Here is a 72089-nt window from a genome sequence, read left to right as displayed (position 1 = left end):
GACATGTCACCACGCGGCATAATAAAAGCAGCTAGGCTTTATGATCTATCAGCTGTAACATAGAGGCCCGCTTAGCACATCCAAAAGAGGCCCGTCTGCGTCTTTAAGCCTGTGTGGGAGTGGAGCACTAATAGGGGGAAATGTCTTGGACAACTGATTTGAAGATATTCGCTCAGAGCTCGGCAGGTGACGCGGTGTCTCCCCTTTTTGATGTGGCACAACACAGAGTCGCGTCGACTGATAGCTTCAAAACGCACAAGAGTGAGACCTTATTCAGCCTCCTGCTAGTGCGACATCAGAGGAGCTGACATCTGTTATGGTACGGAAAGACAAGTGTTTGAAATGAAATTCAAGTGTGCGTGGAAGTGTCAGGATTTACTACAGGCCCAGGCTTTTTTTTTTTTCTTTCTCTCCCCCACAAGCACACTCTCCTCCTACAATCCTTTTTTTATTTTATTTTTTATTTTCTTTAATAAGGTGGTTTAAACCAAGCATGTCCATATGAATTCCATGGGAGAAAGCATGAAAGGGTGCTGCCAGCCCATGATGAAAATATTTTAGTCGAAAAGCCCGGTCAGTTCCTATTGACTGGAGACGGGAGGGGAAATGACTCTTTCATGATGCTATTGGTGGAAACAAGTTTAATTTCATATAGTGAGAAATCTTGAATATATAAATAAATTTGAATAGGAAAAAATAATTTTTAAATGTTTGTCTTTGACTAGTAGTTATTAATAAAATATAACGATTTTATAGAATTGTTACTAAGGATAGTTCTAGTACTGAGTATCTCAATATGTTGAGATATTGTTAATCTTGGTAACACAAATAAGCTGTCAAAGTTTCATACTTGAAGTGCTCGTTCACACAAAAATAAAAATTCTGTCATCGTTTATTCACCCTCCACTTGCTCCAAACCTGTATGAGTTTCTTTCTTCTGCTAAACGCAAATATTTTATTTTGAAGAGTGTTGGTTACCAAACCGCTGACGGTAGCCATTGACTTCCATAGTATTTTTTTTTTCTGTACTATGGAAATCAATGGCTACCGTCAACTGTTTGGCTACCAGCATTCTTCAAAATATCTTCTTTTGTCTTCAACAGCTGAAAGAAATTCATATAGGTTTGAAACAACTTGAGGGTGAGTAAATGCTGAAAGATTTTTTTTCTGGGTGAACTGTGCCTTTAACGTTAACACAAGCACTGCTAGAAAGATTTAGAACCTTTTTACTAACCATTTGAACCCTTTTTAAGCTGTTACCCAACTGTGATCACCTGAATGTCTTTTTTAAGTGTAGATATTCACCCAGCAAACCCCAAACACACATGTGTGTATAGACACTTCAGTTGAGGAATGGACTTCGAGGTGAAATATTGCACGAGGGAATCGTAGCGAGTGAGCCGGATGTCTGGAGGCAGATAAATAGCATCGGCTGGCGGTTAGGACACATCAGCCGTAAACAGTACCGGCAGCCATAAAAAGACGAACAGCTTTATTTCCCCAGCCCTAGCAGACACATCAGTGAGACGGACACAGTGCTCAGAGTAAATAAAGCAAGCTGACTGGCGGGGCAGTTAGACTGGAAGCTGAAACATCGCTCCGGGTCCCATAATAATGCCCCGTAGGGCTCACGTCAAGACTCTCCAGTGGGACTGAGAAAGTGCTTTCACCTCCCTGTTTGTCGCTCACCAGCTTAACCTGGTATTCACACTGACACCAATAAAAACACAACATCTGCTTTCTTTTCACTAGTGCTTGCATGGATGATTAAAATTACACTTTTATATAATGCATAATTTTAGATTAAATAATTCACTTCAATGCAGTTAGCTATAAACCAATAAAAATGAACACAGTAAATGATCTACAGTTATGCTAATTCAAAACATTTTCTAAATATGGACAACAATAATAATAATAATGAAATGTAATTATTAAACTTGGGGTCATAGTATTATTGGTAACAATAATAATAAGACCCCAAAAAACTTCCCATTTAACAAATAATTACAGTTTATTATTAGTAATATTGGGTATTTAGTATTAATGGGCATTGGGTTTTTTGTCATACTTCCATGTATTACAGTGATTTTACCAGGTTTTAGTCTCTGTTTAATAGTGCATAACTACACTGTTTAACTGTGGTAAAAATCACTGTAATGTTTTTGCTTATTTCTTTACTAGATGATTGTTTGTGAGCATAGTCATTGTTGTATTTAAAATATACTGTATAATAAAATAAATGAGAGTACTATAATATTCATTTTATGGTAAACCCATTAAGCGCTAGGACACATGATTAAATGAACATATGAGTGTTGATTTAATATTTCTTGATGTTTATATTAATTAGGATTTAATTGTCAAAAATATTTAGCTCAGACATGCAAGTTGGACAGACGGGAAATATTAGCAGCCCTCGCATTATTCCAGTTTCATCAACCTCGTTTTAATTAACCTCTTTGAATAATTAACCACACGTTATTATCAAATGAAGCAAATAATTGAGGCGCTGACTCAATTTGTAATTTGACGATTTTCTACCTTTTTAATTCACGTGTTTCCCACTTTGAAACCAAGGAAAAACATTTTTCAGTAATGAACATGGACTGCTGAGACGAGAGGGAGCCGGAATAACACTGTCTGTAGTCAGTGAACACAGACAGACTGGTCAGTCCCTTGAGGAGTCTCCATCTGTGTGTGTGTGTCTTTCTCTCTCAGGATGAGGTGATAGGGCTCAGGGGAACTCTGTGCAGAAACTCTACATGGCCCAGTATGGGGAGAAGACAGGAAACTGCCTTTCATTACAGTATAGAGGCTTGCACATGTGGGAGTGATGTTGGAATGACTCTTTCTTCCAGTCTGCAGGCATCGCACCCGTCTACTGGTCTGCTAGGCAAATCCTCTCCCATCAAACTGCCTTGGGACCAGGATTACTGAGATTTTGAAAATGTACCGTTCCCCTTTGTGCCCTCGAAGTGTTGACTTCCTCTTTGTGTCCAGCTAGCTGTGCAAAGCCACATCTCATAGCAAAGTGACTCTCTGCACTATCAGCTGGCATTTAGAGTTCTTTGGTATAGAACAGACACCATATGGCTCGACTGACCCCGGTGTCAGATCTTAGCTGGTTGTAACACAGGTGCTCTTTCTCCTCCTGCTCATGTTCTGTAGGAGGGTGACGGTGGCCTTCCCCCAAGATGCTTCATCATGGGTCTCGCCGGGCTCTCGCTCTTTCAGGCCGACGTTTAACTGCCACGCAAAACTGAACGCTTCACTGCTTCTTCAGTCATTCATGTCACAGTTAGCAGCCAATGGTGGCTAATGATTTTCTGTCATGTTCGGTGCGCTGCATAACTGCGTATTAGATATCGGCGATGGATGGACACATCAACTACTAAAATGGCTCCATTCCCAGGGCCATCAAAAGACACAGCTGTCCCAAAGTGGATGAAATATTCTTCCACTAGTACCTGCACGCGTTCCGTTTGATTTTTATTAGTCACCTGCCCGGTGATCTTTTTTTTTTTTTTTTTTTAAAGCATGAGTGAAGAGTCTTTTTAAACTTTTAAACCTTTTTTTTATATATATGTTAAGTGGACTCCCTGGTGGAAAACTAAGTTATACTAAGTTTAGGTGGTCAAAATGTGTCTTGGAACATGGATAAAGTCAGAAATGGCATTTGCAATCCATTTTACTTCCATAATGTGTCATATTTCAGAGTAAAACAGAATATTCGATGTGAAAAGCATTCCACACCATAATGGAGCCAGACCTGAATGTGACTTCACAATGTCCCATCCTGAAACGCCACCGGCTGCACCTTTTTAGACTTTTTGTCTGGGATGTGGAAGCTGAAGGTAAAGTCAAGAGCATCACAACAATGATCCTTTTAATCAAAAACTGTATTTGCTCTACTGCATTAACTAGCGGCAAGAAATTCTGCATTTCATATTTAATTTGTTAACTTTATTTTTTCCCATCCTTGCAGCCTTAGTGGCATCTGCAAGAAAGGAAGACAGACAGACATCAGACAGACATAGTTTTCTTTGTACACTAATGAATTGGACAGACCAGGAGCATGTGTTCATAATTTTTTTCTGTTGTCATCTTAACTAACCAGACTGACAATTTCCAATGTGAATGGAATTCCATACCTGAACAGAGCCAGAACTGAATGCAAGTTTGTGGTCTTCTAGCTTTAAGATTAAGGATGCACAGTTTATCTAAATCATGACATTTTTCAGATTATGTTGGAGATTTTGAATTTGAATTTATTTATTAGGATAAACCCATCATGATGTATCATCTCATTTCATGTATCACAATCATCAAAAAATAAATAAATAAATATATATATATATATAATATATATATATATATATATATATATATATATCATATATATAATTTTATTTATTTATTTGGAGAAAATAGTATAGAATTTTAATTTAATCTATTGTTCTGTTGTTGGCTATAACATGATAACAATCAGTTCAGAAATGTAATATCCAAGATGGTCTACCAGGTCACCTCGGCCATATCAGCTAGTAGTCCAGCTAATGACCAGCTAGAGACTTTTTTTTTTCTCCAGTGGGGTTTTATTCAGTTAATAAGATACCATCTCCCAAGAAAACCAGTAGAGAAACTTCCACAGACTTGGTCAGCAACTCGGGAAATGAATTGTGGCATTTTTTTTTCGAAGGACGCTGCTTTTCCTCCAAAAGTTTATTCCCTCTCAGGATGTGTCAATTTACGCCAGAGAGAAACTCCTGCTCCTGGAAATACGGAAGCTGCATTGATGTCTCCCGTATACCTTATTCATGGCAACATATGTCGGGCCGGCTTTCCCCACACATCAACATCGTTTTCTGGGCGCGCGTCTCTGCAGGCACCTTGCCACTCGAGTGCCACAAGTATTTATTATTCAAACAACTGTGTTCCTGTATTCTGTTTTTTGGAGCAGAGGAGGAGCAGAGGTCTGTGTTTGGTGTTTTGGACATGCTCAGCTACCTTCTCCATCAGTGACAGCTCCACATCAAACCTGTCCCTGCCAGACTCTCCCCCCTCCACCCTATTAGCCCCACAGCTATGAGTTACAGCGGCCGCCTCTGCTGTGCACACCAAAACTTCTGTTGTGCTCAGCTTCTTTGATTATACAGACAATTAAATGCAGTTGATCATATTTTGGGAATGTTTTAGTCTTGTTTTCTTGCTAGGAAAATAAATTAGTGCATTATTGCTTCAAATATTAAAGGTAAAAAAACAACATCCAGAGAAAATAACAGTTCTTGCTTGGGTTAAAAAAAAAAAGTGTCACTCACTCGAGCATTTTCTTGGTTTCACTTTTTCCTGCACACAAACGCACACACATCTCCACAGAGTAAAGCCGTCTTTGAGGAAAAGCCTTCCTCTATATATCCGCGGATCCATCCTAGGCTCCCTGTGCTGCCAAAAACTAGCTTCACTTTGCATACAATATTCATACTGTGTCTGAAAAATGAGGCTTGAAGGTCTGGTCATCTGAAAGACCGGGCAATCAGTGATTGTCTCTTGTCCTTATAAAAAAGAATGGTTCCTCTCCATGCGAGGAGACAGCTGTGAATGGAGTTTTTTTTGATGAGTGACACCCTCAGTCATACTGTTGCGTTTTATGTGTGCTGCTCATTAATAAAGAAACACCCCAGAGAGGGCAACGGGGGAGAAACTCTGTCAGCGGAGCGTGTGTACGCGTAACTTTTTTGTCTTTTGAAATGTCAGGTGCAATTTCAGCTCTGTGATCTTCTGAAAGCAATACTCGGTCCCGCAGTCGTGTAGCTGTTTACCGTCTCTGCTTTTTTTTCTTGACTCCTGTCAGTTTGCGTAACTAGGTGACATGTTTGTGGGATAGATGAGGTGGTGGAAAGGGTGAGAAAATACTTTAAGCATAACTCCAGGGGTGTATGACAAATAAATCAATAATGTATACACAGCTAACCAGTGATCATTGGCGTTTACTAGTAACAAACGGGTGTGATTGATATCTTTTGGGCCCTATAGTAAGACATGTAGATTGGTATTTTATATTGTAAAACACATTATTTATATAAATAGCAATGCAATAAAAAAAAAAAAACATTTTAAGTTGAAGTACTTTAAACTTTACAGCAGCGTCTTAAAATACATGACATTCACGTCAGTCTGTTATATATATAGGCTACAGTATATTTTATATATGTTATAAATAATAAATAGAATAAATTATATGTGTGTATGTATATACACATGTATTTATTTATATTAAAAACATACTGTATATTTGATGGAATTAACTGTAATTCATTTGGTTAATAAATCAGCATATGTAATTCATTGGAATTTATTACTTGTCAGCCCTAATAATTTCTTGCTATAAAATTATACTATAATGATTTTTGTTAATGGTGGCAGTTTTGTCACTGTATATGCATGAGTTTGCATGCTTCTGCTAGTGTGTGACCATCTGCTGATCAAGGTAATATTCTACATGTTTTTATGTAAATTTTATGCACAGATGCTATGTTATACAAGAACAAGAATGTTTTCAGAATCACTCCTGCATGCAAAATACAGTTCTGCACTCAGCAAGAGGAAAAGTCATTTAAACCTGTTAGCTTTTAGTGAGCATATTAAATGTGTCAACTTGTAAGTAAAACGGTGTAAATGCCTACAATATTCAAGTTTTTCTATTTGTCAACCAACAGTTCATCACAAATTCATGACAAAAGCCTCTCAAATGCCTGCAGTGGGAATGCTCCATAAAGCACATTTCTTTTTGAAAAGACATCATCCATTATGGTTCATCATTGGAGATTTGCATCCTACGGTTTCAAAACGAGATAAATATTTTTCTATCATAAATTCTTTAAGCTTGTAAGCCATGAAAAAATGAAAGCTAGCTGCTCTTATGCACAGTAATTTTGCATTTAAAAAACCACTAATGGACTTGTATGTCAGTCCGTTTACTGAATAATTAACAGCCACATCATGTGCACAATGCGCAGCCATACATTATTGATCCCTTGGTTGTTTTTGACTCCTCTAGAGGGTTTTTATTTCAATTAATAAACACTCTGTGCATGGTTGGAATATGCACTCACTTTTTTAAGCAGCATGGTTTGCTAGGTTTTAAATTATACTGTGCATATATATTCATTTTTTAAATTAATTTTATGGTTTCTCTCATTTTTGTAGAACATCGATGGCTCAGAACATTAGGAGGAGCTAAGTGCGTTTTCCAGGCATGTTGAGCTATGATGTTTTTCATATGGGTGACAAAGGTTTGAGTTCTTCTAATCACATTCATGATCTCTAATTTCCCATCATTTTCCACTATATATCATAAAAGCCATTCTGAAGGACAGTTCACAAAAATAGAATGACATTCAGCAATATTATCTGAAGAGTAGCAAACAAGGCCAGTGGGACTACTTGAGTTTAGCTCTCAGTGGAACCATAGATATTTAAGATTAGTTTCACCTCTATAGGGCCCCCAACACAACTAAACTTTTCACATTAGTAACTTTACTAGTAACTTATAGTAAATTTGCTGGGATATAGACATAAAATGCAGCTTTTTGTGTAAATGTAGAAACAGGAGTGTCGTTAGGTCTCCGTTGGAAGGTTTTAGAAGAGCTTTTGTCATTGAGATTGTCGTGTTGCAATGGAAAGGAGGCCCCAGTAGAGATTTACCAGCTTAAAGTCTGCATCTCAAGGGCATTTACATTATCAATTAATGGAATATTTAAAGGCTTAGCTTATGGAAATGTGGCTGACTGAAATGGCTATCCATACCTCTCAGCAATCTAATCATATCTATTTTCTGGTCAAATGACTGTAGGTGTGTTACTTAAATTATAATAATATACAGTTTAAAATAAGTTTTCTATTTAAATATTTAAAATGAATTCCTGTGATGCAAAGCTGAATTTTCAGCAGCCATCACTTCAGTCAGAAATCATTCTAATATGCTGATTTGATAAGCAAGAAACTTTTTTTTTTTTAATTATTATTATCAATGTTAAAAACATTGCTGTGGCCCTGCTGAGCAGAATCAAGAATAGATAATATCAGAACCATCGAAGGATATGGTTACACCTCATTTAAAGTTTGTGCTGTCTGGGATACCTATGTCTGGGGTCTGCGAAAAACACTCAGCAGAAGCCGTGCAACACATTTCATTTGCCTTGTTTAGTGAGGAAAATCCAGAAAATGTGTTTTTCTGATACCCAACTGGTCTGGCACTGAGACAAAGACATCGTATTTCTCATGCACAGTTAACCTTTTCATTAAACTACATTGCATAATTATCGCAAGAAGCCCCGGCATCCTCTATTGTTGTTTAATTAGCCAGTTAATGTTGTTAGTCTGTGCTGCAAAGCATTCATTTGTCTTGCTTAAGGAGCCTCTCTCGTCGTAACGGAGGAAATTGAGTTTGTTATTTATTGTGAACAGAGACAAAGTGATGGTTATTAAATTTTAATAAGCTCCAGTTTACACTGCTGAGTTGTTGATGACAGCGAAGGCTTTATTACAGGACGCCGCTAACCACCGGTGAGCAATGAACTGGGGTTTTTGCCATGCAATGCGAGCTTCCTAAGTTTTTCACCGAAATGGGACTTTCTGTTCTGCATACATCAAGTTGTCCAGTGAGAAAGTGAGAAGACATGGTGTGCTATATGTGAAGTTGCAGTCGTGTATTGATCCTGGTAATATTCCTTAGCACTTAACCTTTACACTAGCTGGACGGGATATGAAGTCCCTTATTGAATGTGTACTTTTATGCCTTCCTCTTGTGACGGGCCTAATCGATAGCCTTTGCTTCATTAGTTAGAAGAGCTCTCAGTTTTCCCTCCTTCAAGGCTGAAATTTATCTACGTATGACAAAAAAGGAAACCAGGTGCTTGTTAGACCAGGTGTTTTATGTCACTCCCGTTACTGGTGTACAATACTAAATCTATACTGGTCTTATATATAGTATGAATAATAATAGGGTGTCTCTTTAACTTGGGTCTTTTTTGGTAATATTTTTTTAAAATGCTAAGTGAACTTTTTAACTCCACCCCTCCACTTATTTTATTTCTACTACATATATTCTATTTAAATTCAAATTCATCCATTAATTTCTACCACAAATTACAGTGATGGAAATGACATTTAATTTTTTTTAAATGGTCAACTGTTTATTTACTCTAAGGCTTATTTAATAGCATTTTTATGTCATAAACGCATATCAAATCATGATTTTTAGTATAATTTTACAAAATTACAGCTTGACTGGAAAAGACACACAATAAAAATAGAAATAAAATCATATTTACTTTGTCTCATTTCATCTCATACATGTTTTTGCTGACATTTTTGCCTCAATTTATCTTTTGATTAAAGTATTAATTGTAAAATTGTTTGCTGTGGTGGAAATGACACTTACTAGTCAGTCGTAATTTACTTAAAATTTATATTTTTCACACAATAAATATTGAAATTCCATTGTTTGTTTTGATAATGATTTTAGGGCATCTGTAATTTAGTTAATGATATTTAAATGATAATTAAAACAATATTTGTATAATGGATTGTCAGAGTTGAAAAAGTACTTTCAGAGTTTTAACAAAAATCAAGTGTTCGTAGTTGAAGAAACGCCCAGTAATGCTTGTGATTTGCCAATTCATGTGTCTTTGAACTATGAAGGTGATCCAAGACATCATTCTAGCTTTAGGATAAAGAGTTTTATCCGGGAGGTTCTGTACATACTGTTTTTATTTTCATTCCCCTCAGCTGGATTCTTTTTTTTTTTTTTTTTTTGGATACACGTGATTAATCACCCTCGAACTTGCATCTGTTCCTCTGCACACCTTCACCTGAAATTCTGCAGTCAGAGTCCCTGAATTGCATCCATCTTCCCTGTGCAATTGGTTGACACATTATCTCATTAAAATGTACAAAGAAAACTCCTTCTCTTTATCTGTGATAATCTAATTAGCATGAGGCAGATGGTTTAATAAGCGATATCTGCGCCGTTTAGCCTCCCAAACGCCCAGGTGGAGAACCTCCTCTGGATGCCTTCTCTCTCCCTGCCTGTGAATGGCTCTCTTGGGCTCATATTATTGCTTCCTCTGCCTGAGGGTAGCAGCGCTCGTTTCTCTCCAGATATGAATACAGAAGAAGAAGCTGAGGGAATCAAGCAAGATGAAACCCTAATTATTTTGCTTATTAACCAAGCCTAACTAGTTAACAGATGTTCAAAGGTTTGCACAGCGAATTAATGCATTCTTTCCTTTTTTTTCTTAATTTCAGATTGTTTGTCTTGTCTACATGGTTATCAGCGATAATGGCACTTTCCCGCGGGTGAAGATCAATATCATATTATGCAATTGGCCCGTTCTCCTTACCATGTGAGTCTATCAGACGTGACTAGGAAGAGCAGAAGGGCAGAGAGAGCGAGAAAGACCATCATTAAGAAGAGGAAAAAGTCCAGTGACCAGATTACATTACAACCTCGTTTTTCCCTCTTCTGACAGTTCCTACCGGCTGATAATGAGACGACGAACCCGCTGCCCAGACGTGAACACTCAGATGAAGTGCGGCCGACAGCCCAGCCATGGCCACTACATCCTGAATCTAGGGAAAGATCCGCTCAATTACTTCCCCAACTTTCAGCTGAGGTCTTCTTACTGACCGGCTGAAAGGATCTGTAATGAGAGCGGATTTAGAATAAAAAGATGTGCCCGTCTACAAAAGCAGAAGGCAGCTTGCGCTCAGATTGATGGCTGGAAATGGTGGGGAGGTCAAGGCGAACCTGTGAAGCGTCGCCCCGGTGAAGGATATGGCAGAACGGCCCAGCAGATCCAGAGAGAAAGGTGGTCCGCTTCCCAGCTCACCCAAAGCCTCATAAGCAACATAAATGGAGCATTGCTCCACTTTGTCTGCACTCTGGAAAGACCTTAACGGCTCCCATTAACACAAACCAAAGGGAGGTCTTATGGAAGGCAGCCATAGAGTTACTCAAAAGCTGAAAATCAGAGGCTGAAGACTTGGGAGAACCAGATTTTCTTTTAACCAAAGAAGAGGACCTTTCTTTATTCTTTACTGTTTAGATTATTTTAAATGCACCTAAATCTTTGCCTATTTGGCTATATTAAATGTTCCAAAATTTCTTCTGGTACTTTGGCTATAAATTATGCAGTGAATTGAAAAAATATGATATGAAAATCATCTCATGACTGATGAAACAAGTACACCCCATCACCACCTGGATTTGGCATCCAAAGTTACTGTATTACTAGCTTCTCATTTCAAGATCATTTGCAGTTGTGACCTCTGTCCTCATATGATCTGAACAACATGCCAATTTCTGAAGATATCATGAAAATATTCCTGCACTTCTTGGCTTAGGTTAGAGATTAGAAATCGTGCTTATGCTATCTAGTTCAAACCAGTGCCAGCTCGCTCAGAGAGGAAGGACATCAGAAGTTAATTACACTCAGCTGTGAATAGAAACAATATCTAATTGCATGCTGGATTAATTACAAGCATCTGTGGTGTGCATGCCTAAACAAAAGCCCTCATAAATAACAGCAGGTACATTAACACAGATGGGAAATCTCCAGCACAGCCCTCAGTTTACATGGAAAACACGCTACTACTGTACTACTTGTTTGGTAAGACGAAGTCTTTGGAATCTTAGAATCTTAATACTTTCCGAGCCTATTTATCCTGGTATTAATATTTGTCTCTGGTCAGCTGAGACAGATTGCTGTTTACACCTGGTAATGCAGACAACTTAGAGTCTTAAAGTGTCTCCTGTGGCCACTTCTTATTGTATTTCAAGGCCAAGGCCAATGCGTGTACTTTTGTCAGGTTTTCCTTTCTTTATGATGGCCAAATGAGTCTCCAGATGTTTCTGAGGAATGAGGCTACCTTGTCTCCATGAGTAAAACTGCATCATAATGGAACTCAATGCTTTTCCAAATCTAAAAACACCAAAACTTTGTAAGTGGAGTTGAGCTTTGGGTTAGTTACTCTATAGTAATTATAATTAGCTTTAATTTAGGAACAGTTGACGCCAGTGGGAAGTCCCCTGTACGTTTTCTTCATTGTTTCTTCGACATCTGTGTAGGGTCTCTGTTTCAGACAGATCATCCCTTCGCTCCCCTCCCAGGCACCGATCAACTGGCGTGTTTACGTACAACACTCTTCGGTTTAAAGGAATTTGCATAGTCAAATCCCTTCTCATATTATAAATGTAATTAAATCTCTTAACACAGAGGCAACCTCTGTATGTTTTCGCTGCTGAAGCACTTTTCCCCCGCTGTTTTACAATCAATTAAAATGAAGGAGATTCACAGTCATCGCCGAAGCGCTCTGATCAGCATCAGCTGCAAGTTTATGATGTGCACAAGACAGTCGCAATTAATGCGTGCCCCGTGCTCGCAGGCGTTCTGCGCCTCAGGCCGCCTCGGGAGAATCATATCTAACTTTGTGCGGACCTCAGTCAAAACTAAGACTTTGCACGCGTCAGGTTTGCATTAAGAATATTAATGCCCATATTAATTTTGTATTGACCTTTCTTGGCCGGCTTTATCCAGCAGTCCAAACAGAGAAAGAGGCAGTTTTAATTCCCTGGCTTGAAGACAAAGAGTCCTTCGGCTAATGAAAAAAGGCAGTCAAACAGAGCTGCTCACACAACATATTAAAATAGCAAGATCAATAGTCCACTCTAAGATTATAGCCAAACATTCCCATATTCCCAAACAGCAGGCAGGAAAGAGTACAGCCCTTTCTGTTGGATGCCAGCAAATGAAATCAATAGCACGACTTTAAGCTCAGACACGGAAAGTAATAGGTTTTAAATATTTGTGATATCTCTGGTGAGCGTTTTGTGGAGGATGATATGATGTTTTAGGATACTCTTACTGCAGATATGTGCACAGTTCGCTGTATTTATGCCATCCTCAGCAATATTCTGAAAGATTGTGGTTGAAGTGTGTTTCTTGGGTCCAATGGGTCATTTTACTGTAGGATCATACATATATTTCTACAGCAGGGAATCTCGAAACTTTTTTAGTTCATGACTAATTTTTAAGGATCTAAAATTTTGGCTGCCCATGTAAAAGTATTACTTAAACTCTTTAGCATCTCTGTTATATTCTTAAGAATAGCACATTTTGCCATTTAATTAAATTTTTATTAAATTTACCTTGTCTTGCACCATGAGTTGTGTTTTTAAATATTTAGATAATTTTTTAATACTTTCTGTCACTACTATTCATTCTAATGCAACTCATCCAATCTTGAAATGCACATTATTTTGGACACTTCTCAAAGTTCATTATTTTAGTTTTCAGGATTCACGTACTCTGACCAACGTGTATAATAAACTTCAGCAGCGACCGAGGGGACGAAAGGAGATTCGTTAAGACTTATGTTGTGTATTTCTAAAGTCGACTTTCTGTGTAAAGATCACTCAGGAGAAATTACATTTCTGCTTTGATTTAATTAAAGCTAAATATTGGCCGATCGTCAACGGCCGACCTGGCGGATGCTTGACACTATAATTATCTCCTGAGGTACTTTGTCTTAAAGGCTGTGCTCGAGCGTGAAACCAATTCCAGCGTTCACTCATCAGGGGCCACGTCGCTCGGCTCTGTTTGCTTACTGCTTCTTTAAGTCCTTTCTGAATTGCACCACTGCATCAAACGGGACCGCTTTATGACTCGCATTGGCCGGGGAATTACAACCACGCTGCTGTTAATGAAGAAAATAATTCAGTCTGTTTGGTGGTCTCGTAGGTGGTAATTTTGAGCACAAACGTACTGTTTTATTGTGAATGTTGAAAGGGCCTAATATCTGGACCACAATTCAACAAAACCGCATTCACGAACCGTTTTACATTGACAGTGTGATGTATTAGGGATTTCAGTGAAGAAAAAATGTAGGGCAAAACATCAGAGATCTAATGGGTCACAAGGGGGGCGTGAAATATCTGAATGGAGCCAGTTAGTTGGAAGGAAATAAGGGGAAAAATAAGCTTGCTGTAACATCAGTCAAAAAGTAGTTTTAAAAAGTGCGATATATATTTTAATGAAAGCCACTGTTTTTCTAAAATAATGGAAGAAGGTTTTCTTTGTTTGTTTTTGTGTGTTTATAATGGTAATTAAAACCATTAAAAACATTTTCTACATGAATTAAAATAAATGTTAACTGAAAATAAAAATGTTATTTTTATATATATATATATATATATATATATATATATATATATATATATATATATATATATATATATAGATAGATAGAAAAAAAACAAAAACTACTAAAAATGACAAAAATGCAACAAGCTGACTGAAACTTTAACTCAAATGAAAGTGGAAAATGTAAAAATAAAAATTATTCTAAATATTAATAAAATCTACAGTAGTATCTCAATGTTACTAAAATAACACTGATGTGTAACATTTAACCTAGTATGTTTTAATTATTTTATTAAATACTTTTGAATATATTAAATACTTTTGAAAATAGGTAGGTGATCATGTGATCTTAAAATGGCAGCCTCCATCAGATGACCTGCTCTATGTAAAATAAAACTGCTTTTATTGGGCTACTGATACTCAATTATTTCCACAATCAACACATTTTTTAAAGTACAAATTTTTTGTCAACATTTTGTCATAAAGAAAAAATTAGTGTATACCTTTGAAAAAAACATAATTTCAAGGTCAACTTTAATTTCAGAGGGATTGAGAGGCTGTGATTTGCACTCAGACGAGCAGACGAATGCAAATGTTAGCAGGGTTGCGTTGCGGTGATGTAACTTGTAGACACTGCAATATGTTGCTTTTGATGGCACAGCAGAGTGTTACGACAAGCCGAGAGTATCCACCCATACATGTTCTATACTTTTTGTCATTGACTTATCTACTCCCTCTCTCTTTTCCCCCTCATTCCTCCTTTCTTTTCTTGAATTATTCAACAATGTCACAGCAGTGACCTGTCCCTTGTCAGCACTACCTGCAGTACCTGCAACTCTGAGGCTGTGGTGATGTGAGGTCTGTCTCTCTTCTTTGCTTTCTCTCTCTCTCTCTCTCTCTCTCTCTCTCTCTCTCTCTCTCTCTCCTGGCTGTAATTTGTGTCGGTGACAGCAGGTTGACAACTGAGCGGCAGCATATGTTTGTGTGTGTGGGTGTGTGTGTGTGTGTGTGCATGAAGCCTCCTAACACACATTTTCTCTCTCTCGCTGCCGTGTCATTGTGAGAAGCCTGGAGGAGACAGGCCGCGGGTTTTTTAACCCGGCGCTCCGCCGTTCACAGCTGCGACTTGTCACATTAGTCAACTCAAATTTTAAGAAAATCAATTCCAAAGTTTAATTCGCTCAACTCCCATGCCTGTTCTCCCTCCGCACCTTGGCCACGGTGCCCCCCGCCACCCCCCAGCACCTCATGAAACAGACTCCCAAGGGGCACAAGTCATCAATCTTAAATCACGTCCTCAAAACTAATGGCGGAGCTCTGTGCCGAGCCTGTTAAATTGAATTATTAGTGGATTGACAAAAAACTGCTGGGATTATTTTAGGGACAGGCAGTGAGAGGCTTAATGACAGGAAATGGCGGGGGGGTGGAGGGAAGGATGTGGCCAGAGTGAAATAAGAAGGGAAACGATTCAGAAGGGTCTTCGCTTCCATCTGAAATCATCGAGGCATGTTCACCTGTGCAAGCTGCCAGTCTTGGGCCGAAACGCACTCTCTGTGTTAGTATGCGAACGCAGACGCTTAAAGCTACGCAAGCAAGAATGTGTTGCGTTCTCAAAGCACCACTAGGGGCGCCGGAGCATGCATTAGCTTAAACTGTCAGGTCAACTGCGAGTTTGAAAGTTGACACATTTGTTGCTAACTACCTGAATAATACCACATTTGATTTGCCACTTTAAAACAGAATGATTATGAAATACATGTGTTTTTGAGTTTGTCTCTTTCTCGTCTCTTTAGATTTGTCTTACTTTTGATTTGTGCAAACTTCACCACCTGAGCTTTATAATCTCAGGAGGAACAGGTGACTTTTCAGGGAAGTGCGAATGTTCCTGAATCATCAAAAAATTGCATACTTTTTAAAGTGAGAGAGGCTTGTTGAGAGGCTATGGTTTTGCCATTGATTACCACAAAATGCTGTGATAAAAAGACAATAAATTAATTAACACATGTAAGACATATTTCTACTGAATTGACTCTGCCAACTAACTCTATTTGTAAATTTTGACATCTTTACATGTTTTTTAAATATATCCAGACAGTCAGTTAGTCAGATGTTAATTCAGTAACTGCTCTAACAAATTACAGTTTGTTAGCAAATTGATAGGTCTGGACATTTGAGCCTGAGCTGTTAAAATAAAAGTTAGTTTAGTATACAATATTTTGTGCAATGTTTAAAACATACTGTTTGCTCAACAGCAAAAGACTCTTACAAGCCAGTTAATTTAATTAATCACACCATGAATTTGTAAGCACAGGTACTGAACATCACTACTTTCTTACTGGCTGGATATTTATCTCAGTGTGTAAAGATACTCATTTGTGTTTTGTATTAATAAATGAAATTTTAATCAATTGTAAATATATTATAGTTTAGTGTGTAGTTTAAAAACTGAATTCTATAGGAATAGCTGGTGATTCCCATCACAACCTGCCAATATTGAGTGGATTGGGCATGTAAACTGATGTTGAGATGTATTTACAGAGGTTTTCCCTCCACCGGGTCTTGTTTTGTGTGTGAGTGAGTGTGTGTTTGTGTGTGTGTGTGTGTGTTTAGAGTTACAGCTGTGCTCCTGGCACATGATGGTGATGGATGAATGTTGTTCTCTCCCAGAGCACAGCACTGAATTAAATTGAAAGGTACTGTTGATTCCCCCGTTACAGCCTCAGAATCAAGTTTGTTCAAAATTGATTCAAGCCAGGGGGGTCTTTGTGGAAAGAAAGATGCAGTGATTTCCTCTTGATAGGAAGGGATGATTAGATTTATTTTGTCTCTCTTTTTTTCCTTTGCTGGTGTCAGCAAATCAGAACAGCTCTCTCCCTTGTCAACACAAGCTCCTTGTTGAGCAGTCAAAGCTAATTTGTAGACGTGCCACTTGTTTTTTTTTTTTTCGTCTTCCACTGATACCACATTCTCTTTCTTCTTCTCTGTCTGATGAGAAGTTTTGACACTAAACGTTGACTTATCCTGATTGACTTCCACTGTTTAGCCTACACTCTGAAAAATAAAGGTTCTTTATTGGCGTCTAAGGTTCCATGAAGAACCTTAAAGAACATCCATGGAATCTTTATAGTGGAAAAAGTTTTTTTTTAAATGTTCTTCACACTAAGAAAATCAATGGTTCATTTAAGAACTCTTTTCACTGAAAGGTTCTTCTATGGCATCACTGCAAAAACCCCTTTTGGAAGATTTTTTTAGATTGTAGATGAGGAGTTAGGAAGGTGTGGAGGTTGGCTGTCATCTTTTCTACAGGATGGTTTCCTTTGGGAAAACAGAGCTTCTGACTCGTCATTCATCACCGGTGGTTCTGGTCTGTTTTGCGGTCTCCAATGGCAGGAGTCTATCTCCGTCTCATCCATCTTCAGGCCAAAGTCTCACCTTAGCACTGCAATTAAACCTCAACCTGATGTGTGTAATAAACAAGTGGGCCATGTTAAACTGGATCAAATGCGGGTTATCATATCTTCAGCTGTTTAATTCAATTCAAAGATGTGCTGTTACCTCCACGCCATTTTTACCTTTGGCCCCATAAGGTGTCAGTCAACATGTCATCAGGTTTCCCCCAAGCCACCTGGGATGGTGTCCTGTTTTTAAGACTCCAGACCTTCCCTTCACAGCGATGAGGACTGAAAGAGACTAGTGCTGTAAACCTTCATGTCTGTGCCGTCCACAAGAGATTTGTCAATACACTGAACCATATAGGATCTGGCAGGCTTTCTACAGGGACGATATTTGCCTTGAAATACTGTCTTTTCTCATCTTCAGTGTCAGCCCGCGGGGTGGAAGACAACATATGTTCTCTTCATGTCCACCAGACACGGCCCCACCAGTCACATGACACATCATTGAGCTTAAACGCATCAAATATTTCAGCTTTCTTCACTACTACGAGAACAGATGGTGCAAATTACCATTGCAGAGATACTTTGACAAACACACAGTGTCCCCGCACGAAATGACAAAATCATTAATTGGTATCGGGTACGTTGGTGATTTTTTGCACAGCGTGAAGGCCTGTCTAAAACTCACAGATGTAAAAGATTAATCTGTTGCCTTCAGGTAGGTGAGATGAAAATGATGACTCCTGACTGTTTGGAATTGTTCTCCTCTTTAAACAGAAGAGGAAAGCACTTCCTCTTCCTCCTGGGGAAGTCTCTTTTTTTGTCCTTGAAAGGTCTCTGTGATGGTGACCCCTCTGGCTGTGGTAATTATGACAATTTGAGGAATGGCCTGCAACTATGAGTGCTTTCCTCTCATTTACTCAGTGTGGGATTTAATTGATTTTACCACCTAAGAAGCTTACTAAATATAATCATATTATAAACCCTTTCTCTGTGTAGAAAGTGGTTTTTGTGCTCCATTACTTTAACTTGCATTTTGCTGCTTTAAAAATATTAATTTTTTTTTTTTTTTTTTTTTTTTTTTAATGAATTTGGTGTTTTCAGTATTGTGAAACATTTTTCAAGTAAACAATTTATTGATAAGTAATTCAAAATTATGCAATTAATGTCAGATCTGTGTTTCATGAGATTTTATATATGAATATTTTGGGGGGAAAGCCTTCAAATTAATTTTTAAATGCTAATTATAAAATATAAAGCTTAGAGTAATAAAAATAATCATATTTTTTTGTATAATGATTGTCTGTTTTTGTTTTTAATGAGTTTGCTGTTTTCAGTATTGTGACACTTTTATCAAGTAAATAATTTATTAATAAGTAATTTAGCATTATGTAATTAGTGTCAGATCGGTTTCTTGAGATTATAAATATGATTGTTATTTTTTCTTCCAATTAATATTGAAATACTAATTATAGAATATAAAGCTTATTAAATTTGAGTAATACTAATAACAATCATATTTTTTTGTATAATGATATATATATATATATATATATATATTTTTTTTTTTTTGGTTTCATTTTTTTTTTTGGTTTGATTGTTTTTAATGTCACATCTGTTTCATTATATTTTAAATATTAAGCTTTAAAAAGTCAAGTTTATATTTAAATGCTGATTATAAAAGTGTTCACCATTTTTTATTATTATTATTATATTATTATTATTATTATTATATAGAGTATATTTGTAGTCATGTTATTGAAAAGTATCATTTTAAAATATATTATTATTATAAGTATTTTATTATTTTAATTGATTATTGACGTTATTTTATCTCAAAATAATCAATATGGTTGTTTGATATGAGACATACAACTAGCACTACAGTTTAGTGATCATTGTGCAAACTTATTTGACTACAGAATGACATAATTGACTAATCAGAAGCTATTAAATAATATTATGAAGTGTTACCCAAGTATTTCATAGTGCGTTACTCCATAACCTACTGTGTATGAAAACGCAGTTCATTCTTTAATATTCAGTCAAGTATTTCGGTGCAGCCATAACCCAGAGTCCCACGTTGAGCGCTATAATCTTGCACCTCTCTGGATGTGTGGAGCCCTTGTTAATGTTAAACAGAGATTAGCCCTTTCATTTGCTGTACAGCTCAGTTCTCGCCCCCTCATCTCCTCTGCCCCCTTCAAGTATTCAAAATTAATACTACCCTCAGCTCCGAGGCCACTGTCTGATATTAACAAAGTAATAAAGAGAATGAATTTTTAAAGCATGTATTCTTAGAGGGTTAATATTAGACTGTTATCAGTGAGAGGTCAGGTGATGTGGGGAATTTTGCTGTCAGTTGTAGGAGCAATTTTGATAGCTTAGTCGTTATTCGTTTATTTTATGTGCCTTAATATATGACATATAGTTGAGAAGACTTTTTTACAATGAGTTTTTTGTGGTTGGTAGTTATTTTTTTACCACCAATTTGTTAAATGGATAAGCTGACAATTAGGGATGCATACAAGGGTTTTTAGGCCAAAATATCCAGAACACAAACTTTATTACCCCTTTCTAGATAGAAAGATGTGGTGCCATCTTCCCTTCTACCTCTCCAACATCTCAGTTCCTTACACTTCTTCCTTTCTGTTGTCCTCTCTCTCCATTAATCTTTCTGAAAGGCCTGATATCATCCATCTCCCCAGTCGGCTATTCCCGAGGGGTAAATTACTCCAGAGGCCTGCGTGGCCCCGCTCTGTATCAGGTTGACCCACGTCTTGTTTGCCATTTTGTGTACGCCGCTGTTTATTTAACAAGGAGCAGAGTGAGAGGGCCTTCCAGAGACGGTCCTTTGATAGTAACTTTGACACCCGAGCTGAATAATAACCCTCATTATGGAGTGGCTGACAGCTCCTGAAAGAGCTGATTTATGAATATGCTGGGGGCTGAAGCCTGCTGCCTTTCCCTGCTTGCTCTCCACGGCTCCACCGGCATCTCAGGCTGCCACCGTCCCTGTGCTTCCACCTTCCTCTCCTCTCCTTTTCCCCTTTCTGTGCTAGTGATTACAGGCATGTTACGTCAGGAGACTGTGGGCCGATCTGAGAGCCTGAGATCTGAAATCAATGGTAGTTGTCCATTGAGACCAAGAAATAAACACATTTCCTCTATTGGTGTTTAGATGAAAAAGAAAACGATATAGGATGGATGGATTGATGGGTGTATATATGGATATATGGATACATGAATAGAAGTAAATGAGTAGGTAGATATGGATTGATGGATAGAGGAATAGAAGCAGATGAGTGTGTAGACAGTGTAATTGATTAGATATTGATGGATAAATTGAATTAAATGGGTAGGTAGATACTGTAGATATGGATAGTTGGATAGATGGTAGATAGATGGGTGAAGAGATATATAGATGAATAGAAGTAGATGGGTTGGTAGACAGACAGATAAGTAGAAATGGATAGTCGATGGGTGAAGAGATGGATAGGTAGATGAATAGAAGTAGATGGGTAGGTAGACAGCGTATGGATGGCTGGATAGGTAGGTGGATGGATAGAAGTAGATAGGTTGGCAGAGAGATAAACTTTGTATTCTTTTGGCAAAATGTAATTTGATCCATCTCGTAAACAATTTTCCTTTTCAGATGACATCATCTAGATCTCTCTTTTTTCAACCCTTCCCTCCAACCATCGGTCATGTTCAGTAAGTCAGTTCATAATCAAGTTTTTTTTTTCTTCTAATATTTCAAAACTTGCAACGGTTTCTTTTTATTTTTCGGATAGTTGTTCATGAAATTTTAAACCCACCCCCCATGAGATTAAGCCTTATACTGTATGTAGTAACCCTTTTTAAATACACCCATATCAAAGCTTCCCTAAATAAATAATGAGATATATATTTCTCTTTTTTTGACACCCCAGCAGAATCAATTAAGCAGGGAAGGGAAGGGATCTCTGGGAAGACTGCGGGTTTGGAGAGGCCTTGAGCCCGAGCTTTGGACACCGTGGAGGTGGGATATCCAGTAGATATGAATAAACGGGTTGAGGAGGATGAAAGCTGTTCGGCAGATAAAGCCATAGCAGCCTGTCGGAATCCTGCCACGCTGGCCCTGATTTATGACCATCTCAGTCGGACTCCCTACCAAATCCACCCGCTGCCTTTCTTGTTCAGTGGAGATGCCTATGCTTGAGCTGATAGTAAGCATAAGCATTGAGTTGATAGTACAACCAAAGTTCACATACAGTACATGCAAAGTGACGACAAATTGTTGATAGGACTGGTAGCACTAGACTGTCAATTTTGTCTTTAGAAGACAATAGCAGGAAGACGAAATACTTTTTTAAATGCTATTCTAATTACTTTATATAAATGTACTTTCTAATCAGCCACTTGCCATGGGTGAATAAAGAACATTTTCTGGCCATAGATTTTGATAAATGTCATGCTACTCCTTGCTATTGGTAGGATCTACAGTATAACTAGAAGATAAACCCTTGCCAGTTGCCATGGGTTGATTAAGAATATTCACTGGCAATAAATTGATAATGTTTTAATAAATTTCTTAGCAGATATGAAACTGTTATTTATTTTATATATTTAAAAAAAAAAATTGGCGCATAGATAAAATTCTTATGGTATATTTTTTTAATAAATTATAATTTTTTTATAGGTAATTATTTGTATGCTTTTTTAAGACAGATAGAAGGGAATGCCAAAAACAAAATAATGTGATTGAACTGCAGATCTGACAGAGCTTTCTTAAATCTTAAAGTTTAAACATGAAAAAAGACTGTTCATGTTTTTCTTCTTTGTCAATCTGCTCTTCCATAAATACTGTATGAAAACCAAAAAGCGGCACCAAAGCTCAAACATGATGCCTATTATCAGCAGTCCACTCTAAGCCAAAACACAGTAGCAATGCTGTAGTATTTGATGCTGTTTTTGTGTCATCAGTGCAATAATGATGTGTGCATGGTTTCCTCAGGGATGTGGTCTGGTTCGTCACACTGAACCTGAGGACACAGCTGATGCCTCCGAGTAGCACTCTGATGTTCCCAGTTCCTCCTCTCTCACACAGCATTAAAAAATCTGGATAAAAGGTAAGAAATAGGCTTTATTAAGTTTAAATATGCATGATGTTTCTGAGAAAAGTGCAGTGCGGCATTGAGAAACGTCCAAAAGCTTGACTACTTATTTTTTCCCTCTTCCTCTCTCCTTCTCAAAAATAGTTAATAATTGAAAACAGAGAAGGGAAGGAAAGGGGGAAAAAGACACCAAGATTCTGACACACTCTGCATAAACATCTGCTTATTAGTGACCCTAGATGCCACACACAGTCACAGCGGCTCTGAAGCACCCCGCTGAGAGCTCAGATGTCAGAGGTCGGCCTTCACCATCATAACCTCTACAGACGTGTCTTCCGGTCTTTCACAGGTGACTCATAACTGTGAACTATTGAGCAATGAGGTCAGAGAGTTGTGCTGTATTGTGAATATATTCATGGCAAAAAGGCATTGTTAGGCAAAGTGTTTCTTTATAAATGTTTTGTCAGGTACAGTACAGTAACTTTTTTTTAAATCAGCATATTTGAATGATTTCTTTGGGATCGTGTGACACTGAGGACTGGAGTAATGATGCTGAAAATTCAGCTATGTCATAGGAATAAATTAATATAGAGTATATTCAAATTTAAAGCAGTTATTTTAAATTGTTATAATATTTCACAATTTTATTGTGTTGTACTGAATTTTGATGTTGTTCAAATAAATGCATAAATGCACCGACCCCAAACTTTCACAGAGTTTCATAACTCTTGCTTTATCAAGTATTTAGCATGGCTGGAACCGCATATTGACTGATCAGAGTTTATTTTTTTGAAACACACTGATCTGTGATTATAGGTTTATTGATTTATACTTAACCTGTGAATCTGCAGAAGAACAGCTCTAATAATTATTATTCATTGGTTAAAGACATTAACATCATGAAAGAAACATCTGTGAAACCTCCCGCTCGGTCGATTCCAGTTAACATAGTTGTAATGGTTGTCCGAATAATGCAGTGTCATGCTACTCAATTAGGGTGCTTCTTTATGAAAATATACCATGCATTAAAGTGTTAAGACATTCAGAGTGTAACAATTTGTGACAGCTTAAGATCCTACATTTAAGCAAATAAAAACAAGGCCAAGCGAGATCTTTGTCACTGTCTTAAAGGAACAGTTCACCCAAAAACAGAAATCGTCAGAATGAGAGTCCAAACAGCTGATAAAAACATCACAATAATTCACAAGTAATCCACAAAACTCCAGTCCATGATTTAATGTCTCGTGAAGTGAATACCTGCTTGTTTCTAAGAAACAAATCAATAATTGAACATGATTTTAACTTGGTGTCTACTAAAGTCTATACTTGTAAAGGAATGAAATGAACTTGAATTGAACTTTTAAGTCAGTCACTCAGTAATTATACACAGAAGTCATGCTTCTCTGCTCCTTTATAAAACAAAGCGTTTGTAATAGTTGTTATAGTTGCTCTGAATCTTTACCTGTGATGGGAGTCTTTCTTCATCCCACACACATTGCTCCTTCCACATCTTCATCGAAGGTGTCAGGTCAAATGGATAAACAGCATGTATTTACCCATCGTCATGATACTGTTAAACATGTCTCTGTACTAGCGCTCGCTGGGGTATTTATGACTCTCATTCACTGTCTTCTATTTATTATTACCCACGTTGCCTTTATTATCTCAAGGCCTTTCACTAGCCGGTAATACATGGACCCTCCTCTGAATTTTAATTTCAGAAAAGTGTGATTATTCCTGCCAGGGCCCTGTAAGAGGACGTCCTTCATGGTTCTCTCTCAGTGATGGATTAACACCCGGACGGTTAATGAATGACCCTCATAAGTTGTTAATGCTGTTTTAAGGTTCAATTTCTATTAATTTTCTAGCCAGCGTGACTCACGTTTTCTCTTATTCAACACTTTTTTTGCAATCATTTGTTCTGCAGATTGCATTATACACACACTATAGATACTGTATATACACACACACATACATACATACATACACTTTTAGACATTTTATTGTTAGGAAAGATTTAAAATAAATATTGTTATACTTTTATGTTTTAGTATTATATTTTATATTTAGTAGGGTTTTTTTTTAGTTTTTTTTATTATTATATTGTTTGTTTATATATCAATTTACTGTTTTAAGGTGCGATTTCTATCAATAATGTGACTCACGTTTTCTCTTATTCAACATTTTTACAAGCATTTCTTTTGCTGTTTGCACTATACATACTCAAACACCTTTGGATCACTGTGATTTTAAATTGAAATTAAACATATTTGTATTTTTAAGTTTTAATTAATAGTTTATATTCTACATTTTTTGTTTTGTAATTATTTGAGATAATTAAACATTTCTGTAGGCCTACACAAACCTGTGAGTCAAACCTCAGCTCTGCCTTCGGGCCCAAACTTTTCATCTATGTAAAAACCCAGTTATAGTTGAGGGTGTTAACATGGATACCATGGAGGATTGTAGGGTCAGTTTCACACCATGTCTACGCAGAGCTCGCAACCGCACTCCTTACTAGCCTCTCAGCACTCCGTTGTGCATTTTATTGGCAGGTGCTGTAATCTTTGGATCCCCGCAACACACAGCACATATGTAAGCTGTCAGCTTCCGAGCCAGGCCTAAATTACAGCATAACAGGCTAAGCTAAAGGCTCCAGTTAGAATACACCATGCATTAAAAAGCCCATGCAGGATGGCTAAATTACCGAGTGGCTTCGTCTGAGCGTGAGCAGGGGGATACAATTCCTTCCCGCTTCAGTGGGTAGATTATTCTCAGGTATCAGGAGCCAAGAAAGAGGATTATTTTGGTGCAAATATAGTTGTCAGTTTGGAAACTCCAGATGCAATCATTTCCATCTTGGGATAATTATGGGATCAGGAGTGAGGTTTGGGTTGAAAAGCTGGCGCAGGATGAGCTATCACTCTCTAATGAAGGATTTTACACACTGGGGGTGAGCAGAGTGTCAGCTAGAGTTCTCTCCTGATCCACATCTGTTTTAATAGGAGAGGGACTGTCTGACCTGGCAGAGAGCAGTGATAATTGTATGCTTTGTCTCTTTTTGTCTATTAGGGGGTTAAAAGTGTCAGGAAAGTGGGTACCATTGACCTTTAACCTTTTTCACAGAGCTGTTCATATTAAAGACCCTGATGTAAGAAAGGGCTCTTTGTTACGGCCCTGCAGTATCCACTCTCCTCATGTACAACAGAGCGAGGTAAGGGCATCCACACAATGGATAATGAATTTTAGTGAGATTGTAATAATGAGATCAGAAATTTAAAGTAAAATAAGAGTTACAATTGTTAGGAAGCAGTGAAAACTAATGGGTTTTGCAAATGCATGGGCTTTGTTTTCACATCTAGGCATTTTTTCAGTTAATAATAGTTAAGTGACAGTGTCAAAGACAAATAAACCCTAACAGGATGATCAGGACTTAATGCGAAGCAAAGTGATCTTGAAAACTATGCAAAGGCTTAGTTTGTTTAAATCATCAATTTTAAATGTATTAATTCATAATTTTATAGAAAATTTGGTTACACTTTTTTTTTAAGATGAAGTTGTTGCAGTGTAATGCAAAAGTACTGCACAGTATAAAGTGCATGTCCCTACTATAGGGTTAAGGTTAGGCTTAAATATAAATGTTTAAAAAATGTATTTATTAATGCACAATTGCCATTTGAAAGTCTTATTTTGCTGCACAATTTTCACATTTTTATAAATAAATCAGGGCAAGATAAAACAATGCAATTTATACATAAAAGTCATTGGAAAAAGTAGTGGAAAATATAGTGAAAAAGTGATTCATCTGTTCATTTATTATTAAAAATGTAAGTAATTTTTTAATATATTTTGCTAAATTCTTTACTAATGCACAATTGCCATAAAAAAATTAAAAAAAAAAAACATATTTTGCTGAACAGTTTTCAGATCAAGGTAACATTTTTTCACAAAAGTAGCAAAATATGTAATTTTAATAAAAAGTAAAAATGTAAATATTTTTAAAATATATATTTTAATAAAATCTCAACAATAAGCATGTCCAAAGTCGAAGAGCATTGCTGTGCAATTAAGGTGGTCTGGGTGGTTTTAATATGTGGTTGCTTGATTTGGTCCAATTTAATAGATGACTCAAATCTAAATGGTATTTAGGTCTTAGATATTTTTGCCTTTTTAATTGGTTATAAATTATAAGTCTGCGATCGAAAAAAAGCTGTTGCACACGTTTCCTCAGGTCCTAGGATTTGAGATCTTATTCATATCATAAATATTGCTCAGTTAGTTACACAAGTGGTGTGGTACTGTACACCACACAAATACAGTAGCTGTAAAACTGTCCTGAATTGTCTATAATAATATGAATCAAAGGCTTATTTCATAGTTTAGTATTGAGCATTCATTCCCTCTGGTGTGTATGACATGTGAGGGGGTTCCTGCCAAACGCAGAGGCTGAATATGTCGCGCTGGGCTGTGCACGCTTGGAAAAGGTCACACATTTGAAGGGATGGCCATTATGTTGGTGTCACTGCATGATGATGTATCGTTGGAGCCGGGCTCAACCTGACACACAGCAAGCACGAATATGATTTCAGAGAGCATTAAAAATTCAACAGCCTGACCTAATTACGCTGTAATATTCAGATGACGGGCTGCACATCACACCGGGAGCTTGCTTTTGGAATCCATTTCTAATTTTATTTAGTTTGATTCGTCAATAGCAGGAACTGTAATGCCTGATGCGATGCAGTGCTTTAATTGTGGAATTACATTGTTTGTTCAATCCTTCACCTCTCTACTATATACTATTAATATGCAAATGCTTTCCCCCCGGTTGACATTTATGCTGATATTGTGATTTAAATAAGTTGTTCACTAAAAGGACATTAATATGCCTAATTATATTTCAAGACATCTGCTAAACTGACTATGAAACCAGGCCTAAGACTTGTTTTCATAGATTATATTTCAGATATAATCGTATTTTGTCTTACCGAACTGGCTGATTTTTCCCTTTGCTTTTACATTAAACAAGTCAAAAAAGACAAATTACATTTTTTATTAAACATGCATCATGCACAGTGTTGCTTCTCAAGTTTTTTATAGATGTTTTGAATGTAAAATCAGATCATTCTCATTAAGAATAACGTTATTGTACTGCACTGACACATCTCATCCCTCTCCCCTAGTGTTTAGACAGTAAAGTCCTTCACTTAGCATGTGTGGTGTGTTCAAAGCCAGGTGGAAATCCTTATTTACAGCGTCTTTCTTGCTTTAGTCCCACGGTCTCCACTGAAGACGCAGAGAAGCTGGGATTACACTCAAGATAAACACTATCTCTCCACACAGGCAGACTTAGAGAAAAGCATTGCATTTCCTGGCATTGTTCTAGAGTTAAATCAATTCCCCGCGGCATTCAACTCCCTTTTTTTACCCCGCTGATCAGGCCTGGTTACAAACAGCTATCATTTGCATGAGAAAAAAAGAAAGCTCAAATGGAGAGAGTGGCATATTATCAATATTACAAAGTGTTGCAGGTAGCTCCACTGAAGTCAACGAGGAGCCCGGCTTTTCATGTCTCTGTGCATTGATTTAATGCTACTTAAAACGAATTGCAGATCAATTGGATTACCCAGAGGCAGATTTAATGAGCCGCACACTGCAAAAGGATGTTTGTGCCCCCTGTCATCTCAGCAAGAGACTCGTCATTCTCTGGGAACAGTTTCTAGCAAATCACGTCTTGAGCAGCGGTCATAACAACAGTGCGAACTTTGTTAAAGACACCATGGTTTTACTACGGTATTCTATGACACATTTTGGAACACCACATCTTTTCATGTTCTTTAACAGGGTACAATGATAATACCAGGAATTTCAGACATGTACCATAGGATTACCATGGTATTCTATTAAATGCATTGGAGTGTAACTGTTTCACCGTTTTTTGTTTTGGACATGAAACCATCATATATCATGAATGTTTGGAAATGTCTAATTATAATACCATGGCTTTTTGGAGATATACCATGGTATAACCATAGTATTATTTGTAATACTTAATAGTACTACGAGTTATTACTACGGAATAAAACTGCAGAATATTATAGTTAATCCATATAGAATGACTGAGTCATTCTTTTCTATACCCACTGTATATATTAATAAAACATTTGCACCATGATTTTGCTACTTGTCTGCAAGAGTACCTTATAAATACCCTGGTAAATGAATCTGAGTTATTTAGTACCTGGTATCTATAAAAAGCACCTTGGTACCATCAATATCTGATACCATCACTTGAAGTGAACTTCTCCAATTCTGTGCCAGGTCTGCAGTGAGTTAAACCGGTCTATATTTATACTTAGAGTAAATTTTGTAAGTGATGTAATGCCCAGCCTCATACGTCATTTATCCCATTTTTCGTTTCTCTGCAGCTTTCCATTTCTAACTCGTTTACTCGTCATCTCTCACAGACTGGGTTCATCTTGATACTGGCAAAAACTCTCTCTGTTTGACATGCATGTTTTGAGTGGCTCTATACCGTCATGGAGAGATGCAGGATAAACATTTATCCTCAGCTGCTAATCCACACCTGGGATCAATAAGGCTTTTTCACTGTGCTAATCAGATTGCCTCAGGATATAATTACTGTTTAATATCCTGTTACAGTGAACAGAGGGAGAACGCCTGTCTGCCAGCTCATGATTCCCAGCTCTGTCATTGGAGCTGTGTTTATATCTGCAGGGCTGACCGCAGGATGGCAAGCACTCCCATGGGCCGCCTGACGCCACTGGTTCACTCAACAGCAGATTTCAACATGGTTGGACACGGAGTGGCCCTCAAATTTAGATCAGATTCCTTGTTTAGATCAGAGACGGAAACGTTAAGATGGAAACAAAAGACGGGATGGTTAGGGAAACAAGAGGCCTTGAAGAAGTGCTCGTCTTGAAGCAAAGCTTATTATGCTTCTTTGGATGTGTTTTAAAGGTAGATGATATCCAATATTTTTTGAACATATCCACTTTTTTTCCCCCGTAAGAGTTGGCGTGGCCATTTGTAACTTTCCCTACAGCGGCTAATTAACTGGAAGTCTCAGACATTCACGGAAAATGGATTACTTCCGCATTGTAAAATAAGATAGATAGCATGATAGTAGCAGTGAACAATTCTTAAAGGAACCATTTTTTTTAATTGAAGAACATCAAGACCAATAAATAAGTGCACCCCTCTTTTAGGCCCAAACCACCAAGATATAGGAATATGTGTACATGTGGTATGTTTTTTAAAAAACTTTATTTTTCAATTTCAAGAATTATTAGAATGAATGAATATACAGAACCTGAAGTATACTGGAATGGAAATGTTATTTTGCAGAGCGTGTTTTTATCAATAAAAATAAATGTGCATTTGACACCTACAAATATAAATTTATGAAGAAGTTGTTTTAAATTTGAGAACTATTAATCAGTTAGGTAACACTTAACAATAAGGTCTCATTTATTAACATTAGTTAATGCATTAGGTAACAGTGGGTGATATGTTATTTTTAAAGTATATATTAATCTTTGTTCATGTAAGTTAACAAAAATACAATTGTTCATTGTTTGTTCATGTTTACTGTGCATTAACTAATGTTAACAAATACAACTTTTGAGTTTAATAATGTATTAGTAAATGTTGAAATTAACTAAGATTAATAAATGCCTTAGTGTTGTTCATTGTAAGTTCATGTTAACTAATGTAGTTAACAAATGAAACCTTTTTGTAAAGTGCTATAAAAAGCCAACAATATGTTAAATTACATGCTAAATTGACCGTTTTTTACATGCATAAACAACAGCAGAAGTAAGTATGGAATGGTTAGATGGTTAGCTGTGTTTTATTATTGGCTTTTAGCATTGTTTTGCCTTTGCTCTCTGCTGTTCTGAATTGTGGTTTCCAGCTTGGATCTCCACTTTTGCTCAAGTTGACCATTAGTTCCTCACCTGACTCAAACATTATTTCACCTCAAACAGCTCTGACCTCAGTGTACTGGACCCCGCAGATGCATGTGACCTTCCCATGAAGTGCATTTGGAGAAGTCACACCGTGCTGCCACCAGTTCGGTTCTTGGAAAGCACGCCTCAAAATTCAATCACACACGAGCACCATCCAGGCACCCAACTCCACCCCCTTGTTGACTTGATTAAGGTGAGTGGGATCGCTTTAAAAACCTACTTGCACGCACACACACACACTCTAGCACACAAACACAGGAGGGGCTCATAAGTCTTGATTTCAAAGCTTCGTAATTGGGAAAGGATCTTTTAGACCTGGTGTGGAGCCCCATTCCTTTATTGTTTCCTGATTTTAATGTGCACGGGGCACGATTATTGTATGAGGGTCCATTTAAAGAACAACTCAGTGCTGAAGATGAAGAAACCACGTCAACAGCCATGTCGTACCCTGCCATTACCGCTTCGGTTCCCTACTCCTATCCTGCTATTTGTTCCCATTAAAAAGCCTACTAGAAAGACTTCAATTCATTCAGACCTATTGTATTCGGTAATGTACACTATTAAGTACCAGTATATTGAAACAAACCTTTGATTAAATGTATTTGAATCACAAAGAAACAGCAAGAATCCTCCCTTGCCTTTGTTAATGAGGGCCTCATTGTGCTACCTGTGCTCGCCTGAGGTTTCAAGAGGCCTGTTTTTTCGCAGTTCTACTCTAATATTAAATCAAATCAACTTGGGGAGAGGAAAAAAAAAAGGCTTTTGTTCCCATTTGAATAATTTGTACATATTGTTAGTTATATTGGCTGATCTCCTAACAGTGTAAGGTAAGAAAAGAATGTTATTTTTTCCCCAGTATAATTGGCATTAAAATTATGGCTGTTTTTTTATTATTATTTAGGTTTAATTTGTTCATTATGCATTCATGTGATTCATTATGCTAATTTGTGTTCAGTGTAATTTAAATAGACCAACACAAACAAACAAAAACAAACTTGAACTCTCACCAGCACAAATTTTATTCCTGGTGACTTTTAAACACTCAGGCACCTTAAATACACAATACAAAGCCATTGCTTAGCCATACCAAGAAAGGCGTGCAAATCTATGTAAGTATGATACTGTTTGCATAATAGATTAGAAATTAGCATTTTTGTTCATTTTTCCATGTATGCACAGTGCCCTGGAAGAAAAACGCTCCCTCCATATCAGATCAGCCAGCCTTCCATTTTGCGCAGTATATTATTTGACAATCTAAAATGTGTAATTTGCATGAAATTGCTTAATTAAAACACAGTCACTTGGGGTATTAATTTTTTTGCCGACAGAGTGCCGTGCAGGCAGATGTAAAGGGCTGTCAGAGAGGAATGTCAGGGAGTGAGAGCGGGGACAGTGTCCCAGCAGGCCATGTCTTGGCTGGGGAGGGTTACAGTGGCTGGCTGCCCGCCTGCTTTGGGCACGCTTGGTAAACGGAGACCCCTGCACTGGAGGGATACAAAGGGGAGGATGGCAGGGTGATGGAGAAGGCATCATGCCCTCGGCATGTGAGATCTGAGAGTTGGCGACATCAAGCACTCCGTATAGATGCACTTGCAGCTTGTGCCAGGCTGTAATGTGTATGTATGTACTGTATCTGGATTTTTTTCATCCTGTTAATGTTGTAATAGATGTTTAGTATGCAATCTCATGCAAAATTTAGTGTTATTGTGGCAAATGTTTGATAAAAATAGCTGTATACTGTATATATAAACATTCAATTAATGAAAAATGAAATTATTGACTTAGTTGACCTGTTTTATTTTTAAAAATCTTAGGCTTTTAAGAGACCTTTTTTTTACTGTATCTTAAGGGAAATATAACTTGACAATTATTGACATACAGTAAAATTAATAGCTGGAAAATGTATTTGGATAGTATAGCTCAGATAAATTAATATTTAAATATGTCATTAATTATAAAATTACTGTGATTTCTGTTCTCAAGAAAAAAAGTGACAGGAGGGACTCAGTGGTGACTTAAGTTGATCTCCAGATAATCTCATTGCTGAACACACTTTAAAAAAATGATTTTTCAAAGTTATCAATAAAACATAATTGGAGTTTCACAAGCAAATACATTTTTTTTTTTACTTCAAAATTTCACATTTTATTCAATGTTACTAAACATTTCTTTGTAATTGTGAAATTTGCAAGCAATTTCGGAAAAAATTTTCTACACCAAATGTTTTATAGTAAAAACAGCTGAGATGTTAAGGAGATTGCATTTATTTGGTGTGCACATTTATGTTCTGGCGAAACCTTGTGACAAATGTGTTATTATAGAAAAGAATCACAATAAAATAGCTGTTTTTGGAAGAGATTCTGACATGCACATGCACGCTAAAGAAATCAGCTGCTCAAACACACGCTCTCTGAAAGCGTATTGGTAGATCATGACACATCAGATGAAATGTCCCGTTTCCAGTTTGTGAAGTGTCACTGTAAGTCTCACGCTGTACCCTTTTGTCTTAAATATCAAAGCCAACACGGGCACGTTAACATTTGAATATTTTCCAGTTCTTCATGAGGGGAGATCATACAATAGGGTGGGTGGGGGGTGGGGGGTCTCTTGGTGTAGTGAAGTACCACATATCAAAATGAAAGAGCCCTTTCTCTCTCTCTCCCTCTCAATCGCTCTCTCATTCTCTCTCTCTCACATCAGTGACTGCTTGTGAAGGGCTTCCAAATCACAGTCCTTGTACCATTCAGCACATACAAAAGGGCTGTGTGAGCCTGAGCAGGCAAGGCCTAATTAAAATCCTTTAACAGAGAGAGAAAGAGAGGGGCACATGGAGCTGGGCTGGGATTGTAAAGGAGGCTGTCAGTGAGTTGGGGCGTCGACAGCCACACACAGACCCTGTGACAGTTCTCCAGAGCTGCTACCACATACGCCATTTGCTCAGAGGGCCTTAATTGGGTCTTTGATGTCCCTTAGAAAGGTGGCAAAGAGATGGAAATGTTATCGCCGCCCACTTTCATACTGCCTACCAGCTTAGATTGTTTATGATTTACAAAAGATGTGCTTCTCCTGCTCGCTGTCTTTTTTCACCCAGCTCTTTTCTCTTTCTAATAGGGATGGGTCAGGATGGTTGATTAGTGAGGTCAACAAGTGACTTCAGATGGTTTTACTCCCTTTGTTTTTAGAAGCAGTGCTCTATTTTAAAGTAAAACATTATTGTTAGATATAGCAACAATAATAATCTTAACACAGTCATTATATTTTTACATTTTACAAGAGATATTATTATTATTATTACATTTTTGTTAAAATGCGATTTCATTCCTTAATATTTTAAGCTAAGATGTTGATAAATATAACAAAAAACTATAATATTCAAAACAATATTTAGATAATATAATATTTTTAACTGTTACAATATATAATTTATTTTTATTATTATTGTTGTTTTTGTTGTTGTTGTCCCTTGATATTTTAGTTAAAACATTATTGCTAAATATAACAATAATCAAAATAATAAATAGTTATTATATTTTTAAATGTTACAAAATATATAATTTTATTATTATTACTATTATTATTTAAATCAATTTCAGCCCTTAATATTTTTAGCTAAAATATTACTACTAAATATAGCAAAAACAATAATAGATATCATTTATCATTATTGATGTTGTTGTTTAAAGCAATTTCAGGCTTTAATATTTTTAGCTAAAACATTGATAACAACAACAACAGTAATACTAATAGTATTATTATAATGATGAATTGTTGTTATTTTTGTTTTTTTAATTGTGACAAGATATATTATATTATTATTATTATCATTTTAGCTAAAACATTGCTACATTATTGCAATAATAATAAAGAAAATAATAATAGCTGTTGTCCTTGTTGTTATATTTTAAAAAAAAATAACGAATGAATTGAGAAACTTCATTTGTTAGCGAAACTTCTCAGAGAGGGGTATTTCATGCTCAAGTTGCAGCTGTACTAACAGTTGCACTGTTTTGTGCGATGTGAATGTCCCAAAAACATGTCAGATTTGCGTAATGGACTTTAAATCGTTCAGTAAATTATGCAGTACAGTATGCAACCCATCGAATAGCCATAGTTTGAAAAAATTTTGATTTTCACATCTCTAATTCCAAAGTCATTACGCTATTAGCTTGCATTTTAACTCCTGTCAGGGTCGTAGCATCTGTAACTTCCATTCCATGCTTAATTCTCTCCCCACAAATTCACAGCCATCGCAAGCGTGTACAGTATGTATGTGTGTTTGTGGGAAAGGCTAGAGAGAGGCGAGTCCCTGCTGCCACCACTGATCAAATGAAACAACAAGGGCAACAGCAACTAATGCGGGGAGCTGTTTAGTGCAGGGCTGCCTTTTGAAATGATGATGATAATGGATTCAGTCCGCTCATTAATGGAGTCCGAGTGCTCATTAGAGTGAACAAACAAGCCAGCCTGTCAGCACTGGAAATGCCAAGTGCCGGCAACTGTCTCCGTTTTATGTGAAGACACCGCGTTCTCGCCATTTACCCACCTACTCCACCCCCAACATCAAAGTCGGTGGTGGGGGCCACCGCGACACCACCACCACGCCACCCTCGGAGGTGGCTCCGGCAAACGGGATGAAATCAATTCCACTCTTTTGACTCCATCCTCACATAGAGTTTTAAGCCTGTGTGTTCACTCATACATGCAGTAACTAGTGGGAGTTTCTCTATATTTAAAGCTGACATTGTTATTTTTGTCTTAAGCCACCCGAAAATGAAAATTCTGTCATCGTTCGCTCACCCTCATGTTATTCCAAACCTGTATGCATTGCTTTCTTCTTCAGAACATGCACACACGCACAAAATATTTTGAAGAATGTTGGTAACCAGTTTTGGTTCCCATTGACTTCCATTATATGAGTTCCCAATGATTTTTATTGGGAACCAATGGGAAGCAAAACTTTTTGGTTACCAACAATCTTTAAAATATCTTATTTTATGTTCCACAGAACATAAACACAGCTCATGCAGAAGTCACTTGCAAACCAAGCAGCTTTCTGTTGGTCAATGCAGCATATCCGCATGGAGAAATCTTATGAAAATCATTATTTATTCCTACTGAGATGACTGAATTTCGCCTGAACAATGATAAATGTGACTGCACCTTTATATTTTTAAACCAGTGTGTTTGCTCATATAAACAGTAACTTGTGGGAGTTTCTTTTTATTTAAATTTGATATGTTTAATTTTTTCAATTTGTTTTAAGGTGTTGGTCACATTAGCTACATTTCGCAGACTGTCTAGTGGCAATAGTGTAGCAATGTATGAAGCACAGCTCTCACAGAAATCACTTTCAAACCAAGCAGCTTTCTGTTGGTCAATGTGGCAAAACTTGAACCAGTTGCGAAATCTGCATGGTGAAGATTCACAATATCACATGAAATGCATAATCGAATTGAAATTTGCTGAACAACTGTAAATGTGACAGCACCTATGTACTTTTAAACCAGTGTGTTTGCTCAAATAAGCAGTAAAATAAGTCATTTTCAAAAGATGGAGGTGGGACTATTTGTTTGTCCAAACAATGGAAACGGTAGAAATGTTGGCTGAAACATTGAAGGAGGGACCCATACTCAACTGTGTGGTTAGTTTCTCTATTCTCACATGTCCTTCTGTTCGAAATTCTTAAATGTTGTTACATTCGTCTTTCTCTGAAAACAAAGAAATTGTTAACAGAAATCACCTCTGCTGGAACTGTAGCACGACACTTTCATAAAGCAGAGAAGAATGATCCCCCCCCCCACATCCTTAAGTTAAACATTGGCTAAGTTAAACTGAGATTATCCTCGATCTCCCAGCGTCTTTGAACCCATCAGAAAATAAAAAGACAACATCTTGTCAAGGAAGCTGAAAGATTAGAGGACTTTGGTTTCAGAGATAATATCAGGGTCTGTCACCATTTCACAGAAGTTCTAGCTTCCACCAAGAATGTAATGAGTGCATTTTGGCTACTTTTTGTGATTTGTAATGCACCTTATCTTCCCACAGCAGATCTTTGCTAATCAGTGCCTTTTTTTGAGTCACATCTCAGTACTTGTCACATTCTTCACTTGTATGTACATAGTAATCATACCTCTCCATTTCAGAAATGAACTGTAATACTGATTAAGTTTATTGATTCATAGTTTTTTCTTCAATTGCAACAAAGTGTGACGTTTCAGATAACACTCTGTTCTGCATGAAAGGAAAATTTGATCATATTACATAGGTTTTTTTTATTTTTTTGGAGGCGAAAAGAGATAAAAGATCACCAGTGAAAATTCATCACCCATTAAAGTCAGGCAAAATTACCCGGGTTGCATTAAGAAGCTTAAAAAAAAGAAAGAAAGAAAGAAAAAGAGAGAGAGATATGTATCATGCATGTGGAGATGCATAAACATGATAGAGCAGCTTAAGTAGAAAATGAGATCTGATGCCTTACTGAAGAAGAGACCTCGTGCTCAGAATGCATTTAAATTTAAATATTCATATCATTATAATCCAGAGGAATATGAAACGACTGTATGATATTTTATTGAGGAGGTTTTAAAAATGAATGCTGTCCCAACTCCTTAATAAAAATCCTGCCAAAGCTCTTAGTAGTCACACTGAAGGCGTTCCTCTTTGGTGGCATGCCAGTCAAGTCTGCTACAGGTCCTCGGGTGCTTTGCCTGGGCCCCACACACACACTCTCTCACAGGAAGTCTGTCTTCTAGCTGTATTTACTTCTTTCTTTGAATAGTCAGATTGTTCTTGTGTGTGTATATTTTCAGAAAAACATGTCAGAGAGTAGATGCACATGACAATCCTGTGTGAGTTCACCCTCTTTTTCTCACACACACACAATGTATACTTTGCTGTCTAAATGGGGACATATAGGCTTTCATTTAAACTTTGTTAATTTTATTTAAAAGTAATAATAATGGCTACAAAATAACCTTCAACTGATTTATATTCCCAGGTAAATGAGTCGGTGACTTTACTTCAACAAACATACCTTACTGGAAATTTTATATTGTGTAAATTTAAAGTTGCTATTACTCCTTTGTTATTATTCTATCTGTTTTTATTATGTATTTTTATGATATTGTATAATAATACTTTTTGCTTTTTTGTACTTTTTTTAATTAAATCTATAATGCAAATAAAATGTGGTTTTCCAATTGTTAACAGCATACACACACACACACATATACATACATATATATATATATATATATATATATATATATACATATATATATATATATATATATATATATATATATATATATATATATATATATATATAGCAAATCATTGTTGCTTAGGATTAAACCTTTGAAAAAACTAGGTTTACTTGACTTCATTTTTGAACAGTATGATAAAACTACTCACATTTACTCACATTTCACTGCTGGTTATATATGCTCTATATAATTGTGTATGTTACAAATAAAAATCTTGAATCTTGAATAAAACTTGAGGCACACACAGAGTACTCTTGCTGCTGTACAGTACAACTACCTCTGCAGGCACTGTAGCACACTTTCTGTTTGTGGTCCAGATGTGATGTAGAGTTGGTGCAGTGGTCTCCTGTTGTGTGTGAGGTGTGAAAGGCACTGCACACTTCTTGAGGAGTTGAGGACAGATTGAGTTCTGTACTGCTGAACAGCTGTCATTCCCTGCTCACTGTCAAACAACAAACAGGGACTCCTGGGGTTCTGACAGCTCTACCGCCATCCACAACATTTATTTATCTGAAGAGAGATAAAAGTTGATGGTAAGAGATGGACTGTTAGAGTATGTGAAGAATGTCATATATTAAATATATATTAAAACATCAAGCATATAAAATCAGTGCGACTTATAACATCCAAATAAAAGATAAAAAATATGTGTCTCTACTAACTTTGCAAATCACCGAAAAAAAACAACCAAAAAAAAAAACAACAAACAACCAGAACTGCTCAAGTTCACTGTCTCTACTAACTTTGCAAATCTAGTCTTTGCAATATTTGCCCACTCTTCTCTGCAGAACTGCTCAAGTTCAGTAAAATTTGAAGGTGAGTGTTTCAGTCATTGCACAGATTTTCAGGGGGGTTTAAGTCTGGGCTCTGATCAGGCCATGCAAAGACATTCACCTTTTTCTCCTTCAACCACTGTGTGCTCAGCAGTGTGCTTTGGGTCATTGTCATGTTGGAAGGTAAACCTTCTGCCCACTGACAACTTTCTGGCAGAGGGCAGCAGATTTTCCTCAAAATTTGACTGTATTTTGCCACATCAATTTTTCCTTCTATCCTGATAAGTGATCCCTGCTGCAGAGAAATACCACCATAACAGGATATTACCACCTCCAAGCTTTACTGGAAGAATGCTGTTATTTGGATGGTATACTATATTTGATTTCTGCCAGACATATCGTTTGGTGTTGAGGCCAAATAATTTAATTTTAGTCTCATCAGCCTCAGAATCTTCAAGGTGCGTTTGGCAAAGCTCAGTTGTGACTGCATGTGGCCTTTTTTCTTGCAACCCTCCCATACAAGCCACATTTGTGGAGAATTTGTGATATTGTTGTCACATGCACACAGTGACCACTCTTTGTCATAAATTCCTGCAACTGTTTCAGTCATAGTTATTTACTATACTGGTGTAAGGGGAATAATATTGAGTAATTTTAATTGAAAGCATTCTCTTTTGACTGAATACTTCAGATTTGGCAGATATTTCCTTCCACACCTTGTCATTTTAGTTGACTGTCCATTGTTTAACTTCCTCTTGATCGCTCTATATTCATGCTCAGATTCTCACACCTCCGGCTCAGCGTTGATATCTGTTCAGAGAGCGGCAGAGGGAATGAAAGAATAGAAGGAGGAGGTGCAAAGAAGAGGAGGAGGTAAAAATAAATTGCATTCCCCTCCTAACAGGGAGCCTTCACTAATTATGCTGATAATCCTCCTCATAGAAGCCAAGTCTTCTAAATAGACCTGTGCTCGGTGAACTCTGATTCGGGGGGTTCCTGGCGGTGCCCAGCCAGGCTCGGCTGCCCTACTTCCTGTCGTTAATTATCTTTTGTTTGCCCTTGATAATCCGCGGCCCGCCGTGCCCATAATGAAAGCTCTGAATCACAGCTAAGTGTAAAAAACAATGGCATTGTCATTACCACATCATCAGCGCATTATAAATAATGAATGAAACGTGCATTAGGCAGACAGAGGGAGAGTTTATGAAAATGACTTGAGAGAATAGATTAAATTACAACTATTATTACTTTTCCTTTTGATGTAGTGCATCAGAGTAATTACAAAATTGTATAAAAAGGGATTCCATTCTCCACGAGTGGTATAAAAATCAAATTTATGTTACGAGGGAATTGTGTCTCGGGTTGACAGTACTTAATGTATAATTTTAAATAACATTTTCTTAAAAACACCCCTTTCATATTCAGAAGGACATCATTAGGATGAGAATAAAGCATTCATTTTCCACTTGGCCAAACGTGAATGCAATCCGTGCATGTGTATATAAAACATTGGCACTTATCAAGTCACAACGATAGACTCCTTACGACCATAACATCGGCCTGCTACATTCTTGTCCCTGATTTTGCTTTACGATCTTCATAAATCTGTCGGCAAAACTTATCAAGTCACAACGATAGACTGCGTTGGGCCATTAGTTTGCAGTAGCACCTTGTCCTTTTTGGCGGGAGATGCGCATCGTTATAGATTAGGGTTTCATAAATCTGATTCTGATGCTCAGGGTCTGGTTACAGATGCAAAAAAGTCAACACTGTTTTTCCCGTTCAGCTGGGTTTATCTTGTCGGAAATGGAAATTGACACATATCTGTTGTAGGCGAATGAGTTGACACACTCCGACAATTCGTCATTTGTTCGTGGAAGTTTTCAAACTGTGGAAATGATGTTATTACTTGTCGGCTGCATTGTGTGAGTGTAATGTGCTATTTGCCATGCCAGGCCTGGGTTTTGCAGATGGAAATTAAAGGGAGAAAATTGCTACTAACTACTCAATTACAGCGCTTGATGGTTATGCTGACCTCGGTTGGCAGCAATGGCAACACCGGGCCAATCATGTGGCCCAGATGGCATTAAATTAGAATAGGAAAAGAGGGCGATTGCACATATTCATTGCACAAAAGACATTTGAATTACCTTGGACGCTTCAGCTTGATATCGAACAATTAAGTGCAGTGATAGGATTTTATGGGACAGTTTAGAGGCAACGTGCATACAGGAATCACAGTGCGGTGGAGAATTGGCTTTAGATTTCAAATCTGTCAATTAAAGGGTTTCTTATTATTCCCCAGCAGACGACTCTGGTGTTTACCGTTTATTTAATAGCTTTATTTGCAGTTTCTACATACTACAGGGAAAGAGCTCGAGTATATAAGAAGGTTTCTCATATTAAACTGGCAGTGACTGTGATACATAACAGATCACCCAGGAGATGGTCGGCCAAACTTATTTTTATATAAATCCATTATAGATCTCTGTATTGGATCACTTCTTTCTTGGGCCGACAGTTGTTTGTATTCCACCTTTAGTGTTGATTACATCTTGATGGACTGATGAATTCCATTGAGTTTTGCTGTCGTGTTTCTGCTTTGTGAAAAAAAAAAGCCATCATTTGAAGTCATTTTCTCTGAAGTATCATCTCTTTAGGCTTTTTGTTTAATTTTTCTCTCTCTATATATATACACACACTATTTCTTTTTAAACTGTGCGTTTTGTATGTGTAATATCTAAAACTATGCTACGCATGATGGAGTGTCAATTTAGAAAACGTATTGTGTCGCCGCATCCTCATCATTGCATTTACAGCATTATTGCATTTACAGCATTCTCTTGCTCTGTAAACTAGCTTCTAAGCAGTTATCAACCCTCTATATCAACCTTTTTAACATTATTCATACAAAATGTCTTATGATTTATGAAGTGTAGATCACATCTGTAATAACTCCTGACTGATGTAACCGGGCTTAGTCAGACTAAACCTGTACAATGCTGCTGGGTCATTACAGGTCTTTGGCCTCCCTGCAAAGCCTGGACTCTTTGTTTGTCTTGTGGTCTTGTGGAGATGTTCTGTGGATTGTATTTCTAGGCTGTAATTCTAGGCAACCACTAAACCCAGCCGGAGTCAATAGCCCATAAGTCTCTTGTTTATCACCAGATCAATTGCTCCACTTCACAAGGGAAGGAAAAGACTAATTGTTTTAGGAATAATCTCTCTTTGTTCATGCGGATATGGCATCGACTTGCAGAAATGGAAAACGATTTTCGCCTCTCAAGCTAGATGAGAAGGAGCACTTCTGTTTGCTTGTGTTTATAAGTATTGAGAACATTTGAGAGTTTGAGATGATTGCAGCTAACAAAAACTCTTAATTTAGCCCATATCATGTTTCATTTGCTCCCAGTTTTTGACTCAATCCTGCTCGTTCTTGACCTCAAATCTTCTCAAAAAATGGCGTTCCATGCTCTGTTTCTTTACATTAGTCACTAAACTCTGTTTTGGCCTAACCCGCAGTAGCTTCAGGATGTTTTCATTCATTTTCTCCCTCTTCTCTGTGAAAAAAGGCCAGCGTAGCTGAACTGTGCGGGTGAAAGCCCTTCCTTTAGGGATCAATTACTTGGCACTGGGATCTTTAAAAAAGAAGCCTGCCTGATTTAAAGTCCACACAGCACCCTGAGATCCCATATTTGGGGTTCCTGGCCTCGGCATGGCTATTTTTTAGCATATAATGTTTAAAGGTCAGTTGCTGTTTTACATAGGCGCTCTATTAGATGGAGGTCAGTCGGGCCATGTGTGTTGTTTCATTGTAAGCATAAAATTTACTGTTTTTGCTCTTTGCTTTCAAAACATTATGATTCCATTGCCATCCTCTCAGGGGAAAATGTAAAAAGCACTGTTGATTTTGCCTCAATGTAGCTTTAGATATACAGTAATGCTCTCGTATTGTACTGCATTTAGTTCATCATTGTGGCTGAGGGAGTCGATTTTTTTGAAGCACCACACAGAGAATACCCACAACTCTTTGGGAAGGCGTCTCTATTGGCAAGTCATTGGAGAATGCACACAAAAAGAAGGTACCCCGTGTTCGACATAGCCGCTGATCAAAGAGGCCGGAGGCTGGTGGAGTTGGAACAACTCTCCTCCATGGATAAAACTGTATTATAGTGTATTAAACAAAACCAGTGAAGGAGCAGAGGAATCCCGCCAGTGCTTTCAGAAGTGCTAAATGCTGGGTCCCTGTAGAGTCTATTAGACCCCCATCCTGCACTGGTACTGCACTGTAGAATAGCGAGTGAGAGAGAAAGAGATATCTCACTTTGTGTCTTCCCAGAACAATATTTAAGCTCAATATAGAAGGACTAAGGTGTTTTTCTGGAGTCTTCTGGTGGTAATAAAAGGCTTAAGGTGCACTGCAAAGTTTTTCAGGAATAATGTCAACCTCGCCATTGCGGCTTGCTTTTAGATTTTCCACTTTTTTTCACTCTTGTAGGATCAATTGATTTAACAATTTATTTTTCTGCACTTTTGTTGCTTTTTCCCCCTGAAGTCCATTTATGTAAATTGTGGTTTCTTGCATGGTTTTCATGTTGTAATATACAGTTTCCACCCTAGGCAAGGCAAGGGGATTTGCAAAATATCATAAATATTTATCATTTCTTGGCATAAAGTAGCAGGTTTCTTTTTTGTAGACTATTGGGTCAACAAACCTTTATAGATTTATAGATGTATTAATTTAAACTATATTATATTATATTATATTATATTATATTATATTATATTATATTATATTATATTATATTATATTATATTATATTATATTGTATTGTATTGTATTGTATTGTATTGTATTATAATAAAATTGTTTCTATTATCCCTTATCAATGCAAAGTGATCAAAAATGGGAAGGATTTATGCTGATATCATCCAAAAGTGTTGCTTTAAGCATTTCCAAAGTTTTGGAGTGCATTGTCGTTTGTTTTTAAATTATGATTATTAATTCTAAATAAATATGAGTATTATGATTTTTCACTAAAACAAAAAAATAAATAAAAATAAAAAACAATTTGGTAACACTCAACATTAAACATTCGTTAACATGTACTAACAAAGAAAAATGCTTCTAAAGCATCTATTAATCTTAGTTAATTTCAACATTTACTAATACATTATTAAAATCAGAAGTATCTGTTATATAATGTTGTATCTGTGAACATTATTTAATGGACCTGGGCTAACATGAAATAACAATGAACAGTTGTAATTTTATAAGCCATTTTTTTTTGCTGTGTAGCCTTTAAGTATACTTTTTAGTGTTCAAGATGTAAATAGCAGTAGTGTTAGTATGCAAGTCCACACAAGTATGCATGCACGAGCGGTCGCAAATGAGCTTTAAGTCCTAACTTTCAAGATATATATCAAGTCTGCAGTACACAAAGTCAAGAAAGACAAGTCAAGAGCCATACCGAATAAAATCACTGTGCTGAACCAAATACAAGTTATCGGGGGGACCAGGCCTACTTGTCACTTTTTTGACCATTTTTAGTCATTAGTCATGTTGCATTTTTTTCTTAGTCAAGCAGTCCCTTAATTTTAATCAAATCAAAACGTGCAACTTGGCAATATTTTGGCAGCACACATCACACAGCAGTTCATCAGAACAGGTCAGAGTTTATGGTTAGGATGTCAATACTATTACCATTTTCTGAACATATTTTGCCTGTTTTCGCAGCTTACTGTTCAGAAATGGTTTAGATGCACTGGAAAGAGAGTTTTGCATTTTGAATGTTAGAGTATGTCTACTAAAGTACATCAAACTTACTTCAAAAGAGTAGCGAAATCCTGTTTTCCATGATATGCCCCCTTTAATAATCAGCGAGTATCTTCACAATATGCTACATTTATTTATAGACTTGCATTTTTAAGTAGATCGCTCAGAATCAGAATAATTGGAGCTCTTGGTCAAGCAGTAAGTAAATGTACAGCACTCTGTTATTAGATCTGACAGCAGAGAGGCTTGATTAGATAGTTGCAGCGTAATATAATCAAGAGTCAAATCACATACATTTTCATTTTTGGTGCTGTATGATCTCTCTCTCTCTCTCTCTCTCTCTCTCTATCTCTCTGTACTTGTTTCCGCGACATGTCTCACTCGAAAGCATGTAATTATGGCTTGCCCCAGCTGATAAACAGCTCCTGAGCCGCACTCCACCTCGTACAACAACACATGCAACATACTCCAGATCATACGTGTAATCATGTTGTTGAGTCTGATGGACGCAATGCAATTACAAGAGAGGCGGTCAGGTGGGCAAAATTAGAGCTGCCATGCTGCTGTTTGGTCATAGAAGCAGTAATGACTACTTAAAGCTGTTTCTGACTAGGGCTGTTTACTCAGAAAAAAACAAAATCGTCAGCATTTAGAGCATTCAGGTCCAATAAATGTATCCGTACTCTCTCTCTCTCTCTCTCTCTCTCACACTCTCTCTCTACTGTATACTCTCTCTCTCTCTCTCTCTCTCTCTCTCTCTCTCCCAGGCTCTATCTTCTGTTCCTGTATACTGGATTAAGTGAGGATGCACAGTGCTATTTTAGACTCTCTTTCCCAGTAGAGCTGTGAATAACTGGTGTGATTAAACAAGGTGATAAGCTTCCATTTTTCTTCCGGATTGTCATTCTAAGTTTGCTTTATCGACCTCGCTCTAATTGGCAAACCATTTCCTTGTCGGGTTCAAAAATAATAAATTGATTTGGGCCTCTTTTCTTTGTAAGTTGTGTTCGGCCTGCCAGGATGTGTCCGTATATTTGCTTATTTTCCTATTTAATGAGCACATCAGATTGTGATGCGCTGTGTTCTGAAGGCATATGTGTGTGTTTGTCTGCATATGGCGGTGGATGTAATCTTTAATTTATTGAGTTTGAGTTCTCCTCCCAAAGCGCAAAGTTCTCCACGCAAAGCGCAAGGCCTAGATATAGTTTTCAGGCTATTTGCACAGTTTTTTTTTTATTTGGTTCTTTGTTGTCTTGAGAGGAGAAAACACTAGCTTCATTGTTTTCTCTTTGCTTTCATTTCCTTTTGTTTAGACACAGAAAGGCAAGTGTATTTATATAAAAAATTTATACACAATGTTAAAAGGTACATTTATATCAGCAAAAAATTTTAAAAAAGTATTAGATTAAAAAAAATTAAAACATGTAAAAGATTTTAAAATCTTTAATCAAAATATACAAAGAAATAACAGAAAAATAAAAGCTGAATTTAAAAACTGATTAAAATGAAAAGTATAATGAAATATGCAGTTGCAAACATGCAAACTGTACCCAAGGCCCACCCCCAAAAAAAGTGGGGAAAAAAGTTGTTTTAGTTAAAAATCATAAATCATTTTATCATTCATTATTAATATCAATATAATTGTATTTATTATTTTAAATTATTTACTTATTCATTCATTCATTCTTATGATCTGCCTCATAAGAATAATTTGTTCATGAATCAGATAACACAGGTCATGCTGCATGTTATTCCCACAAATCAAACTTGTCAATTTAATTTGAGAATGTATATTTTCCTTATTCCTGACATAAACACAACACCATTCTCACAGTTCGCCAACAGTTAAAAAACTTTCTCAGCAACTAAATGAACCGAACTCCATCAGACAGACAGAAACCTGTAGTATGAAAGCTCTCTCAGCTAGACAGAGAGATTGTGACAGAGCGGAAAAGGAAAAAAAAAAAGGAGATAGTTTCCAGGACAGGGATCTACTGCATGGCCAGGCACTCAGCCACATCTGACTTTGATTAATTACAACCTCTCCATCCCCCTCATCCTAGTACCTGACAGGGAAAATCCAGCTCTGTACAAGCACGGCAGACTAGGAAGCTCCACCACTTCACTTTCTCACACCACACTTGTTTTCTCCCTCAGGATGTGCTTTTCAGAACACACTCACTGCGAGATACAGGGCCGTGCTCTTTTGTCCGTGAGGATGTGGAGCTCTGCCCAAAACAGATCATGCTACATTAATCAGAGCAGGAAAGTACACAGTTGCCTGGCGGCCTTTCCATCGGATTAATCGTGCAAGGCTTTAAGCGTTTACATCGCAGGCCTTTTATCAGCCATAAGCGTCTAATTTATGAAGCGCTCCGGCCTTTGCCTTCAGTCAGCGTGAAACCACTAAAAGTGAGAAAAGACAGAGCACGATCCGCATCGTTTTATTTAATGCAGATCATTTTGCGGCATTAACTCCCGAAGAGCTTTTTCCAGCCACTGTGTGGGAGAAAGCAGCGCTAATGCAAGAACTTAAAGTCTGTAATAGGGCTGGAATTAGCCAGTATTAGAGTTGCCGAATGAAGTTTCTGGACTTTTCGTTCATTAAACCCATAGTCTACAGCTTTGTCTTTGGGTTCCCAACCAGAGTGGACGATGTGCAGGGTTTTAGAGGCGCGTGGGTGAAATTAGCCAGACGTGAAAGCATATCATTAATCAGAGGCGGCCACGTCATTTTGATTTCCTGTCATATGGTCGGAGACATTTGTTTAAGGAAAACGGTCAAGTGTTAGCGAAGGACATGTCTAAATTCACCCAGAGCGATGACTTCCTAATAAACTAATGCAGAACAAGATGGAAAGGGTTTAGGGACGTTCTTGGAGGGTGTTAATTAATAACGTGGCCCGTAGCGGAAAGGTTAAGATTCAGTCCGATCCAAATATCAGGTGGATAAAAGCCACCATCTAGATTGTTGTTAATAAGACCTCAAACTACAGCAGAAGTAAGTGCCAGGCACCTTCCACTGAGAGACTTGTTCAAATATAAAATTGACCTTCAGCTAAGCTGCGGGTGCATTATTGTAATAGCTCAGCGAATGAACGGCCACGCGGCGCTCGCATGCTGTGAATTTGTCCCTGTTCCTTAAGATCGCCTGGGTTCCTGGGTGGGAAGAAATGAAAAAGCGTCACAGAAATGGGGCTTGCCGTTCCACACTCTGGGTGTTTAACCAAGCTCAATTTTCAGCTTCAATAAGACAAAGCTTGTGATCAATGCATAATAGCTCCTTATTAACCTCAATTACCACAATTAAGCCCGACTGCCACTGGGCTGCTTTGATGACTTAATTAATCTGATTCAGTGAAGAGGCCACAGCCCCCCCCCCTATAGTTCCAAGCCTTGACCGACCATGTGGCCCCTGTTAAAAGCACATCTGGTGGAACAAAACATCATCTCGTTGGCAGACAAATGCCTCCACTCTGTGAATGAAAGGCAACCCTCTGTTCTGTGATGTTCGTAATGAATGGTACAAGCCCCTTGGCATAGAGCCTTATTGGGTGGCTTGGATAGCTGCCCAGTTTGTTCGCGGCTAATTGCTTAATTGATGCATTGTTTTTAGCGGCGATATGAATTGCTCTCATTTCGACAACAAAAACCATTACACGCCATTAGTGACTCACGGCTCTCTATGTATGCTTGTTTTAAAGATTTAAGGCGCCTTTTAAGATTTTGCGTATCAATACGATTAGTAAACCTCTCTTGGAAGATGTCACGCTCTGTGGATAATACGCCTGCAGCAGGGTTGTTCAAAACTCACAATTGAAGAAATGGCTTCTTTTCAAGTTAAAATGTGAATTGAATCAGCTACAATACAATAGATGTTAAATTGGATAGTAGTAATACTTTTTCAAAACTTTCAAACAAGTCAATCCAACATTCAAAGTTTGTCCTGACAATTTTGCTTTTCTACTTCAAACTTAGTTGCATGAATTTCTTTGAATTCGAATTGGCATTCTGCACTTGTTTACCATCACAATTCAAATTTTAGAATTTTAGAAAAATTCTGAATGGCACACAACCATGGCCAGCAACTACTTCTGCCAACAGCTCCTTATGTGGTTATTTTGCAAGCCGAAGATATAGTACATTTACTCCCCCCGCGCGAACACAAAAACACTGTTAGTATTTACAGTTCCCTCTTTGCAGTTAAAGGAAATGAAATGGCATTTGACTCAGTGTTGGAGCTGTTCAATTAGCAGGCTAAGGGTTAATAAGATCCTCCTCCGGCGCTAGAGTGTCTCCTCAGGAGAGTTGACACTTCCATAATGCATTCCCTTTCCTGCTAGAGTGTAGCACTTCCACCCCCTCCTCCGTCTCTACATATTCCCACTGAAGTCTGGGATAAAGAGCTGTTTTTTCGTCTCTATCTGCTGCATGTTTGTCCCCAGACCCTCAGAGAGCACTCCGGAAAGCTGGCAGCCTCTGTGGAGCATCTTCTGCTGCCAGGGAAGCTCGTGGAACTTGCAGGGATGAAGAGAACGCCGGCCACATGGAGACACAGTGTTACTTATTCATCAGTTCGCAGTGCTCCGAGGGAGGAAACAAGGCCTGTGTGCAGTAAACACACTGCCTCACAACACAAAGACTGAAATAACAAGAGCTCAGCCTGGCATCCAAACTGACAGAGATAGGTGCGAGGCAGGTTGTGCGTATGTTTTGGAAGCGATGACTGTACGCAGACTCCCTTGATCATCTTTAGGTGCACCAGACTGTTTTGGGATGAAATGTTGATGCGTGTTGCATATACAAGATGGAAGTCATCTCTCTTGTGACCAGGCAACTACCGGTTTTGAACATTTTAATACAAACTGATTGGGGCCAAATGTGCCGAGAACGTGCATAAGGGGCTCTATTTTGGCGTGATTTGGGATTTCACGGGGTATAAAAATAGATAGTTGCCGCCTATTATCTCAACAAGACAGAGCCACACGTGCTTTTCCCCTGTGGTGCGAGACACCGGCGTTTACATCAGCCTTGCAAGTCAGATAGGAAATTACCTGCTTTGTGATTTGCTTGTCTGCCGCGATTACAGCATTATCATAATGTTACGGTGGGAGAAGCATACCTACGAGGACGTCTGGCCTTCTCTCCACCCCTTTCTCTCTCCAAGCAGAGGGGCGCAGGCCCCCTCCGGAGAGGAACCGAGGCCCCACACAGACGCATGTCGTGCTGGGCAGGTGGAGGATGCAGTCGGAGGCGTCCCCCCGGGGAGCTGGCGGGTGCAGATGCTTGACAAAGCCCCCGTGTAGGCATTCTGATTCAATCAGTGCTTTCTGCAGCAGCAGCACACAGCGGCTCATCCTACTGTTACCACAGCAGCTGCTGCGGAGATAGTCCTTCATAAGACTAGAGTTGCAAACAGGAAGAGTAGGTGGATTACTTTAGGCCTTCTTATGATACATTTTTTTTTTTCTTGAGTAAACACTTTTAAGTCAATTGCTCATTTATGTCATGTTAAAAGCACATTTGTTCTTTGTTATTTGTGATTGACACCACTGGACAGGTTCTCGATCCAAAAGTGTTAGATTTTTGCTGTTCTTATGCCTCTAACAGCATACAGGGAAGTAATTGCAAAGACACATTCTCATCTCCTTACCTCTTTTGCTGATAGAGAGAATACACTGCTATGTGTCTGTTCACAAGGTCAAATGGGCCCAAAAAGCAAATTCTTGCCTAGTAACTGGCAGATGTGGGCAGTGGAATGGGGAAAAACACAAGGTCTACAATTGTTTTATTTTTTTATTTTTTTAGTTGAACTTATTTTAACTTGAACACTGCTTGTTAGAATGCAGTGCTATGCATGTGTCACTGCAAAAGACGCGAGAGGCAAGCGCAACAGTCAAACTCTCGCCCATCTAGTGTTTTATATAGAAAGACAATGGAAAAGTAGAGCTGTGGAATGGAAAAATGCCTTCAGTCTGAATGACCCCTAACTCTGGTTTCTATAAGGCAAAGTTTGTTATTTGTTATGAAAACAGTACTTAAAAACCTTTAGAAACGCACTATAGTTGCATTTTAAGTGAACTTGATTCTTTCTCCCCTAAGAGATCATTTATCATGAATCTACAATATTAAAGTGTTTTACCATGGTAAAATCGTAGTAATGTTTTGTGAAGACAGAGTGTGTTTGTTTGATTACCAAAAAATTGTTTATTTACTATTCATCTACTTATAGTAGCTGTGGTTACTATGGTATTTTGCCAGATACTGTGGTAAATTTGTGTTCAGGTGGGCTGCTACAAATTTGCAAGAGAAAAATCATGTTAAAGTCAATGATCTGTGAGCCGAATATCATCTGCTTTCATGCGGTCAGAGCAACATGCATTGCATTGCGTGTGTTTAGCAAGCTGTCACAATCAGTTAGCTAACAAGATGTTACAGGTTACATTTAGTTGTGGATTCAGCGTTTAGAGCATCAGAGGGAAAATCTTATGAATAGTGAAATATTCATGATGTTTGTTTAAATGCTTGGCGCACAGCGTTAAACTGTTTATAAATTCTAATAGGCTGCTTTGGAGTCCTCACACTCGGGTTTTCTAGCGTTTAGCAGTGAAAGGCGGGGAGTCTATGAAACATACTGTAAGCAAAGGCCTGCCAAGCCTGTTATGTTACACCTCTGAAGTGCAAATGAACATTTTTCTCCCCAACCAACACTAGATTATGTTTTTATGAAATGGCAACATCAGCAGGCGCTTGTTTATTTCACTTCAGATTAGCGTAGCGCTAAGAGTGAGCATGACAACATAAGCAAAATGATGTTAGTGCCTTCTTAGTGGATTTAGCTTTAGTTTCTTCTTATATATCTGTAGTTTTTTCTAAAGAGTGCCCTGTTATTTATTGGTCAATGAGATCTAAAGCTTCAGAGAACATTAATTGTGTTAAAGTACAGGTAACTTGGCAACTTTTATCTCGTTAAATTTAGCCTGCTTGTTTATATAGCAAGCGCGTATTGACCACAAGTTGAACATGCTTTTGCACCCAAGACGCCCCAAAATGTGTGTGGGTGTGTTTTTCTGAGCTAGTTTAGGGTTTGTTACATTTCATCAAACGTTCGTCTCTCTTTTTCTTTCCAAAAAGCTTCAGTGTGGTGTATTTCTTGTTGAAATAGCTCGAATCAGACTTTGATTAAAGGATGGGGAGCTCCTCGTCTTTCTGCCTGGGTGGCTGAAGCTGCAGCCTGGGGAAATTTGATTTGGATCTAACTGATGTGACTAGATTAAGATCATAATTAGTGGCGTGCAGGATGGCTGTGATAGTGGCTTGGTCTGACACAGGAAGGAAAGAGGATTAAAACTCAAAAAATTTCTTGAATGGCAGTCAGTACGTGTGTGTGTGTTTGAGGGCGCTGTCAGCTGACAGGGTGGGCAGTCCGTGTGTCAGTAAGACAAGAGTGTGACTGCTGAACATTTCACATCATGTCAGAATGAATACCCAGCATCACGTGTAATGGGTGGGTTAGATTTAGGAGCCTGCGCCTGATGCAGGCCCTGGCTGATTAGCGTAAAAGGGCTCAATTATGCTAGTAAGGCTTCATTTAGAAATAAAATGAAGTTTTGTTGGCCCAAACTGTCATCCGAGTGGAATACATCATCCGGCCGATTGTGCCTTGCTAGGAATTGCTTCCTCGTAAATATAGTGCAGAATGAAATTAAAAAAAAAACATTTCCTGTTTTCACTCATGAGTGCATTATTAAGAAATTTGTGACGGTGGGATGTGGGTGATGTGGTAATGTCTGGTGACAAAAGCTAATATGATGGGGGGCGATGTTAGCAGGGGCCTTGTTAGGACAGGCTGTTTTTTTTACCCTGGTCTGTGTTTTAGGAGAAAATAACTCCCCTCCGTGACATTTTTGACTGGAGCCCTCGGGGCGTGAGGGAAATCGGACAGTGTAATTGTGCTAGGGTTTCTCCTTACTAAATTAACCTCTGCTTGGAAATTTATTGGCCTGCTGTTTTTGAAAATTATTTAAACTTGCGTTTTTTTTCTGATTCAAAGCATTTGGTGACAGACCTTTTTATTTTCCAATAGAGGGTTGATTATACCAGAGAGGATGTTTGGAAGAGGAGACGGTCTGGATAATTTGGATTTAGGATTTGGGCCGGCAATGTTTTTAACTGCTCACCTGTGGAAATATACATAGACGGGGGGTAGCCATGACGACTGGGTTAAGTCAATATGCGTTCTCAGGTCATTGGAGGCACTACCACTACTCAGCATTAGGGTGATTTACACTTTACGGGATGTCGTCCAAAAAGTATATGTCTTTTACTTTGCTCTCTGGCAGCTTTGTAAAGACATTACATCATGATCCAATACGTGCAATAAATGAAAAATTGCTGAATTTGTAACCTCATGTGAGATATGGTCATTGCATTAGGTGTTGTTTTAATGTGATTCCCATTGTCCCAGAAGGAATTTGACTAAATCAAGATTTAGTTTTGGAGATATATATATATATATATATATGTGTATGTGTGTGTGTGTGTGTTTGTGTGTGTATATATATATATACATATATATATTATTTATCTTATTAAATTTTTTTCTTTTTTAGTTACTTTGTATGAGTTTGGTTTGATTCACATGCAATACGTATACCTATGAGGGTTAAAATATTATATATTATATTTCAGTGCAGAATAAAATTACCGATCAACTGTCACCAAAGCCGATTTTTAGTCACTTTTAAGACCTGACAAGCATTCATTTTGATCCAAACTACTAGCCAACAAAAGACATTGTTTTATCTGATTTTATCCACATATTTTCAATGTTTTACCATAGTGTGTTTTTCAGTGCTGAACATTTTATGCATTGCTGAAGTCGCCATTGTTTCATTATAATCTCTGCTCAAGATGCCCTGCTGTTGATGCTCCACCACCGGCCACATACGGTCTGAGCAATTGCTTTTTATGGCACATTAAAAACGATCATGTGAAAATCCAGTGTGGCAAATGCTAACACTTAAAAAGGATATTAAGACATCCTGAGCCATTAGTTCCCTGAACCCGAGCTCACTTAACTTCCCCGACAACCCTTTAAATATGGGTTAGATAAATGATACAATCTCTCAAGCTCTTCCGTTCTCCCCTCCTCGAGCATATTAAACCAGAATAGGTGGACTAATGATTAGGTGTCCGTTTTGATGGTTCCGTTGCTGAAAAATGTTGGCTGGCCATTGAAGCGAGACGCTTTGAATAAACATCAATCTCAGGCTCTCTCGAAGTCGAAGACAATTGTCCAAACCATGCAGCGGAGACGGCCGACAGGAAACTGACAAGTAGCCGGGGAAACGGTCAGCCGATCATGATTTACATGCTATCTGGCATTTTGGCCGGCTGACGGAGAAAACTTATCACTCAGCTCTATTTGACTTTTTCCCTCTGACAGGCCCTGAAGTCATCCTTGTGTGTCTATATGTAAAGCGTTCTTTTTTTTTTCTTTCCACTTGCGTTCTTCCTTCTCCTGTTCCTCCAGTCATTTTCTTTCAGGGCTGACCATCTCGACGTAGCTATACCAATTTGGTGCGTTGGGCGTGACAAGGAGAGAGATGTAGCATGTTGTCTTGTTCCACCCGACAAACCACAGGGGTTGTTGTCTGTGCCCCAGATACCCAGCAACAACCCCAAAACCCAGCCACATTGATGAGCAAAACCTCCCCCTCTGCAAAAACCCCTCATAGCATACCCCACGTTTGATGCCAATTTGTTAATAAGCTTGCAAGCTCATAATGAAGAGCTGATATTAAAACGGAAGTTTGTAGTACCACACTGACCTTTCAACGGGAGAATAATGGCTCCTCATAATCAGCTCTGTTGAGTAAGCAACCTAGAAGGCAAGGTTATAGTCTGGGAAAAATAAAAGGCTGTCCTGAATGCGATTTCACAAGTCAATAAACTTCCCGGGTGTGCGCGTGTGTGGCCGCAGCGGTTATGCTGATGTGCAGGTTTTTAAAGTGTCAGGACAGCGGGATCCCTCCAGACATTTGTAACGCATCAGATAGGAAAGCATCAATCTCTTCCTCCAAAGTGCCCCGAATTTAACACGGCCAGAGGCAAGGCGGGAAAGGAGAGCAGTTAAATGTTCTTTATTTATCTCCCTCGGAATTCTCTCGGTAGGCTGGAGGGGTGAAATTGATATGAATGCGTTCAAGGGTTTTTATTTCATATCGTGCTGTGACTTTGCGGTGTCTTGTTTTGTATCCACTTATTTATTTATTATCTGTTTTCTCTGCCAGTTTCATTTGCAGCATTGTTACCGGTTTTGTGTCACTGTAAAATGAATTTCCATGCATTGCCTTGAACACAAACCCAATAACCGGAATGATATCACAGAAATGTGGTGCAATGACACTGTAAATGAAATGTTAATATGAGAATATAGTGTAGGGTCTGGTAGAAGAGCAAAAATCCTTGTCTGACAGTCTGTGTGTGTGGGTGAGAGAAAGAAAGTCAGAGTTTTCTGTTGATTCGTAACAAGCTTTCCCAAACAGTGGCACTTGTTTTTTTTGTTTTTTCATGGTCTCGCTGTGACTGCATCGGCAAGTGCATATTCCTCTGCTTTTCTGCCTTCCTCCACGCACCGCAAACTTCTGCTGACACCAGCAGAGAAACATCTTCTTCCACCTCTTAACAATTTTAGCCGCTGGTCCATCACTCTTGTCAAACCTTGTGTTTTGAATTTTTACCTTGCTGCAGTTGATAGTTGACCGCTGCATGAGACTTCAGACTGAGCAGCTCAGAGTTCAAGAAAAATTGCGGTTTTATCTTATTTTACTCACGCCTGGAACAAGTTGACTAGTTGTGACTTGTGTTTCTTGATGGTGTGTGTTACTTTTATTAGCTAAAGCAATGTTCTGGATGCAGTGAAAGTTAGACTGTATGGACAGCCTTTGAATTAATATTAAGGCAGACACTATTTTCAAATTATAACCACAAGATATGAGCGAGAATTTAGACGTTTTTGAGGAAGTACTTTAATAAAAGCTGGTTTTAAAAATGGTTACACAATTTAATGTTTTTTTTTTTTTTTTTTTCAGAGGGGTGATTTATTTACTATGGTGATCAATATTATGCTATAAATGCTGTCGGTAGAGCTTAACTTGAACTTATTGAACCCATGATATTCCTTTAAGGACATTTAGGAAAATATACTCACCAGCAAACAGCTTGACAGTGATTTTTGCATCACTATTCTTTTTTTCTCTTACTGTGCGTGTTTCTTTGTGCACACACTGAGGAAACAGACAAGGGATTATCAATCTTCATTTTGTAATTCATGAAGGCCCGCTTGTCAGGTATCCAGCGGTGACTGAAACAACTCATTCTAGCGTGCTGGGGTAGAAACCCGAGGGAACGGCAGCCTCCTGTATCTCTCCTCCACCTTACCACTGTCAGCTCGATGCTCAGCACGCGGGATTAACCCCTCTGTTCCTCGCACAGGTGCGCAGGCACCCGCGCATCCACACTCATTAAGACAGAGGGCAGGCTGGTGCTGCCTCAACAAACGGGAAAACAAGTGGAGCCAGCGGTGGCAGGTCCAGCTCTGGAGAACCAAGTCCCCACAGATGGGAGTCTCTCCACAGGCCTCTCTGCTAGCCCAGGACACTCAAACACAGTTAATTATTCAAGCACTGACGCAAACTCACCCGAGACACCATCAAAGAAACATTTAGCTATTTTTTTTATTTATTTTTTTTTTGCTCTCTTTTGCTTGTTGAACACTTTTTATAAGCAGCATTTTGGGGAATTTGAGTCTTGATATTATCAAAGCCTTTTTCTGCCATGTAAGAGAAATATTTGTCAAAATTTTAAAAGAAGACAAAATTTAGATCGAAAATCATAATTATAACAGAAGTGGAAATAAAATTTTAAAAAGTGTCATGATTATGGCAAAAAGTCTAAAATATGTCAAAAAGACGACATTATGAGATAAAAAGTCATTTATGACAAAAGTTGAAATTATAACAAAGAATGATAAGTATGACAAAGTCAAAATGTTCAAAAAGTTGATATGATATTATGACAGTCAGAATGATGACATGGAGTCAAAATTATTAGTCAAAATTTAAAAAAAATTATGAGATAAAAAGCCATAAGTGTTACAAAGTCTAAATGATCGAAAAGATATTATGACAGAAGTTGAAATTTGTTGTCATAATTATAATGTTGAAAATGTGAAATTATGAGAAGTCATAATTATGACATTTTAATAATTTTGTGAATCAAGACATTTTCATAGATTTTGTCATAATTAAGGCTTAGTTTCTCTCAATTTCAACTTTTTATTTTATAATTGTCACTTATACTGTTTTTTTTTTTTTGACAGGTAAAACAACATCAGGAAAAGTTTAATTGACCCACAGCAGCACCACAGCTCATGGTGTTTTGAATTTACTGCTAAGCCAGTTATTATATTTAATATTTTACCAGATTATAAACGCACATTCATCTCCTCCAGTGGACTTGAAGTAGTTTTAGCCACATTGTCTTTAAAACTTTAGTGAGGACTACTAATGTAATTTGAAAGAACACATTTAATTTCCGCCTTTTCGTTTTTATACTATTTTTAGGGAGATGTGGGTGATCAGAAGCAGATTTAAACTAGTTCACATCATCAAAAGTTCACTCACTGTGGATTTCACCATCAAGGTGGAGAGCAAACTTAATTACCCAGCCAGTGAGGGTGTAGCCGAGGCCCACTCTTAATAAATCTATCATTAATATATTTCGAAGTGCATAAATCTGCAAATTTGAAAATTACTTTGATCACATCTTGCTCTACTCTCTCCATTTGCGGTTTTTCTGTGCTTCTTTTCCCCCACTCTTTTCCTCTTCTCTCAAACCATTAAAGATTGAAATGTACTTTTCGATAAGCGGGCACACAAAAGAGCGGGTTCGGTTCATTTCAGAGGAGTTAGTTTGTGGCGACCTTTTTGCCTGTGAATAATTCACTCTCTTAAGGAGCTCAGTGGGCCTCCTCTTTGAGCTTTGATTGGGGAAAATGTGCTGATTTTCAAGCAATAGCCCCAGGCACCCACCCTAGAGCAGCCTTTGGGCTTGGGGGCCTCAGTCCTGCCCCTCACCTCCAATCCCCATCCCGATCAACTGAACGGCAACCCTAAAGTCCGGCCCGAGAACGCTAACTAGAGTCCTTTAAGGATTAGCATAGAGTTGTGAAACTCTTGAGTGCAGATGCTTTCAAAAAACCCTCAGGAACCTGGCCTGATCTAGGAGCTGATCCTCAGAGAGACGGGCACTGATAGCTCTCCTGCGCTGGCCGAGAACCTTCCATCACCTCAGGCTGCAATTTGTCGCTTGACCTGCCAGGGGCCTTGAGAAAATCCTCACTGGGGGAGAGGAGCGGGTTTCTGCTCCTGGCGGCTCTTAACCATGGAGCCTGTGTCATCCTCATCCATTTTTATCCTGGTATTTATGCATGTGGAAAACTAGACCGCCACAAGCGTTTGAAGAAAACTTGCAGTGCACACTATGAGTGTGTTTAGGTGCCGTGTTTGTGTCTCAATGTTAGACTGAGGGATCGCTAAAGGATGCAGGCATTCTTTCATGCTCCATGACTCTTTTCTTCTGTTCAGGGTTAATATTGTTATCTAAAGCCTAAAACTTAAAGACAAAGTTTGTTTTTGAAAACCCTTTTGTAAGATTTCCATTTCCTAAAACTTTTCCTCTCTTTTAAAAATCACTGTGCATCTTAGATGTACAACAAGAGGCCAAAAAATTAACTAATATATTGTTTCCTGTGATTGGGATTCCTGCAAAAAAAAAAAAAAGTTAGAATTTGTTTCCTCTGAGGTTTTGCTTATATAGATGTAAACACTTGCAATTTTTTTAAGTTAAGGATTCTAAGCTGTTACTATTTGCTAATACAGTAATTACTAATAGAATTATATTAATAATATAAGTATAGTAATTTAATATATATTTTAGGGGGGGGTTTTCTAGCCATATAAACCTATGCTTTCATTCATGTCAAATACTTTGATGTAATCAATGAATACAGAGTCAGGCCTGTTCAAATCTCACTGATCGAATCTAAATACCACCTGTCCGTCTTTCTCGTGAACATCAGCACTTTTCACATCAAAATGAATTTTTTGTTGGATGTGGCTCCTCCTCTCTGCTTTGTTTGCCTGGAGTCTTTGCATCTTCAGAAAGATGTGAACAGGAGGATAAAAGACACTTTTATAATCAACATTTTGTCCTTAAGCAGTCTTTTTCTTCTCAAACGAGTTTTCATTATTTATAAGTGCTCCAGAGGTGTAACTGGGCTGGGATTTCACGCAAAGGTTTGATAGGAGTTAGATGGAGCTTACAGAATTGATTTGAGAAGCATGGAAATTATTATCTGCTCCGCGCATTGCACCATTAACACATTTCGCCTTGTATTCCATGAAAAAAGTTGAAATCTCAGCATGTGGACGCATGCGTTCAGCCGTGCCTTTGTCTGGAAGTGAGAACGTAAGTGTCCACTCGAACACCGCGTGACTTCAAAGATGAAATGAAGTGCTCAGAAACTAGAATAGAGATGAATTTTGTACTTAAAAAGGTATCAAAATATCAAAGAAATCGGCTAATTTGATTTCTGCATGCATCTGTCCAAGTTTCATTCCCTCTCATCCAGCATCCTACACAAAGCTTTTTAACTATGGAAAAGAGGATAAATTCAGGCATAGTTTTTAAAGGAAACTCTATCTAAATGCATACACAGGTGCACACACATTTCTCTTTTTCAATATGATAAATATTTCAGTACTAAGAAAAGCAAACTGATTCCAGAGCAAAGAACTAAAGGTCAGTGAATCTAGTTTTAAAGAAACTTGTCCTTTCTCTCTCTCTCTCACTCCTTTTCCTTTTCTCATCTCTCTCTATCAGTCCTATATGTCACAAGTGTTTTCTTCCAAGAGTATTAATGGTGAATAAAAAATGACAATAATGATTTAGACATACATGTCAGGAAAAGAGGTCATCACATGGCAGTGGGATGTTAATTCTCTTCTATTAATGAAATTTATTCTCTTCACTGTCTGGTCGCTTCAAAAGCAGGGACCCTCGAAAAAAAAAATGGAAAAGGGAGAGGGGCTTTTTTTTTTTTTGAGGGCACCGGGGCAGGGCAAAAGGAAGAGACTGACAATCGTCAGGTGATTAAGAAGACTTGGAGGCTAGGTAGACCTACAAAATGAATAACCGTGGACCCAAAACCACGCCATAAGGCTCAATGGTTTGTGATTTGCAAGTTGATAAGACAAGAAGATTAATAATGCTGCATGATAATGGTTGCTGGCGACTCAGCTGGGGAGATGGTAATGATGTGATCCTGCTGTAGGAGCAGTTCAACACGCCGCAGTGGTGAAGAGACGGCAAAAAAAAAAAACGGCAGGAAAAAAAACACTCATCCCAATTGGCCCTCAGGATATGGAGAGTTTGAAAAATGAGAATACAGTTATCATTTTAATTAGATATAAAGTTTTTTTTCTTCATATAATTTTGCTGAAATGAGGACTTCAAAGAATGCATTTTGCAGCATTCAGCCCAATGTAATTCCTGAGTGACAGTTTTGTTAATTTGTGAGGTGTTTTTTTAAAAAAATCAGGCAGGTGTGTGTTTGTGTGTGCTTCTGGGGAGGACTGATAGACTGAAATCTTGGCTGTGGACACAGTCAATCTGATGAGTATCGTAAAACTTATAGCAAGTCTTATTCTTGCTTAATAAGCAGGGATAGATATGGATGGATTTAGTGATTCTTTATTAATTCCAATGTATTTGTATCTTACTTTATTTTGATTATAACTGATAGTGTTGCTTTAATCCACAGAGACCCAAACATTGATACTGGTTACCTTTTTTTTTTTTTTTTTTTGAATGGAAACAACAACAACAACAGTAATACAATTATTATCAAAAATAGTTAAAATATATAAATACAAAGGTTATATAAATTTAGTTTGTTTGTTTGATTATAAGTAATAATGGTGTTACTTTAATCCATAGGGGCCCGCCCAAACAGACTATATAAATATTTACTATATATAGGTTTTTTTTTTTACTGATCAATTTGTTTTAATCCACAGGGACCCAAACATTAGTATTGTCATCAATCTTTCTTTCTTGTTTTTGTTTTTTTATTTTTATGTAAAACAGCAACAATAATATAGAAATACTAAGGCTATATAAATATTAACTATGTATAGTTTTTAAATTTAATTTTATTAATAATAATAATGTTAGTATAATTTTGTATTTAATACTTTTAAGATTATTTTTTAACTTTTTTTTTTTGTATTTTCTTCAATACCATTGTTAGGAAGCTAAGCCACTGGTTATAAAAATTATATTTCTATATATTTTTTCACTGATCCCCCTTTAAAGTTTCTGAAAAATCCAATCTAGATTCCTGCAGTGCTGTTTCTTTGACCTTTAATCTTCAGTTTGTTCATCTTGGAGTGATCATGAACCTGGAATATTCCTGCTATATTTGCATTCGACTGCGACGCATCTGTTGTTTTGTTGTGTCACATGACAGCGGTGGTGTCAGGTGACTCCAACGTGTTGATAAACCACTTAGTGTCTTCGAGCAAACAAATTAAATGTGAAAAACAAGTCGTAATAAGTTTGTTCGCAGGATCCACGAGTGCCGACATGTGATATGGCATGTGTTGAAACTCCACGTTCATACGTGTGAAACGAGGGTGAGAGTTTATTTGTTTGTGTGTGTGTGTGTGTGTGTGTGTGTATTTGGAACAAGAAGCATGCTAGAGACTCACGCCAAGCATCAGATATCATCTTAGATACTCTGCTACCTCTCCCATTTACAAAACAAAGTATGCTCCTTTTTGCCAACAGTGCCGGGTTCATTTAAAACAATTCAAACAAATGAAATCTCATTTTTTCATTCTTTTTTTTAAACCATGGCTGACACACAATCCCTCCATTTATATTTTAATTTGAGGCACTCTAGTTAATTATTGCAGCTGGGTTGTAATGATGAACTCCGTATTTGCATAGGTCACAATTAAATGAATGAATTTTCGGGAAATATTCTACCATTGAAGTGTCAACTTTGCTAGGGGTCACAGTAGCTACGAATGCTCCCCCTATGCCCCGTAATGAGTTAATAACTGCTATTAAACTCTAATTAAAAGGCCAGCGCTGGGTGAGTGAAACAGTTAATAGAGCAATATCTCAGATGTTTCTCTTAATGCATAGCCAAAGCAGAGATTGCCTATTCAAATTAAACCTAGCAGGGTTATTGTCTGCGAGCCCAGCCGCATTCTGACACTTTAATTACGTTGGGGGAGGAAGTTGCATTTTTCACCACGACAGTTTGCCTCGGTGTGACTTCGTATCGTCGGTGTTGCAGGAAGTGATACCTTACATAAGTTATTATACGTGTCAAGCGGGCGTTTAAGAGTGCTAACCTATAATGGAGCTCTCTCTCAATGTGTATCTGTATATCGGGCCACTGTGTTAACACACTTCTTCGGTCACGCTTGCCATGGTGGATATTTGTCCTGTGGTGGGATTGACATCTATTTGAGCATGCTGGGCTGTCAGTTTGACACAGAGCGAATGAGGCATATTAGACGCACGCACGCTTCTCCGGTTTACGGCCTTTAAGTGGCGCGCCGATGCACTGATAGCTACCAGTAAGCAACGATAAGTGCTGAGAAAAGTGACAATGTCAATAGTCATAATCTCGCCCGCCAGGAAATGATGAAACACACGTGGCGTATCTGCTAAACATGCCCCTCAATATCCAGTAATAAAATGAAGGGGAAAATTTCTTTGAAGAAGAAGCTGGAAAAAAAAGAAACAATCAATAAGCCATCGGATGATAAATATGAAATTGCCGTGTAGAGTGAATATATTTGCTCCCGCGAGGACGGCCGTCAAGTCAGAATGAAGAGGGCTAAGAAGCCTATTTGTATGTAAATGTGGGATTGATTATATTTATTTGTAGTGGTGGAGATGCGCTAGAGGGACGGATCGTCTCGCGGCTCTGCCTGTAGGGTCTGTGTGGTAAAAAACGACAGATACAGTGAGAACGGTTCAATTAGCCTTTCGTTGTCAGAGCTGTGGTTAGCACAGATGGTACAGACATGTGGAGCTCTGGCGCTCACCAGGGAGATGCAGGTTTGAATCTGGCACGCATTCCTGTTTTCTCTTTAGTGTGTGTATAATATTGATAATAATAATAAAAAAAGAAATTACATGAAAATAGCCATTCATTTTGTCCTTCATTTAGCCCTTCATAGGATAGTCGTTTTGATTGGAAAGTTGAATTGTCCTGCAGTGTGACGTGCTATACTTCATCTAAAACTATTTTAAATGCCATTTGGCTAATTAATATTATTACACTTTTATGACATTTTATTAATTGATACTTGGAATATTTGTATTTAAAATAATTTGTCACATTGCAGGACCATTTAAAAAATGTGTGAAAGCAACACACACACAGATAAGTTGGTGTAGAAACACTTTTCACTCAGAAATTAAGCATAATTCACAATTAATTGCAAACAAATGGCAAGTAACACACTGAATTAAACAGAGAAAAACTGAATAGAAACATACTCCAGTAATCTTCATAAAATAAATAAATAAATAAATTGTAACATATAAACTTTCCTTTAGATATTTATGTAAGTTTTATATAATACACAACATGTAACATGCCCATGAACTAAATAAGGGCATGTTATGTGCCCTCAGAAAATCCAGAGAGCATGATGATAATGATGATTAATAATATCAATATTAAGTGTTTTTGATGATAATTATTATAATGTAATAAAATTTGTAATTATTATTATTTATTAAATGCATTTTTTTTTGTTATTATTTTGATTATAAACCACATAATTTTATCTCTCCTCCTCAGATATATGAATAATGAAATATTTCTCTCTTTCAGTAGTCACATTGATCCATCTGGATCTGGTTCGGCTCCTGGCAGTAACCTCCATACCTCATTCCAACATGCCAGTAGTTTTCACCTTTCAGTGTCAGTGCAGAGTCGGTAGCCCTGGGTAAGCTCACTATTCCGGCTCTCCAGAACATTCTAATTACCAGTCCACCCTCATTATGTTTGCCATGTCATTGTGTGCGGACGAACGAATGAACAAACGGAGGGAGGGAGGAGAGGCAGAGAGAAAGAGAGACTGTGAGCGGTTTGGACCAATTTTGTAATTTCTTAATCACTTTTTTTGGCAACCTTTGCATGTGTCTGGGTTAATACCATAAATTGAATATTGCTTTGGTTTTCTCCTAAATAGGCTATCATGCCATTGCCTTGGCGCTTAGCGAAATCTATTATTGTCATTTGCATAGTCCTTTTTAGTGCAAAGATCTTACAAAGGCTAGAAGAACAAAGAGCTCATGAGGGAGAAAATAGGACAGGAATGATAGGGCTCGTGCTTCAAATGTGACGTCAGCCCCCTAATGAAATCCTTTGACTGAGACCATAGCAAATGGTGAAATTCATATCTGACACTTAATGGTTTGCATAGAAATTAGAAAGCTCCTGTGCTTGATGTGCCTGATTAATTTACACCACTTTTGTTATGTCGGCAGCACCGAAATTAATTCACCGGGTGGGGATTTTGTTTTTAATAATTGCAATAATAATAATAAAAAGCGATTAAAAAAAGGATTATATAAAATTCCTAATTGCCCCCCCCCCATCCCCCCAAAAAAAGAAGAGAAAAAAAAGCAGTAAGCACATTGCATGTGTGCCTTTTGGGAGAGCTGGCCACTTGATTTCCTATGAAAATTAATCGGCTATCAAACAATCTTCGTCTGCCGAGCATGATTATAAAGCCAGGAGAGAGAGAGGGAGATGAAGAGAGAGAGGAATGCCCTTTGTGTAGGTGAAATGTGTCGGAGACTGTCATCGTAATATACCTCAGTGAAATGAAGGTTAATTCTGATGTACAGCCTGCATGGCAGTCATTATCAGCGAATCATGAAAATAAATTAAGCCACTGAAATGGATACGTCCTCCTCGCGCACACAGCGGGGATCCTGTGAGCGATGGACGGATGAACTTTACAGATTATTATTGGAAAATACTGCCCAATTCAATTAATGCACCTAAAAGACACCTTTATAGAGGGCAGCCATAATTTAAATGACAGCAGGTGTAATTTTGCTTGTTATAAGTCAAATTTGCAGAGTTTCATGTTGCACATATTTCATTTTTCCCACGTTTTCCTCCAGCTTTTTTGATCTTCGCTTCCATTAGGACACATTCCTGGAAAAGTGTGATCTCTCTTCCCGTGCCTTCGCGATTGTGTCTTAACGGAGACATCTACAGCATTTATAAAATAAAATCCTCTGAATTTATGCCTCGGTCTGCTCCGTAATCCCTTACTGCAGACTCCGCACATCCTCTCTCTCTTGCCGGCCCCATTCCAAATGAACTCATACGTCGGCTGTATGCAGATCGCCTGCCTTCTCGCCTCTCATCGAGGGCCGGCTGATAGGGCTAAACGGTTGACCTCTGACCTCACGACAACGGGAGGGAGAGAACAGGAAGCTTCTGTGTTAATCCAGGCAGGCATCTGACGAGTGCAGGGAAAGACTGGGAGTCCATATCAGCCTGACCCCAGCGCACAGCACCTTTATCTGTTAATCTACAGCTCTCTTTAACAGCTTGCTGAATTAACACCCAGGCAGGGCAAGAGGGCTTCCGATTAACACACATCAGCCCCTCTGCGTCGAGCACAAAAGAAACGCTGCCTTGTCTTGCTGCTTGTGTATGTGAGACGTCGTACCGTCTGCCCGCCCTCCCGTAGAGCCACTCTCTTCCTGGGCACTCAGGAAGTTAAGGAAAGTTGCGTTAATGTCCTTAGAATATGATGTCAGAATGTTAAAATGGGTTACTGTGACAAACTGCTGCGCTTGTTAATCGGTAATAAAATTATCATTTCTTTAGGTTCATGTGTGCTATATATAAGATATATAAAGATATTTTTCCAATATGTTAAGTATGCTTAAATGTAGATTACTGTTAATGAAATATAATTAAAATAAATGGTTTTCAAGAGGTTTTGTTTCAGAATTTTAGGTTAATTTGTGACCCAACACAGTACTAAAATTGTCTACCATAAAAAGTATTCAAAATTGTACATTAAAATGTATTAATATAACACTATATCAGACCTAAAACTAAATTTTATGTAATATGTATTGATATGTACTGATATGTAGTATGATGTTTATAGTAGTATGATATATGTATGTATGTATGTATTATATAATGTAAATTCGTAATATTTACATATATATGTCAATTTTATAAGTGTGTGTGATAGAGAAATTTGAGATATTGTATATTAAAATTAAACATGAAAATGATTTTAATTTATTTTTTTTGCTATTTTAATATATATTTAACCCAGTTTTAGGTCGCAAACCAGCTGTTGACAACTGCTGATATTTGGGATATTAATAATGTATTATAAATTTATTTTAATTATTTATATTAATAAAATGAATTTTTTTTTTACATTAAACAAGCAAAACCTTTTTTATTTATTTTTTCTTTTTTAATATATATTTAAAAATATGCATATTTAAATAAGTAAATTTAATCATTTAAAAAAATAAAACTTTTAAAAATATCATTAAATACTATTTTATTCATTTTTTTAAAGACTATAATGTTTTTTTTTAAAGGTGGATAATGGCTTGACCTCTCTTCCCTAAGAATTGTTATATTTCATACTGTATATAGATCATACTTTCCATTTCCAGTTTCTGCTAATGAAATATAGTTGCAGTATCCGTATGGATATTGAACTCATCTGGGTTGTGAAATAGGACGTGGATGATCATTCATTGCAGCAGATAGTAAAATCAATAGGTATATGGTGTGTGTGTGTGTGTGTGTGTGTGTGTGTGTGTGTGTGTGATATCTTTAGCACAGCAGATTGTGTTCAGGAGAGACGCGGAGAGAATAAAATGTGAGGGAGTGGGGCCACCTTTTGACGACAAGAACGCACAGACAGCTGTGTTTCTCCCACACACACACACATCCCGTCTCTTTCTCACACACACACACTCAGGCAGGGCCCTTAGACAAAGCAGGGACAGCTAATTCCAATGAGAGCCAAATCAATCAGCTTTTTTTAATCACAGCACTACTTTTATAGTCTGGCAGTAATGATGAAATCCTACATAGGGTGATCCCCTAAGATACACACTCTCTCTCACACACACACTCTGCCAATTTCAGTACTCCAGACACTTACTGTGATGATTTTCATTTTTCAATTACATTATCTAGTCAGCCAATCAATCGTAGGGCTTATCAATAATTAATGCTTCAATGACTATTAAAACTCCTAAATAAAACTGCAACATGGCCTCTGACAACATTTAATGGTTTTAGCTCCGTGACATATTGCTGGAGCAAAATAATCTCCATATTTATTTTTAAATTGATCATTTCAGTGATTCATTACATGTGGAATGAGACAAACCGCATATCTTTATTTAAATGATGAATATAATACACGCCAGATGATTATTAGCCCTCGCCGTGCACACGCCACACACAAACAGTCCAGTTATCCCATCTAGGCTGAACAGATTGAGTTTATGGTAATAGAAAATGTTTTTTTCGCCACAGGCTCAGCTCCACTCAGAGGGGTGTTAATGTGTGTGGTTATGGGTCGGTGTTTCGGTCTGATACTCTCGCCTGTTGCTGCTGCCGCCTCTCGCCGCGTGTGGATTTGTCCGTGATCCAGCTCAATAGCCAGAAACAACTGTTTATAAACAGCTTTGGAGCCCACAGGGCTTGAACTAACCCAACTTTACAGCAGATGCAGCTTTGATCCGACTAATCGGAGGGTTGATCTCTCTCTCTCTGTATATGAGTGTGTGTGATGTCTGTTTTTTGGTTTGTCAGAAAGGCAGTCATTGGTAGGGAGTTTTTATACTACAGTTTTGTGTGTGTGTGTGTATACCATCAGAAATTGTTAGGATCATAAAAAGCCATCTTTCTATAGTAAATGTTTTTGCTAAAACTATTTCTAAATAGCAATTTTGCTATTAGACAACATTGTCCAAATGCCTGCATGACCTGAAATAGCACATTAATGTGTTTTGAATTATTATTATATTAATGAAACATCGTCCAAAGTCTCCACCTTTGTTTCTTTAAAATAGTGTGCTCTGTTGAACTGATCACAATGAGACCAGGAATGTGTATCGAGAAAGTCAGTTTTGATTTCATGTTGACTTTAAAGTGAAAAACTCTCTCAGAATCATATATTAAAGTCTGACAGTTGCAGATGTTGGATGTGGTGTTTTGTCTGAAGGTAGGAAGGGAGGGAGGGAGAAAAAAAAGTGCGAGGCAGGAACATCTGTCAGCACTCAGGCCGGTGTGATGAGGAGTAGTGCTGGTATGCAGCCGCCCAGCACAGAAATCAGCAGGGCCGGTGAACTTGGCACAGCTTTGTTGTTTATTTGGCTTGACCCAGCGTTCGCCGCGAGGCTACGGCAGCTGCTCGCTGAAAGAAGCTTTTGTCCTGCAGCAAGAAATCTGTTACAAATATTTACCGTGGGGGGAATGCAACGACCTGGCCCTCGGCCAGCCAGACTGCAGCCATAAAATTCACTGCACATTCTTGAATTAGTCGTCCTTTCAAACTGAGCAAAATTTATACCCTCCCTTTATTAATGAGATCACGCTGTCAAAGATTATTGGCCATTTACGCTGTCAATGTATGGATTTCACGATCCCACTCAAGCGAGAGCTGTGCTATAATTTAATATCTTTGAACGGAAATACACATGTGCTTTTCTGAAGTCTGGACACGACTAAAATATGAATGTTTCCTGGAAAAATGTGTAATATTTCAAGCCATCTGATTTTTTTTTTTTTTTTTTTTTTTTTTGCATATTCAGTGAAAAATTACAGGTATTTTCCCTCATGCTATTTTGTATTGTCTTTTTTTTTTTTTTGCACATTCAATATCTATCAATCAGTCTCTCTATCAGTGTCTCTTTTCCTCATGTTTTTTGCTTGCTTTATTATTATTATTGTTATTTTTATTTTTACTACTTGCACATTCTATATATATATATATATTTTTTTTTAGACATCGATATTCAATGTATAAATGATGGATAGTTTTTTTTCCTTCACTATTTCCTAGAGGAAGAATCAGGAAAAAAAAAAAAATCTCTCCTCAGGCTCACACTTGGGTCAGTGGTAACAAACGCAATTTTAAACATTGCATAATATCACACAGGGATTGTATGTATTTCTGAAGTAAAAATAAAAAAAATCCAGCAGTCTTACAGCTTGAATACATCTGCCTTAACCGGCGAGCTCATCTTTTACCCTTGTAGCTGGACCTTGCCAACAGCTTCTCCAGCACATTGACATGCAACAAAGCTAATGGTACCCAGTACGGGAGGGTCTAATCTCGACTAACTGACAAGATTTAAATCGAGGAGACATGTTCTGCTGATTAGCTTCCACACCCACAATTATCCAACTGGGGTGTCAAGCAAGGTTTAACATCTCCACTGATTCTTCTCTCTGGAGAGATCCGGCAGGAAACGCAATCGCTTTTAATAACTGCAGCCACCTCCAGCAACACCATCCAGCGACTGCAGCGTTCCCAGCCATTCAAACTCCCTTCAAAATTAACCTTTCCAGCAAAAATATAATTTCGTGCAAAATGAACCACCGAGCCCTTTTTCTCGCCCCTCTCTTTCTCTTTCTAGCAGTCGCCCCCCTCCTTCGAATAATTTATTCAAATTGCCCAACTCAGAACAGTGGAGCAATCCGCTGCCCCTGAGAGGACCTGTGAATTCAGATTTTATTCTGGAAAAAGAAAAAAAGAAGTTTATATACCTGGCCATCTCCTGACAAATAAGGGACTCATTTGAAACATCCCTCGGTTGCGTGCGAATGAGTGCGGCTTGTTAAAATTCACCTCATTTGAATATTCTGTGCAAAATATTATTTGATTGCGGGGTGTTTCCCATGCATACGAAGCCCCTTTGGGCAGCATATGTCACAGGCGACACTGAAACGGAGATTGACCCCGTTTCGTGCAGGTGCGGCACCCCGGATGCTGTCATGACAAAGAAACGTCACCTAATGTGACGGACAGCTGGGTTCATTCCGCCCCTCCGAAGCTCTCGCGGCATCAGTTCGGTTTTGGTCTCCACTCAATCACCTGCCCGTTTCCCACACTAACAAACTGTTTTTCTAATGCTGATGAAACCGGGACACAAAGCAATGTGATTAATAATTTACTGTTTAGTTTTACTAATTGATCTGTTTGGGGAATGAGGATAAAAGTGAATCCGCATCCTCAGATCACAATGCTTTCATATGGCATTTATACACAAGCCACAGCAGGTTCCCACAAGATGAATAATGAACTAAACAAGATCAAATAATTATCACCAGGGACTTAAAAGCACACCATAGACAACAAAGTTGCCAAATAGCGAAGGTTCGGTCCGAAGGAAGGATGTGAAAATTTACGTAGCTTTCAGTGTTCAGTCCTAAAATTGAGCATTTTTGGTCTTCAGAGTAACATAAAAGCATGTCCTCTTTGTTTTTTATGGTCATTCTATAATTTAGGGTATAATCCATTGATGATAATTATGTTTTTCTAACAATTTTCTTTTGTTTTTCAGTTTGGTTGAAAAAACTCTAAAAAAAAAAAACTCTAAAAACTAAAAAATGTTTTTTCATGTCATATGACCAGGATCATGTGATGTCCACTGCTGAAGAAAATGACATTTTGAACACATTATGTGAAATGTACTCTTTATTTTTCTATATTTGATTTCTAATTACCTATTGTCAAGGAGTACATTGATTGCCCATGTGCTATGTTGTGAATATTGTTATGGTTTGCAACATTTGAATGATTTTAAGTCAAATATTACAATTTGAGGTTTACCTGATCATATTGAACATTTAGAACATTACCTGTAAACCCACACCCCATACAGTAACATAGTTGACAAACTCACCACCATAGAAAACATATTTTTCTTTGTAATATAAAAAAATGGTGTTTAAAAAAAATGTTAAAGTCAAGATTACCTAAAAATGTAATAAAAATATTTCATTTTACTCATGTCCACAACAATAACTATGTTATTAACCAAACCCCCCCCAAAAAAGTGTTTGTCATAAATCCGTGTGACCTGCATCATGTGATGTAATTTTCTTCTATGGCGGATATTTTAAGTCGAAATGATGAAATTGTCAACTATGTTACTTGTCAACCCATGCAGACTGTCAGTAACACCAAGACTGTCAGTAACACTTTGTAATACCAAAATTGTGTTCAGTGATATTACTGATAATGATAAACTACATAAACTGAAACCAATTGTTATATTGAGAAAGCATATTGTTTTTAACACTTTTGTTTTTTTTCTTTTTTTGTTTGCCCTGCTATGAAATGCACCCTAAATTATAAAACGACTCTCATACTGGCCTTGGATTTACTGAAACATCCTCAAAACCATAATTAAAGGGTATATATTCACACATCCAAGATGAGCTATTTTTAAAACTGTGAATGGCTGTGAATAAATTAGGCAGATTACTGCACTTTGAGTCAAAGCAAATATGAGCCATGTTTAAGACTAAAGAAATTAGCCGCAATCTATCACCAGATCGTCAGTCCGTTCAGGATTGTACTCGCTCGTAACTTATGAATATTTGTATGTGAATTTACATGTGCGTGCTTCCACCATTATGAGCTCAAGTTTGTCGCGGGCCTGACATCCGTCTCCACAATAGCTTAATATTGTGTCCCAAGGTCAAACGTTAAGCCGTCGTCTGGCTGATCAGAATGGCCCCCGCCATCCCGAGGTGCTGTTGCTATTAGCAGCCAACTCTGAGACATTCAATGTGCTAATTTCAGAAAGAGGAGGAGGAGGTGGAAGGGGAGGGCGGCACAGAGATATGAGCTCCTTAGTAGCATTGGCGTACTGAGTAGGATTAATATGGAATGGAATAAAAAAAATCTGGATGATGGAAAGAGATATTCATCTCTGCTCGCTCTCGGATGAAAAACTCCAGCTGCATTTCTCCCAATGCGTTCGCAGTGTTTTAAAACATTAATACCTTGATAGATTTAGCCTACTTTGTATTCATTAACTAGTTTACAATCCATAATTGTGTCTGTAATAAGCCCAGGCGAAGCAGAGAATGTGAAGCGAATCAAATACACCCTTCCTAATATTCCCATTCCCTCTTGTATTTTGAAAATAGGTATAAATTTGTGTCAGCGTGACTGAATTTGGCTCTTTTTCACGTTTGCGATCTGTTGATTGGATCGTGACGTCTAATCATTCGACGTGCCGTTTATTTGCGACAGCTTTCTTTGCTGTCTCTTTATCTGCCACATTGAATGAATGAGCTAAGACGACATGTGTTCACTCCTCCAAATATAGCGTTAGCATTCAGTTGTGCGATACATAACCGCTATGGTGGGCTGTCATGGTTGTACCCGCA

At 37.8% G+C, this 72089-nt stretch overlaps 2 long non-coding RNA genes across 3 annotated transcripts in view; both read left to right on the top strand.

Moving 5' to 3' along the window:
• Positions 1–4287, top strand: part of LOC109099645 — an 8696-nt gene extending 4409 nt beyond the window's left edge. The window contains exon 6 of the long non-coding RNA XR_006157720.1: positions 2722–4287. This is a non-coding gene — a long non-coding RNA (uncharacterized LOC109099645). The remainder of the gene's footprint in view (positions 1–2721) is intronic.
• Positions 4288–19620: 15333 nt separating this feature from the next.
• On the top strand, positions 19621–63693 carry LOC122141328. 2 transcript variants are annotated; one of them, XR_006157714.1, is made up of 6 exons: positions 19621–21316; positions 21535–21810; positions 22599–22713; positions 22843–23047; positions 30708–30882; positions 63495–63693. It is a non-coding gene; the product is annotated as an uncharacterized LOC122141328 (long non-coding RNA). The 2 variants fall into 2 exon arrangements; XR_006157712.1 differs by having other exon boundaries at positions 19624–21316; positions 22929–23047.
• The last annotated feature ends 8396 nt before the right edge of the window (positions 63694–72089 follow it).

The sequence above is a fragment of the Cyprinus carpio genome, chromosome A4 (assembly GCF_018340385.1).
Source record: "Cyprinus carpio isolate SPL01 chromosome A4, ASM1834038v1, whole genome shotgun sequence".
Classification (NCBI taxonomy): Eukaryota; Metazoa; Chordata; class Actinopteri; order Cypriniformes; family Cyprinidae; genus Cyprinus; species Cyprinus carpio.
Note: the sequence above shows the minus strand (reverse complement) of the source record. Positions and strands in the feature narration are given on the sequence as shown.